Source organism: Pan paniscus, chromosome 2 (assembly GCF_029289425.2).
Source record: "Pan paniscus chromosome 2, NHGRI_mPanPan1-v2.0_pri, whole genome shotgun sequence".
NCBI classification, from domain to species: Eukaryota; Metazoa; Chordata; class Mammalia; order Primates; family Hominidae; genus Pan; species Pan paniscus.
This window is the reverse complement of record NC_085926.1, coordinates 87365579-87437667: the sequence shown is the minus strand read 5'-3', so window position 1 is coordinate 87437667 and position 72089 is coordinate 87365579. Positions and strand designations below refer to the sequence as shown.

The window sequence follows — 72089 nt, the reverse complement described above, 5'->3', positions numbered from 1 at the left end:
CTCCTCTGCTCTCTTTGTTTCTTCTATTGGTATATTAATATCTCAATATCTAGCTAAAATGTCACCTACCTACTATGTTATTAAATCTTCCACAGTTTGCTCCCCCCTCCCATGACCACACTTGTAAATGCAAATGAATTACTCTTTTCTCAGTAATCCTTAGGTGTGATGTATGTAATTATATTATAGTCTTGCCTTGTTGCATTGTTTAGTTTTGAGGTTAGGACTCTCTCAAAATCATGAGCTTCTTCTTAGTAGGGCCTGTATATATAGCCCTAGTGTCTTATAGTGTCTTACATGGTTGGATCTCAATAAAGCCTTCTTATTTTATTAACTGATTAGCAAGTTGGACTACATGATCTCTAAGGTGTCTTTCAACTCAGTGTTAAGTGATTCTATTGAAGATGTGAGAATCTGGCTGTGAAAGAGTAACAGTGCCGAAATTAGACTGGCTATGTGAGCACTGAGGGAGAACTCTTATTCCAGGTCTCTTTAGACCAGTTCAATTTCTCCAAAACAATGAAATAAACTTTTCCAGCAACAATGAAGGAAATAGTATTTCTTGTTGGTTAAAAAATATCCTAAACTCAAGCAGGGACAACATCTTATGCATCTCTGCTTCTCTCCCAACCAAGAATCACAGTACCCAGTATGTTGTGTATGTTTAGTAAATAATTATTGAAAAACTTAATTATTTTCATTTCTTCAAAATTATCTCTCTGTGGAAAAAATAGTTTTGTAGAACTGATATTTTATCTATTGAAAGATATAATTGAAATACCTCTGGAATACACTTGCAAAAATGTTTGGTAAATAAATATAGGCATGTTGTATGAATGTTTTAGCATATTTCAATTTTAAGAATGAAATTCTGGAATTCCTAGGACATATAAAACACTGTTTATTCTAAGCCTTCTCCAATTGCCATTAGTTTGTATCTCTTTTTATATATGGGTTTTAACTTAAATATATGGATAGTGTGATCTAGTATATATGTTCCATTATTTGCCTTTCCTGTTTCCCACTGTCAGCCCTCCATCTCCCAGTTGAGGTCATCATCACACCATATCTGGATATTTATGGTTCCCCTCGATGCTTTTCCTCTATTCTAAGTATTCCCCTTCTAATCTTACATTCTTACTTAAATGATTCATAAACTTCTCCTTAAATCAGAAAGCCCTTTTAAAAGTTTTCCATAAAAAAATCAAAATTGATAAATTGATGAATTACCTGATAAATAAGGTAATTTACCTTATGCTCAATATTGTGACATGAAGTGGATTGTTTGATCAACTAAGACTGAATTCACTTGGTAAAGACAATAGAGCCAGATGACAAAAAACAGATAAACAAATAATAAACAACCCATTAAGTCATCCCAAAATGTCAATTCCTTAGAGTTGTTTTCTTTTGTTTGTTGTTTCATTTTGTTTTGTGTGTTTTGCATTCTAGGTGAAGAAGGTGTGGAGAATATCAGTTTCTAGAATAACATCCTGATTCACCAGAAAACTGAAATTTTTTATTTTATGTTGATTGATTGATATAATTGTTGAATTTTCATATCTGTTTTATCATCATTTTAGAAAAGAAAAACTACAGTTTCTAAGAATTCTGGTATTTATTTACAAAATTTTAAACTATCAACATGGTTCAGAGTACTTGTCAAAAATCCCTATGAAAGCTCTTCTTTATCTTGCTTTGTTTATATTTCTATAATGAGATTTATTGCCTATTCCATTAAATATTATTTTAAAACATTTTTTCCACTGCTGCATTGTATTCCTCATATGTAAATACTATTATTTATTTCAACATTCCCCTATCATCTGACTTTTTCATTTCTTATTAAGAAAATAATAATTTTATGAAAACACTTATACAGAAATATGTGTTGGCATCTCTAAATATTTATGACACATTTCTATGGGCAAGAACACTACATTAACACTTTGAGATTCATCATCATATTGATGATGATGCCAAATAGATGTATAGATACGTAATACCAATTTGTAGCTCCAGTGGTGCAATCAGTTAGCATGTGGTACTCATAAGAAATGCAATACAGATTACATTTCTACAGAGTTATGAGAATAACATTTTCAATTTGTTATCTTTTTTATTCTTTCAATCTTAATATATGATCAATCATATCTTATTGTTATTATAATTTTTATTCCTTTGAGTATTAGTATAACAGAATATTGTTTATATTGTTTAATGACTATGTGTATGCTTTGTCAGGGTTTCCTTCCTTGTTATATCTCCAGGGCCTAAAACTACCTGACACATAGTAGGACATGAACATACTTTAATTTGTTATTAACTGTATTTTATATCTTAATTTATTTTCAATTGTATTGTATTCCTAATGTATAAAAAACTCAGACACTGACATATTTAGCACCAGATTTAATAGTTGTTGACTTTGTTTATTGCTTAGATTTTCCTTTTTTATATTTATTTATTTATTTATTTTTTTGAGACAGAGCTTTGCTCTGTCGCCCAGACTAGAGTGTGGTGGCATGATCTCAGCTCACTGCAACCTCAGCCTCCCAAGTTCAAGCCATTCTCCTGCCCAAGCCTCCGAAGTAGCTGGGACTGCAGATGTGTGCCACCACACCTGACTAATTTTTGTATTTTTAGTCGAGACAGGGTTTCACCATGTTGGCCAGGCTGGTCTCTAACTCCTGACCTGAAGTGATCCACCCACCTCAGCCTCCTAAACTGCTGGGATTACAGGGATGAGCCACTGTGCCAGGCCCAGATTTTTCTTTTTTAACTGATCCATTATATTTTACATTTTTATGGGTAAATGTGGGTATTTGTTACATGCTTAGAATGTAGTAATATAATGTATTAATATAATGATCAAGTCAAGGTATTTAGGGTAACCATCACTTTGAGTATTTAGTGTTTCTGTGTGATGGGAACATTTCAAGTTCTCTCTTCTAGCCACTTTCATATACAATACATCATTGCCAACCAGTCACCCTACTCTGCTATTGAACATTAGACTTATTTCTTTGAGGCCAAGTGCAGTGGGTCATGCCTGGTAATCCCACCAGGTTGGGAGGCTGAGGCAGGAAGATCACTTGAGGCCAGGAGTTTGAGATCAGCTTGGCCAACATGATGAAACCTCGTCTCTACTAAAAATATAAAAAATTAGCTGGACATGGTGGTTGGCACCTGTAATCCCAGCTACTCGGGAGGCTGAAGCATGAGAATCACTTGATCCCAGGAGGTGGAGCTGAGATTGAGGCACTGCATTCCAGCTTGGGCAACAGAGTGAAGCTCTGTCTCAAAAAAAAAATCATCTAACTTTATGTTTATATTCACTGACCAACCTCTCTTCATCCACCCCTCAACCCACACACTCTTCACAGCCTCTGGTATCTATCATTCTATTCTCTACCTCCATGAGATGAATTATTTTAGCTCCGATATATGCATGAGAACATGCATTATTTGTCTTCCTGTGCCTGAATTATTTCACTTAATATAATGACCTTCAGTTCCATTCATGTTGCTGCAAATGACAAGATGTCATTCTTATGGTCAAATGGTCATCCACTGTGAATATATACCCCATTTTCTTTATTCATTCACCCATTGATGGATACTTGGATTAATTTCATATCTTTGTTATTGTGAATAGTGCTACGAGAAACATGTAAGTGCTGATATCCCTTTGATATACTATTTTTTTCCTTTGAATAAATACTCAGTAATGGGATTGCTGGGTCATATGGTAGTTCTATTTTTAGATTTTTGAGGAATCTTCATATTGTTTTCCATAGTGGTTGTACTAATTTACATTCCCACCAATGATGAAAGAGTTCTCTTTTCATCCTTGCCAGCATCTGTTGTTTTGTCTTTTAAATAATAACCATTATAACTGTGGTAATATTATATCTCATTGTGGTTTTGATTTGCATTTCCCTGATGACTGGTGATGTTGAGCATTTTTTTTCATATACCTTGTATTAGTTCATTTTCACATTACTGATAAAGACATATCCAAAACTGGGAACACAAAAAAAGATTTAATTGGACTTGCAGCTCCACATGGCTGCGGAGGCCTCAGAATGATGAGGAGAGGTGAAAGGCTCATCTTACATGGCAGTGGCAAGAGAAAATGAGGAAGAAGCAAAAGCGGAAACCCCTGGAAAAGCATCAGATCTAGTGAGACTTATTCACTATCACCAGAATAGCATGGGAAAGACCGGCCCCCATGATTCAAATACCTCCCCCGGTTCCCTCCCACAACACGTGGGAATTCTGGGAGATACAATTCGAATTGAGATTTCCGTGGGGACACAGACAAAACATATCATACTTGTTGGCCATTTTTATGTTTTCTTTTGAGAAATTATTCGTGTCCTGTGTCCACTTTTTTGTACTGTTGAGTTGTTCAAGTTCCTTGTATATTCTGGATATTAGTCCCATGTTGGATAAATAATTTGCAAACATTTTCTTACATTCAACAGGATACCTATTCACTCTACTGAATGTTTCTTTTGCGTGCAGAAGCTTTTTATGTTTCATATAGTCCTATTTGTCTATTTTTGTTCTTGTTGCTTGTGCTTTTGAGGTCATAGCTGTAAAACCTTTGCCTAGACCATTGTTCTGAAGTATTTTCCCTGTTTTCTTCTAGTAGTTTTACAGTTTCAGGTCTCATGTTTAAATATTTAATCCATCTTGAGTTGATTTTTGCATATGGTGAGAGATAGGGGTCTTGTTTTATTCATCTGCATATAGATATCCAATTTTCCCAGCACCATTTATTGAAGAGACTGTCTTTCGCCCATTGGATGTTCTTGGCACCTTTGTCAAGTATCTATTAGCTGCAAATACATGCATTTATTTCTAGATTCTCTATTATGTTCTATTGGTCTATATGTCTGTTTTTGTGCTAATACCATGCTGCTTTGGTTACCATGACCTAGCGATATATTTTAAAGTCAGATAGTTTGATGCCTTCAGCTTTATTCTTTTTACTTGAGATTGCTTTGGCTCTTTGGGGTATTTTGTGATTTGCTTGGGGCCTACTGTTCTTGAATCTGAACATTATCTGTCAGGAAATCTAGAAATTTCTTTGCCATCATATATTTGAATATTGCTCCTCCCAGATTTTATGTTCTTTTTCTAGAATTCCTATTCATAATATAATAGACCTCATGTTATACCGTCTCTTAAATTTTCTAGCTTATTTCACATTTCTTTATTTCTTTGTACTTTGTTGTAAATTATTCCCACAGATATAAATAGAATTTTTTACATTATTTCTTCAGTTATATCTGTTTATGCTATCTACAGAATTTTTCATTTCACTTATTTTATTTTCATTTCTATATTTTCAAGTTGGTTTGTTTTTAAATGTACATGTTCTTTACTTTAGTGCCTATTCTTTTCTTACAGCTTCCAGTTTTTCTTTTAGTCCTTATTTATTTTCTAGTTTATTTTGAATAATATTTACATTAGCTCAAGTTCTTGGGCTGCTCAGTCTTTAATTTGTTGGTTTTGCACTCTTGCTCATGGTGGACTTCTTACTCATGTGATTTGTCATTTTTAGTCATGAGCTTTATTTTCAGTAGTGATGGTGATTGTGCAGCTGTGTGAATCCCCGGTACTTAGCATTATGAGTGAGTCCTTCCAGTTGTCAAAGGAGCATGACTATGACTCTCACAGGAATAGTTTTTATGATTATTTCTTAGAGTGAAAAATACCTCTTTTCTAGAAAAAGTATCAAGGGAAGCTTTTGTGGTTTTTTTTGTTTGTTTTCACCAGCAGCCCAGGCAGAAATAAGCTTTTTCTTGGTGGTTTTTTGTTTGTTTTGGGTTTTTTTGTCATGTTTCTTTTTCTCTGTTAGCAGATACTTTTTCTCTGATTCTTTTTTCCAGTGAGAGTGCAAGCTTTAGAAGATGATGTAGTAATTGAGCTGTCTAGAATCCAATTGTTCACTTTGTATGGATCCATGCCTTTGTTTCCTGTACATTAAATGTGCGACTAAAACCCAAGTTGCTAACTATTGCTAAGCGAGGCATTTGTTCTACCACACTAGTAAGCCAGGTGTGGCATAGATTCACCAACATATTTACCCACCTTTTTCCTGATATCTGAAGATTTCTGATTCTCTTTTTTCTTTTATTTCCCCCCTTTTCTTTGTGGTTTCTTTTGTGTGTGTATGGGAGCCCAGTTATACATTTAAAAACTTCATTTTATACATCATTCCTCTTGTGGCAGAACATTTTCTCCATTAATAAGACTGTCATTTTTTCAGAGCTGAAAGTGTTAAAATTAGTATGTTTGTGGTGATTTTAGTGTATAGACATTTTTATATGTATATATGTATGTGTGTGTATATATATATATATATACACACACACACCCACACACAAATCTATATGTCTTTTCCAAAAAGAATCCTTATTTTTTTCTTTACAGGTCAATTTTCAAGATGAGATGAAATAATCTCCTATAAATTCTACTTGTGTAACTGCATTTTTATAAAATACATTTTAGTCTATGTGTGCTTATATAATATATGGTCAGAACTGAAGCTCAAAATGTTTCTCAATGTAAGCCAAGTGTCACAGTACCATTTATTAAATAACATTTTTTCCTACTCATTTTAAGAACATTTACATCAGAAACTAAATGTTTACAATGAGATTTGTATAAATGATTTTGAAATTATTAGTAGAATTTAATGAATTATTATAAATATGAAATATTAATTACTACTTTATTAGAAAAAACTCCATTATAATGTTTTTAGGTTAAAATCTTGTCTTCTCTGTCTTATGTTTCAAAGTATTACAAGTGACCTTTAATAAGTGCTAGGCTTTGATTTGAATATGTTGATGAAATCACTTGGTCTGCAAGATGTTGGATAGAAAAATGAAACCTTAAACTACCGACCATGTTTGAACAGATGATGTTTTTCTTTCTATCGCATCAATATTCATTAAACAGAAGTATGTGCCCAAAGTTCAGGTATGAATAAAAATGAAAAGGATTTTCTGAGTGCTTTCACGTTAATCTCCATTTGGTCATCGTTTCTCAACATCATTATGATTTGTACTTTGTTCTTCAACACAAAAGAAGCAATTAAAATATTACAAAGCCCCATGAACTCTAAAGAACTTTTGTTCTCATTACTAGTCATTTTTAAACTAGAATTTTGTAGTTAGCTTTACAAACTTGCGTAATTGACTAATCCTAAGAACTTGTTCTATGCATTCTATTTTCATCCTTCCCATCTCCCTAATTTTTCTCTCCAAATTACGAATATCAAGCACAAATAGAGCAGATACTACAAGTAATAATTTAAGAATACAAAACCAAAATACTTTATGATATTTTCCTTTGTACCATCTCTATTACAATAAACTGAATTTTCTGTATGGTATATTTTTCTTTTGCATATGGCACATATGAAACATGAACACTATTTTCTCCCGCACATGTACCGTGTGCATGTTCCTACCTACCATGACACACACATGGGCCTTTTAGATTTATGGTAAATGGTCAATCTTTCTCAGTCTCTGCACCTTTCTTCCCTGGACCCCCTCTTCTCTTCCTTATCCTTTTCTTTCCCCTCACCCTCTCCAGTCTATTTAATCCCTTGAAAGTATATAGAGTTAAAGTAAGACAAGTTAAGGTACGTGTTTATTTCACTGTGTATTAACTAGTCAATACACAGGCTTATTAAGAGGGAATGTATTTTAGAAAACATTGTCATGTGTTTTTATATTTTGTAAATATTATCAACTTTTTAACTATTAATCATTTGTAACTTCTGAATCGGTTTTTCAATTTTTCATTAGAAGAATAATAACTGTATTTATTATGGCATGTAATGTGCTTAAAAATAATCTTACTTCATAGGATGAAGTAATTAGAAGATTCTAGTCAGTTCTGACTTTATAGTTCCTTACCTGACTTCATGAAAACTCACTTTTTAATGTTCGCTTATCTGTAGTATCTTAATAATATCAATGTCATTGATTTAATTTATTTTATGCATTTAAATATATTGTCTACAAACATTTTCAGGTCAGCTGTTTTACTCAGATTGATTATTTATCATCCTTTAAAATTCAGAATTTAACTAACCTAGTTTTTAAAAAATTCTGTCAGAGCACTTAGTTTACATCCTACGTGTTCTCTGAGAACCGTGAGAAGAACAGCTTTAGCTGCTGAGACAGTTTCTGCAGGGCACAACGTGGCAATTTTCATTTGCAGAATCAATGTAGTATAAGGCAGGTGTCTCAGTGAGAGAAATTATAATTTTATTTACCTGTTATTGAATCTTTCAATTTTTCTTAATTAAACTTCCAGCCTCCTGTCAAAAGTAATGTTATTATATTTATTTTATTCAGAGCTTTATTATCTAGACAGCAATTAATCACATACACACACATATATACACACACATGCGTGCACATATATATACACACATATATTCATACCTACACATATACATGCATATTTCATTGCTATTTGGGACATAAGAAAGTATTCTCATATAAATTTTCTTTAATCTGTTCTCTCCATTTTCCCCTGCATAGAGGACAGCATATTTCACTTCCTCAGCATGACACTTAAGAATTAAGCTTGAGTTTATCACTACATTTAATTGCACAATAATTGTTCAGTTCCTGCACTGAAAGAATTTTAGTACTTGATAAAAAAGTATGTGGGAAGATTATGATTTTTGAATTAAATATAAACCAGAATATTGAATATAAACCAGAATATTGAATGCTTCTGTGATAGTAACACTATAAGAAACATATAGGAACATGTTGTTTTTAAACCGATAAAAAGGTAAATGACAAATTTACAAACAATAATCTCTCCAACAATGTTGTGAAAATATAGGACAGAGATGAGCAGATAACTCAGAAAGCACTAAAATTATAACAATTTAAATAGCATATGATGGAATAACAATGTATTTTAAAGTACATTGTACAAATATGTCACAAAGTAGATGTTCAATAAACATTAACTGAATCTGATTTTGATTTTGAATTCAGAAAGAACTATCTTATTATAAAAGAAACAATTTTCTTTTCACTAAAGAGTACTGCATTCTTAATTACTAAATAATTAATCACTAAATAATCAAAAAGAGTACTGCATTCCTATGCTACATGCCAGGAACAGCCTTAAGCACTAAGTAATGTCCCCCAGTCACTGGGATTTTTCAATTCATTTAGTTATGCTGCCATTTATTTCTCTCACATCCATCAAACCACTCATTTTTTTCCTGCTTGAATCATAAATCAAGTAAGATTCAGCCACATCTACTTTCCTTAGTGATTCAGAATAACAATGATTTATGAAAATTTAATTTATTAGATACCCAGTTTCTCGACGGAAGGAACAAAAATTTATAAGCACTTCATCTGCCTATTACATTTCTGAATATTAAGTAGGGAAAAAGACAGCATAAATTATACTTTGAAACATAGTAGTTAAAAAATAAACAAGGATAGGCAGAAATTGTATAAACAATTTATGGTAGAATAGAGAGTCTTAAAGCAGAACGTGGGATGAATCTGTCTTCTGAAAGCCTTCTAATTCTTCATTGTGATCTATGGTAAGTTTTGCCTACCTTCACTTTTATGAAATTGTTTTACCAAATTTTGTGGATTGTAGAGACATGACTGAGTCTCTATATCCTTAAACAATCCTGATAGGCTGAATTTTTTAGTTAACATAGTCCAGGCCCCCTCAACAACAAAACAAAACACTGGGAAATCCCAAATAATCAAATATATCTTTTGATCTCCATCAGAGGAAATGAAACACCTTTCTTCTTCCCGCTTTGTACCCCTGTTTACCTCATCTCCCTTCTGCAATCCCTACATTAGATTATCTTGTGTCATGAACTAAGCCATAGCCAGATGATTATAATTAAATAATCTTATTGCAGTAACTAAGAAAGCATTCTGCTTCTTTCATCTTTAGAGATGCCTAAATGAAAAAAGGTGGCAGACTCACTCAGCACAATGTCATTTAATTTGCAATGTTCTGTATTCATTTCTTATTACACCATATGATATCCTTGTGTCACCCAGTAAGACTACTAAAGAGCTAATCATTTTTTCTTTTATTTACACCATGGGCATAAGGAATGAAAATCTGACTTTTTATTCAAGTGCAATAGCAAACATATCTCTTGTGAAAGATTTACACACTCTAAAATGTACCTCTATGCATTATCTATTAATGTGGTCTAAGAAAATTCAGAGCAAAGAGATTTTCCAACTAAATTAACTCAGACACAGTGGTATATTGTTTGGACATGGATGGATCTATTTAAGTGAGACAAATGATAAATCTACCCCTGAGCTATAGTACAACAGAGAGATAGCCCTTATGGGCGAGCATCATTTCTAAGTCAGCGTCTCACCTTGACATTTATTTGCCTAAGTTACAAGTTTACCCTTTAGACAGCATTAAGAGAGCATTCATCTTCAGCAAGGTTGCAAACCGTCAACATTATCTCTTCCTTGGGCAATAAAGAACCTTGATTTCTGTATATAAAATAATTTAAGCAAGGGCGAGCTACATAATGTGTACATTCATTGTTGTTTTCACTATCAATAAAGAGCCCAACATGGCATGCATGACTGATATGTGCCTTAAATAATGTCTGCTTCCAGTGTGGCAGAGTCCCTTTTTAAACCATATGGCTGAGTAATCTTTTCTTAATAAACTACTTTGAGTAAAACTTATCATCTTTTCAAAGGTTATGAGTTGTGGAAATACAACATTTTACTGCCACTTAAGCTAACTGAATAAATTAATTTAGATTCATTTTCACTTTCTTATTGTAATGGAAGCCCCCATCTTAATTCCTTTGTCTTTATATCATATGTGTGTGTGCGTGTGTGTGTGTGTGTATGAATTATCCACAACTTGTAATCAGTTCAAAGTAATTTGAATTGCAAGTTGGTGGAAATAACAATTATTAGCATCAATTGAACATATTATTGAATGGGGTTAAGTTATTCAGCATTTCCAGTCTATTGCTCTGCAAGGAATAATGCCCATATCATTCATGTACTATAGCGCAATACTAATACAGGATTGTACAGAGATACAGTTGAAAAGATCATCACGTCATTGAGAATCAGCTTTCTTTCCATGTTTTCTCTCTGAATCTATGTGACAAACAAAAAGTCTACATATGAAGATACACAGATGAGATACAGAACTAGACTTAGACAAATATCAATATCTATATAGATTTTCCTTATATAATAGAGGACAGTATTAGGTAGCTTGCTCAGGCTTTAAGTGGCTTATATTACTACACCAGCTTCACCACTTACTGAATGACCTTTGGTAAGAATTTATCTCAGTTTCCCAGTCAGTAAACTAGTGCCTATATCACTAGGTTAATGTGAAAATAAAATGAGATAATACATATAAAGCACATAGACTAACTACGCATAAACAATAGTTAAAAAGTTTTGCAATTAGTAATTGCTAACATTTATTGAAAGCTTATTACATGCCAAGTATTGTTGTAAGTGGGTTTAATATTACTATTATCTCCATATTACAGATAAAATAACCCAAAACACTAAAGGGTAAAATTACTTGTCCATCAATGTATAGCCACTAAGGTATAAAGCTTGGGTTTATAACCAGACAGTTTAATTACAGAATCTATCTCCATGCTGAATATATATACTGCTTCTGAACTCACAAAAAAAAAGTAGAAAAATTAGAAAACATAAATATGAAAAATAGAGGAAAAGAGGTTTTAATTTTATATATAACCCAGAGATAATTAGATTTGAATATTAATTCTTAATAGAATTTTTTTCTGGGGTTACATATTTTTCTCTTTTCTTTTCTTTTTCTCTTTTTTCTTTTTTTTTTCTTTTTTTTTTTTTGAGACAGAGTCTTGCTCTGTCGCCCAGGCTGGAGTGCAAGGGCGCCACCTCGGCTCACTGCAACCTCCGCCTCCCGAGTTCAAGCGATTCTCCAGGCCTCAGCCTCCCAAGCAGCTGGAATTACAGCCCGCCACCACGCCTGGCTAATTTTTGAATTTTTAGTAGAGACGGGGTTTTGTCATGCTGGCCAGGCTGGTCTCGATCTCCTGACTTCAGGTGATCCGCCCGCCTCGGTCTCCCAAAGTGCTGGGATTACAGGCATGAGCCACCGCGCCCAGCTATTTTTTTAAAATTATACTTTAAGTTCTACATGTGCAGAACGTGCAGGTTTGTTAAATAGGAATACACCTGCTATGGTGGTTTGCCGCACACATCAACCCGTCATCTACATTAAGTATTTCTTCTAATGCTATCCTTCCACTAGCCCCCACTCCCAGACAGGCCCCGGTATATGAGGTTTCCCTCCCTGTGTCCATGTGTTCTCATTGTTCAGCTCCCACTTAGGAGTGAGAGCATGCGATCTTTGGTTTTCTGTTCCTGTGTTAGTTTGCTGAGAACGATGGGTTTCCAGCTTCATCCATATCCCTGCAAAGGACATCAACTCATTCTTTTTTACGGCTGGATAGTATTCCATGGTGTATATGTGCCACTTATTCTTAATCCAGTCTATCATTGGTGGGCATTTGGGTTGGTTCCAAGTCTTTGCCATTGTGAATAGTACTGCAATAAACATACATGTGCATGTGTCTTTATATTAGAATGACAGGATTTTTTTCTGGGGTTATATATATTTTTCTCAAGATGTGGTTTTTTTTGAAACTCAGAGTATTTAAAAAAATCAATCCTTTGCTTAATTTAAGAGGAAATACGGTGAATAAATCAGGCTAAAAACACCTGGTGAAGACTTCTTTTCTGCATATTTTCTTTTATCATCTTAGATTGAAGTAGAATTTTCTTCTTATTTATCTGGTAGTTTTCAAATTGAGCTACAATTTTCATTATTATCTAAGTGATTATAAATGAGCTCTAGAAACATACAGAATATGGCAGCTTAAAATGTCAATAGAAAATTTCTTAAGGTGCCAAAATAACAAAACAAAAGTAAAAATAAATAAATAAGCCTTTGGATAAGGTCAAATTTTAAAGTCTGAAATCATTAAAAATGCATGCAAAAAATTAACCACATGTTTAGCTCTTACATAAAATACTATGTATACCAAGGTCCAGCACAAATTTAAAAGATTAGACATTAAGAAAATTTTAATCATACAATGATCAGAGCAATGAAAATTAAAATTTTCAGTGTATTTGTAAAAGACACAAATGGATAATAAAACTGAATGGCCTTTAAATAAAAGGATAAAATATAGAATCTGTTAATTAACAAAATGATAAATACAGATAGCAAATATAAACCTGAAAACAGAGCATATCAGCAATCAAAAATGCAGATTAAAATATTAAAATATTATCCTATCAGATTAATAAGGCATATATATTTACACGTTATTACTAACAATGAGAATGCCAGACAATTGTGGATTTTACACCACTAATGCTAGTGTAAGATGGTATAAGAGCATCAGTCATATTTTAAGGGTGTCTTCCAAGACAATGTTCTATCCCTCCTTGTCTACAAACATCTGAATGTATCCAGGACTATCCTACCCATTCATAAGTGTGGACCACTGGGAACCATCTTTATACTTCTGGAACTTACCAAAAAGTTATAGCCAATAAGAGTATTTCTCTCGGCCCAGCGCATGGCTCACATCTGTAATCCTAGCACTTTGGGAGGCCGAGGTGGGTGGATCTTTTGAGGTCAGGAGTTCGAGACCAGCCTGGCCAACATGGTGAAATCCCATCTGTACAAAAAATACAAAAATTAGCCAGGTATGGTAGCAAGCGCCTGTAATCCCAGCTACTTGGAAGGCTGAGGCAGAAGAATCTCTTGAACATGGGAGGCAGAGGTTGCAGTGAGCCAAGATCACGCCATTGCACTCCAGCCTGGGTGACGGAGTGAGACTCCCCAAAAAAAAAAAAAAAAAAAAATTATCATAAATGTCGACTGAGAAGCTACAAGATAGTCTGTTTGCCTCCTTGAAAGTTTAAGGCATGATCTGGAGATTTTTGAGGTGAACATGGATGGAGAATCAGCCTAGGCTGTTCTATAGAGAAGGAAAAAAGTGTGAGACAAAAAAAAAAAAAAAAAAAAAAAAAGCAGGTAGGAGAGTCAGAGAGGTGTGCCCTCATTTTCTATTCAGTCTGTCTCTATGGCCTGACTTCCTTCTTTTCTGTGAGTGCCAAGAAACTCCCGTGTCTCCTGATAATAAACAATTCTTTTTGCTTGACTTACTCCTGATATTTTACATCAAAATCATAATATAATTAATTATTTGAAAATGCAAGTTAGTAATGTTTTCAAGATGTTAAAAGTTTATAAGACTTAAGCTTAGTAATTCTACTTCTAAGAATCTATCTTAAAGGGGTACATTCCAGATAATCCTATAGATATATTATATAGTAGAAGACTGTAATGGAAACATTTATTTCCTGGCTTTACCTCATTTTAACAGAACAGGTGTTTAATTTTTAAAAATGATTATGGAAGAAATTCTACGATTGCAATTTAAAACTTTTTAGATATCATGGTAAATAACTGGGAAAATTTTATATTGTTTGCTAGGCAGGTTTTATGGTACTTCATAAAGTATCTTCAGTATACTTCATAAAGTATATTTTTCACATACTTTACCAACATATTCCAATGACTCTATATAACAATAGTAAAATTATTAAGGGACATTTTCAAATTACATTTTCTATAAATATCATTTAGCTTAATTTTTAACATACATGATACCCAATAAACACACTTTTATTTAATTTTGTTAACAGAAGCTCCAAATAGACATACTGAAAATCACCTTTTTGTATATGTGAAGTCTGAAAATGATCAGAATTCTGCAAGGGTATAATAATGCTTTTGATTACTTGAAACTTTCTCTCATTAGAAAAGACTAATAGAGCTTCAAAGATATAGAATTCAGAATGAAAAAATATGTCATTTTTAGAATAAATATTTTCATTCCATATCTAATGATTTAGGCAAGCTTTTACATATTTTCCTTCAAAATATCAGCTGCTTACTGACAAAGTGTTCAAGTTTTTGAAAATGTCTTATCAATATTAACATGAAATTTGATACAAAGCAACCAATTCCAAATTATCTTAAAACATTCCGTAGTACAAAACTAGTGTCTACTCACATCAATAATATCTATTCCTGTTCGCTTACTTCTATTTGCTATATTACCTTAATATACAATACATAAATAGTATTTTATTTACTCATTACATACTCATAAATCATGATCATTGTAAAGTTTTGATGCTGTTATTTATCTTTGAAATAGTTGGCTGTAGCATATTATTTTTTTCATTCTCATATAAAGTCAATATATTTTGTGTGAGAAGTTTGCATCTAGTTAGCAACTACCATGGTTATCTCAGGCTTTGTGGCACAGAGTCTAGCTTAGTGAGAATGGCAAGGTACATAACTCACATAGATGTTGTGAGATTTGCATGACATAACTGTATAAATACCTAGAATACTGTCAGCATCTAGTAACAGCTTACTAAATATTGGGTTCTTGATGAGTGAATTGAAATCGAGGTAAAGATAACAATTACGCATATCTTAGTTGTATTTAACTTTGGTGCAGTAGTGGTTGCGGTTCTTGCCATTAATGCAATCACTTTTGCACCAACCTATCATTACTACATTTTATCCAATTTTTTTCCATTTTTCACTTATAATATAGTAAAACTTATATTGGTTGTCATCGTTTTTAAAAGCTGTGCATTTTTGAGTATGAATCATTAATTGACAACATATTTTCTCATGTTTAGTATTACATGCTTCTCTCAACATAATCTTAAATATTGTTTCTTAAAATTATGTATAATACTATGCACTTCTCTTGTTTCATGTTTTATCGCAGATTTAATGAGAAGTTGTTTAAAAAAATCTCATATTTATACATTTGCAATTGTGTTAGTAGCAAAAAGATACCTACTATTTTTCAATTGATTGTGGCATTATTTTTTTGAGGGACGTGTTTTCAAAATTGTTGATTCCTCTCTAAAAGGTCTGAACTACTGAAGTTGTCAAATAAGGTTTCAGATTTCTCCCTTCCCCTCCATCTGTACCCCAGAATCAGCTTCCTTCTCTGCCATGGATTATGTTTGGGGTGAAAAAGGAAGACGGTTCAGATTGATAAAGCAATACTCCTGGGAAAAGACTATTAACATGTATAAAGGGATTTCCTTGCAATATAAATACTAGCGCGCACCCTCCTGGTGCCTCAGAGCCTTCCTGATGTATATATGCAGGTAGTGAGAATTGAATCGGCCCTTTGAGACAGTAATATAATAAAACTCTGATTTGGGGAGCAGCGGTTCTCCTTATTTTTCTACTCTCTTGTGGGAATGAGTTGCCAAGCTTTTACTTCGGCTGATAACTTTATACCTCTGAATTCTGACGCCTCTGCAACTCTGCCTCTGATAATGCATCACAGTGCTGCCGAGTGTCTACCAGTCTCCAACCATGCCACCAATGTGATGTCTACAGGTACTGACTCCTATGACAGTTTACATATGACCGGGCCTAAATATTTCAGAATGAATGCTTTGAATCTTGATAGTTAATAATCTCTTTGCATCTTTCATTTTACCCCTCCAATTTAATTTGTCTTAAGTGAAGTAAGCATTAAGCATATCTAAAAAGCCAACATGCCAAATAATTTTTTTAAAGAAATATTAGTAAGTGTAGTAATTTAAAATCACTGTTGGCTTTGTTGTAAGGAAGAAAATCTGTTTTCTACATAAGAAAAGAATGAACTTGGACATTTTAAATCTAAAAACCTTTTTAATGGAAATATTTATAGAATAAGGAGCAAATGAAATGAATATTATAAAATAACATAATATTTAAAAGGTGCTACTTCTTTATCTTAAAGGTTTATTCGGTTGTTAAATTACATTTACTACTATTTAAAAACAGCTATAAACCTTATATTAAACACAACAGAACAATCTGAATATCAACAACAATGGATTTCATAGAATAAAATAGAGTTTTAATTAACATATTTTAGCATAAGATACAGAAATTATAGCAAGAAATAACATGGCATTTAAAGCCCATTAACTAAGGTAAATTTTCTCAAAATTGCATTCTGAAGAGACTTACTTCACTTCTAAGTTTTAACATTTATCTCACATAACTTTTTAGAACAAAAATTAAACTTAAGAATTCACAGGCTCAACACAATCAGCCAAATACATATGTTTTGCCAGTGTGTTCATTCTTTATGCAGTAACAAAGTGTTTTAGAGTTGATTTACAAATGGACAAAGACTTGAATTGGGTAAATTTCTTCCATTGAATAGCAATATAATATTCACTTTCCACTTGTTTTAAATGCAATTTTTCTCATATTTAGGAATGAAATTATATACATTTAGAAATCAAAGTTTGAGTTGATACATTATTCTGATTTGAAGGATTTAAGCTCTATCTTTTATTATTATTAAGCATTTTCTAAATACATGCGTAAGTTTGGCACCAATCTTCTGGTGGATTTTAAAGAATCTAGAGATCAGATATTTAGACTTTGGTAAAATCATTTAATGTAGAGATTTTTCAATATTACCTTTTAAATTAAATTTCAGGAATCCGCCAAAGATTTCTGTAATTTAATTTAAAGGGTAATACAGGAAGTATCCTCCAACATAATTTTTGGAAGACACAATAGTTTTTATCAAAAATATATGCTATAAATAAATCTAAGCAATTACCACATAGCTAATCACATATTTTAAATAGTAGGTCATCCTATAGATTGAGAATAATGAGAATAATACACTATTTCTGTGTTTGAAGATAATTTGGCCAGCATGAAAATACAATTCAGAATCGAGGTAATAATCTAGTAAAATCTAATTTTATGCTCAAAATGCCATTTATTTACTTTAAAATAAGTAACAATTTATTTAGTAAATTAGCCTATCCTGTATTTAACTTCCTAAAATCTGAAAAGCAAAAATTTTTTAAGCCTTAAAATTAAAAAAGAATTATAATTAATAAAAGTGACCTACAAATGTTTTAAATGATAATAGCATTGATTTATAATTTTTTAATGAAATTTGAATCATATACATCTAATTGTCTAAGGAACTATTATAGAAACACTGACTTTAATGGGAACACTTGAGTATTAAATGTGTTTAATGATAATTTGCTTAATTTTGGAATGCACAGTAATGCATTATATGTAATCATTATATTGCAAAATGACTTTAGTTCTTTTGACCTATTAATTATAAAATAAAAATGTATACAGATTTTTAAAAATTAAAGATTTTTCTCCATTTTAAAATAATTTATTTTACTTTATGAAGAAAGGCATGTCTTTAATCACTAGTTTGTATATTGGTATTCTCAAAGGGTTCTAACCATACTTTATAATATCTCATTTATTCAAGAAAATTAATTTATGAAAATTAACCAATATATTCAGAATATGAAGGAAAAAATTGAGAAAATAAAATATATAAGGAAATATTGGTTTTATTGTCAATATTTTGTGCTCCCTATCAACTTGATGATTTGTGTTTAAAACTTGATAAAAGTCTAATAATTCCAATTTACTTCCAAAATACACATTGATTTCCTGAAGCATATAACCATTTATGAACGGTTATGTTTATGTACGGCTTTATGGCTTTATGGATATTAAGTCACTCAATGAATGAACTCATTTTTTGACCAGCTTTATCATTAGAATGGTTGTATCAATTGTGTATATGCAGACAACTAACAACCTCATGGTTTCAACATCAAAATAAATAGATCATATATTGTTACAGGTTTTTAATAGCACTCTGAATGCAGTGAGATTTTTATGATTGTATCTCATAAAAGGCTACTTGCTCTGCCATTTCCACTTTGATGAAACAAATTTGTTAGACAAATAAGCAAAAATACGCTGTTCAAGAGTGAATTTCTGTATTCATTCATACAGACTGCTTTATAATACCATGCAACACAAGAATTTTAAAGGACTATTCTTCTAGTCGGCAAGTTGCAATGTCTGCATTGAACAGAACTAACAAGCATTCTGCAACTCCCAAAGGGCCAAGTTCTAAATTGGTCAGTCACCCTTTCACGGGGCACTCGTAGCCATAGCACAGAGCACAGGATAATTAATGAAGTCCGTTTTGAGGATTTATTATCTCGTTACATGAGACAAACTTTGATCCCCCCTAGTTTTAACCTACTCGTCAGAGAACTTACCCAAAATGAGAAAAACATATTGGCATGTAACTTTAAGAACCACATAAATGTGCATTTTTGAAATAAAACGAATGTGTCTTGAATCCTTATACATTTTCTTACCAGTCCCATCTATTTTGTCTTTGATCCAAACTCCTAAATGTTTGTGCACACATTTCTCGGTGACAACGTTGGGAAACACAGCAACAGGACTTCATTATTCTGTTCCTTCCTGTCATTATGGAAACCAGCCATCAACCTATGGAGTGATGGCAGGTAAGAAAAGTTGTCTTTTACATGTTATTGAATTTGGGGACACTTAGATGGATTTTCTGGGCCTGAAAGAATTGTGATCAGAGTGTGACATGAAATTTGATTTCTTAACTTTGAAAATTACTGTTAAAAATCACCACTTCTTGTTTCCTGCTCTGTGACACCCACAGAGACCATAGGGGTTATACCTAATTTCCCTACTTACATATCTCTGAACTGCTGTGCTTCTTGAGTTTGCTTTGTATGGTTTTTATTGAAATTCACTATTGTCAAACTGTTAGTTGTAACATGATGCTATTGGTAGGCTTACCTTCACTAAAAATATAGTAGCTACTAGACACATGTGGCTATTTAAATTTAAATGTAAACTAGGTAAAATAAAACAAGATTTCAAATTCAGTTTCTCAGTTGCACTTGCTACATTTCAAGTGCTCTATAACCACATGTGGCTAGCGACTCCCATATCAGACAGCACAGGTTTACAGAACACCCCCCCTCATCATTATATTTCTTCTGGACCTTTGGTCCATAAACATAAATAAGACATTGATTGAAGCTAAGAGTGATTGGTAGGGGCTTTAGTGATAGCTGTTTCAGGCTTTAGCAGCCCTTTCTGAATTGCTTCTGAGTGAGTCTTAAGTGAGATTGAAATCATTGAAGTTACATACTTTTCTCCTATAGGTAAGTGAAGTATGACTGTATCAATTATGGCTACCTGTTTATTGATCCTTCTATAAAGGCATTGAAGCACAGTTTTTGAGGAATGGGTAGATCTGGCTTATGAGATCTATTCATCAAAAATTCTTGTTTAATTTCATGGCATGGCCACATAAGATTTTAATTGTTTTTAAAAAGTACACAGTTTTATTATGCGCAGGATTTTCATTTGTTGGTTTATTTTTAAGATAGCTTTAGGAGATATACCTAATGCTAAGTGACGAGTTAATGGGTGCAGCGCACCAGCATGGCACATGTATACATATGTAAATAACCTGCACATTGTACACATGTACCCTAAAACTTAAAGTATAATAATAATAAAATAAAATAAAATAAATTCTTTGATATTTTATCTTTATTACTACAGCAGGAAAATAATTCTTATTGATGACAAGCAAACTGTGTGAGTAAATGTGTGTGTGCGTGTGCATGGTGTGTGTGTATGTGTGTGATACTGAGAGAGAAACTGTGGATAAAGGAATCACTTATTAGGGAAATCTTTTCTAACTGACTTGTGTTTTGTTATGATCCAGATAAGCAGTAAAAAAAAAAAAAAAAACCCAAACAAATATTGATTTATTCCTATAATTTTTAAGTAAAATGGAGCAAATAGTTTAATTTTAATTAAATTGTTTAACCTTTGATATCTCAAAATTTGTCCATGTAAGACTAAATAGAACATTAAAACTTTAAAATAATAATCCAGAAAAATATGAGCTTCTCCTACATTCTATCAAGCAACATTCTGAATAAACCAGTATCCTAACATTTACGGTTAAATGAAGACTGGTGTTCTTAACAATGACCTGTAAATCCTGATGTATTTTTTTAAAAATTAAGAATTAAAGCCATATTTTTTCTTCCTCTCTGAAAATTGATTATTTATGATCAACATGCTTAATTAGTATTCATGGTTAATGAGAATAGCCCTCCTCAATGATGAACTACTGTCATTATAAAATAGTAAAATAAATGTGTTTAGCTACTGGATGTGCGGGTGGATTGCTTTCTGTGGCCTTTACAACATTTTGATTATGAGACAGGAAATGACAAACACATGCCACTGTTTCCTGGAGGAAAGACCTTACAGTCCATTTACAGGAACTCCCAGGAACCAAGGTACATTGTTAGTTTCTCTCTTAACCCAGCACAGAGGCAGTCCCTGCCAGTTGATTGAGGTTGGCACCAAGATTAAAACCAGTCACAGAGCAGGGGCCAATAATCTCTGGCCCAAATACCTTCAGATAATTTTTGCTACCAACTCCCACCCTGCCAAATCAGAGAGGGCCACCACTGGCCTCGGGAGTTTGCAGCTGGCCTCAGAATTCTAACACCCTTACTGCTTCCAGGACTGGAGCCAATATGCCAATGTTCACATTGAGAGTGTTGGCAGCTCATGTCTTTCTGATACAAGTTTCCTCCAGCATGAACTCAGCAAACCCTCTTCCACGAACCTCTTCCTCATTTCAATTAAAATGTAAAGACCCCTGGAAGAGCCTTTCAAAATGATTCAAAACCCTGGCTTAGTGACATCAAGAGCAGAAGACTTACACCAAGGTTTGGAGCTATCACTGTGGTCTTAAGATTAAATATATTCTGTGACTGAAAGAAAAACTCACCATCACAAGCACAAAGATATTTGAATATTTTTGAGACGGATTGTTAAATCCCTCTCAAAAATTTTGTTAAAATGTGATATGCTTTAAATGTCAGAATGTCTATATTGGGACATAATTCAGTATTAGCATTTGCTTCATGAGAGATTAGATCTTAGAGAATCTGAACTCTCCTGACTTTATCCCCAGTAAAGCTGCATGAATTGAGTTACAAAATACAGCACTTCAGAAATAAGAGAGAAAAGGTAAATAAGAGACAAATGTATAAAGTACACAATAGAAACCTGATTATGTCATTTGAATTTTCTGAGAAGTCTTAAGGCATTAATCAAATCAGCCACTTGCACACAATCCACAGAAGTGTCTTAACAACAACAACGACACGGTGTCACATACTCTATATAAAAGTGAAGCTACAGAAAGAACTATATTTCTAAAATATGCGAAATTACTTTATTTTCATATGGTTATTTCATTACTCATACTCTGATGCTTACATTTAGTTTGAGCATTTCATTAAATTAATAACTCACAGGAAAAGAAGAGCTATAACTAATATTTTGTCAGGTTGGTAGGTAGAATTTTAATGATCAGATGAATCCACTGTACCTAATAGTCCAGGTGCAGGCAAAATAAAGAGAATGACTAATTGGGAGTAATGAATTATCCATGCCATTAACTAATTACTAACATTGTTCAAGTGATTAACACCTCTGAGTTCCAATCTCTTCATATCTAAGTTGTGGTGGGTACTACAACTCTACTGGGGTTGAGTAGTAGCAAATTTGTGTCAGCTCAAAATGATTTCTCTTTTGACCTTCTCTTCAGGTACTCTTGCAACTAAATTCCTTCTGTCCTTTCACTCCTGAGAACTTAGAGAATTCAAATCAACACCTTACAGTACAAATAATAGAAAACCGAGAATTACAGATGCTGTTCAAAGTCTCTCCTAGATAAACACAAAACAAAACAAAGTATCAAAAAAAAAGGTCTCAAAACTCTGACTCTTGGGTTTCTGAGATTGTTTCTGTTCTCCAGTATCTGAAGCAGAGTACAATTCAGGAAACAAGCTCAATGGGGGTTCACCCTTTCTGCTGTCCTGTGGAAACAGCAAATCAACCTCACTGTAATAAATGTTAAACCCACCATCTTTACATGATGTAGTGGCCAAACCAAGAAGTAGTGTGAAAGTCCTTGCTTTAAAAGTTAATTTCAAGGGGAAAACAAAACAAAACAAACAAACTTGTTTAAGTCCCAAACTCTTGGGACTTAAACAAGATGATGAGCATCCAATTCTTTTTGATGAGAAGTGGATATTAAAAGAAAAGATTGTTATGGCTGAAAATATTCTTGCTGCCTGGGCTAATACAGAAGAAAACGGAAATCAGCCTGGCAACTGACAGGGAGAAATAGTCTATTTTGGAACCCATCTTTTCATTTTTTGAAATTTGAAATTTTTTTTTCTTAATTTACTTCTTTTGTTTAGTTCTTTGTTTTATCTGGCCTTAAATTGTTCTGGTTGTAACAACTCTAAGGAAACAAGTAATTCTGAAGATCTTTTGCTTCCGCATCGTGAAAGGTCTTTTGGTAGCAGTAACATGATGTATTTTCACTTCCAGACTAGGGGTTGGCAACCCCTTTCTGTAAAGAACTAGACAGTAAATATCTCAACCTTTCTAGTTTTTGTTGCAACTATTCAACCTGTCATTGTAGTAGGAAAGCAGTCACAGGCTGTGTGTAAAGAAATAGGCATTTCAAATTAAACTTAATTTACAAACACAGGCAATAGGCCCCAGTTGTACACGGATAGGATTTACCAATGCACAAAAGTGAAAAGATCACAGTGGAAGTTTATAATTTCCTTTGAATTTTTATGCCTAAGCAACAGAGGGGAATATATGGAAATATTCAGATACATGTTCCTGTGCATGTTACAAGCACAGCAGGGTGGCGTATTTTACTATGTCCCTCTGCTTCCCCTGTTTGTTTTTTTAAGGCATCAAGCCAGTAACGTGAGATGATGTTGTCAGCTAACCACATGCTGCAAAGATCAATTTGCCCCATGCTATGGTACATTGAGTCAGCGCCTAGTAAGGCAGCCCTATCTCTGACCCCCATTGCCTGCTTTAAAAGATTTACCTCTGTTCTTCTCTCTCCTCTGTCACACAGAAATGCATACATAGCAATTTAGAAAGGCTCTGGTGAATTAATCTTCAATGTGAAAATGTATTTGGAACTACAGTGTGCAAACACTTCTGAGCTATGTGTGTGTGTGCTGTCCAGGCCTCAAGATAATTTTTCTTTATCCATGTTTCAGAAAATGTTGATGAGACCTCTGTCGCACATGACTCACAACATCTTTTGTCTTATTCCTACTTTTTGCAGTAATCTGGGTTTTAAAAAGATTTGAAAAACATATTGCTATACATATCATCCCAATCACTCTCCACACTCCCCCAAATGCAGGCTCAGATGCTAGAAACGGAGATTCGTTTGGCTTTTCTTTTAAATTGTTGTGATGAAATTCTGTGTGAAGTTAGTTCCAGGAAATCTGTGACCTTGCAGATAATTGAAGATACTTTCATATAATGAAAAATGAAAGTAAGCCAGGTGCAGTGGCTCACAACTGTAATCCCAGCACTTTAGGAGGCCGAGGCAGGCAGATCACCTGAGGTCAGGAGTCCGAGAATAGCCTGGCCAATGTGGTGAAACCCTGTCTCTAAATAAAAAATTATAAATAAAAAATAAATTAAAAAATATAAAAATTAGCCGGGTGTGGTGGCAGGCGCCTGTAGTCCCAGCTACTAGGGAGGCTGAGGCGGGAGAATTGCTTGAAGCCAGGAGTCATAGGTTTCAGTGAGCAGAGATGGTGCCACTGCACTCCAGCCTAGGGAACAAGAGCGAGACGCTGTCTCAAAAAAAAAAAAAAAAAAAAAAAGGAAAGGGAAAAAAATAAAAAAATGTATCACACATCACATTTTCCTTCTTGTTCTGGATGCCAAACCTTGGAGCATGGTATTTTCTGTGTACTTTTCATGGATTCCATTCAAATTTGTTTTCTGCGTGTCCACTTTCCCAGAGTACTTATAATGTATAAACTACCTTTCAATTTTTGTGGCTGGGTTCTGTGGCTTATACCTATAATTCTAGCACTATAGGAAGCTGTGGCTGGAGGATTGCTTGAAGCCAGGAGTTTTGAGACCAGCCTGGGCAACACAGTGAGATCCCGTCTGTGCAAAAAATTTAAAAAAGTAGATGAGCATGGCGGTGCATGCCTGTAGATTCTACTTAGGATGCTGAGGTGGGAGGATGGCTTGAGGCCAGAAATTTGAGATTGCAGTGAGCTAAGATTTTACCACTGCACTCCAGTCTAGGAGACAGAGTGAGACCCCATCTCTAAAAATAAAGAATAAATAAGCAAACAAACAAATAATTTTACGGAAACAGAGATGACACACTTTATATATATTTTATTGTAATATTTTTGTGGAACAGTGTTTCTTTAATATAGCCAAAGGTGTTTAAATGCAGAGAAAACCTTTTAAAGAGAAGTTATTTAGTTTACCTGAGTATAGACTGCCTGGAGAATGAACCAGGCAATGATTTTGATGTGGCTTACTGCAATGCTTATTAGACTTTAGTTCTGGTTTAAACTGCAAAGTTAATTCGTTGGGCACTGGAGGCAAGTTATTTACTTTCTTTCTACTTTAATTTCCTCCATTGTAAATTATGGGGAAAAATATATATCTTTCCTGACTCATTTTTTGTATAAGGATAAAGATGATGACAAATGTGAAATTAACACGACACAAAGTGTTGCATAGATTTGTAGCAGTACATGATTATGATCAGCATGAGAAATTCAAAATAATAATAATAATTGATAACAAATTTAGACCTTTTAGTATGCGTAAGTAAAAAACACACAAATTTTTTATATAAAATAAACATAATTTGACATAGGTTAAATGAGTTATCTAAAGTGTCTTAAAATATGTTAAATGTACAAAATCTAACAGTAGCCTGGCTTTTCTTTGTACTCTTTCTCAGGGTATTTTATCGTTAAATGTATTAAGTGATACCTGATGGACCTAAATAATCAAAGAAGTGAAGATTTTATAAATATATGTGAGAATCAATTCTGAAAGCATAAGCACAAAACAAGTCCAGATAAATATGAGATTAAATAAATGCTAACATAAATGTCATCAGTTTTCTTTTACATCTATTAGTCCTTCTTTTAATTTAGCAGAAAATTAAAATTAATAAAAAGCTAAAAATAAACCCCACGGCAATAAACGTTTTCAAGAAAAGCTATATAATAAAAGAAAAGTTGGTAAAATTGCTTTTAAAAATGTTCTCTGGTCTGATCAAGATGCCACACAATAAAGCATAAAATGGATGGTTAACTGACTTTTACAAAAGTAAACCTGGATAATTTTGGTTTGTAAAAGTAGCAGGAATTTTTTAAAGACAAAAATAATTTCTTTCACATCTTTTTCCCAGCTTTAGAGCAGATACATTTATGTTATGCTAATTTGTTTAATCTCTCATTTGTATGTTTACTTTGTTTTAGAAAAAATAATGTACCCTATTAGATATAATTACATATTTATAATTACACATTTATAATTATATATTTATAATTACATATTTTTATATAAATAATACATTAAATTAAATTTATATAAATTTAATACATTAAATTAAATTTATATAAAATATAAATTGTATATAAATAACTACATATTTATAATTACATATTTTTATATAAAAAATATAAACCAACAATTTGCTGAGTTACAGTATTCTTTGCTCATTATATATTGATATATTAATGTAAGATTTATGTATTCTGGAAAATATATTATTACTCATGTCTTTGATTTGAGAATGTATGTGTGGAGAAATTATAGGTAGCATGAACTCTTGATGCATTTTTTTCCAGTAAGTTTCTAAGAATAATTATTGCATGTATTCCATAGTAATTTATTTTAAAATATTTATATTTATAAGAAAATGATTAATTACTCAATATTTTTATATAAAAATGTCTTGCTTATACAATCATCCTTCTATGTGGCACATTGGTTCCAGGACCCCCAAGGATACCAAAATCTTTGGATGCTCAAGTTCCTGGTATAAAATGGTGTAGTATTTGCATATAACCTAGGCACATCTTCTACCTTAAATCATCTCCAGATTACTTATAATATCTAAATCAATGTAAATGCTACGTAAATAATTGTTATACTGTATTGGGTTTTTTATTTGTATCATTTTTATTCTTGTGTTGTTATTTTTTACTTTATTTTTTAAGTGTATTTAATTCACGGTTGCATCAATCCATGAATGCAGAACCCATGGATATGGAAGGCATACTAGACATGTCATTTAATATAAATTGAAGTAGAATCTTTGTCGATAAAAATTGTAATGTATTGATAAAGAAAACAGGAAACAAAATGTGTTGGAATTTGGCTTATATACCGTCCTCTCACCTATACTTCCCAACTGAGATAGACTCTTCCAATGAAAAAGGAAATCTGGAAGCAATTGTGTAATAATTTCAGACCTTTTTACATTTTTTGTGATTTAACATATCCACTCAGTAGAGTCAATGCTTTACCATTTATCGGTAATCACTTATCATATATAAATTTGCAAACTTTCTTGCTTCTTATATTTGCTTTTCCTTAAATAATAATCAAGAAATTATTCTATTATATTGTATATTTTTCAAGAAATCTTGTTAGTGACTTTTTAATAGAACTTTTAAGGTTACCTTTTGTTAATATTTAATCACTCCTCAAGCCTATTTAGCCATATTAATACACTTTATATTCTCATCATTCTCTTTCTGCCTACCTTCATTTAATTAAAAAAGATGTGATTCTTAATAAAATCAAGTTTTTACTGATTAAATAGTGGGGCGTTTTTATATTGTGAAATCAATTTCCCAATCACAAGAAAACTTCTCAGCATAGCACTTAGCCGAAGCATTTAGTGCCATGATCACAACAAACATCACCCATTATTTATTCAATGAATTAAGAAAACAGAGTTCAATGCATAGACTCTGGTTAGAGTTCAACCTCAGATTCCCAGGAATAGGTGTCATTTAAGAGAAAAACATGATAGAATATGTACACTTCTGAGAGAAGTTGTTTGTTTCTATTTTAGTTATTCGCAGTCCCCTGCTTCTTTCCTTTAACCCTATCTTTGGTTTTGCTGCTCTGGAGAAGGTAGAAGACAAATAATCTCAATTCTACTAAGCTACTTTGACTCCTTCTTCGGAAGACTGAATGTAAGGTAACCTTGTAAGTACTGAGACAGGCTAGAGCAGAATAATGGGCTAAGTCAGGCAAAACCCTTTCTTATATAGAAATAAGGAGAATGACAAATGGTCTTTTTCATTTTATTTCTTTGTTTACTCACAGGTAGTTTAACCCCTTGTCTTTATAAATTTCCTGACCACACCTTGAGTCATGGATTTCCTCCTATACACCAGCCTCTCCTGGCAGAGGACCCCACAGCTGCTGATTTCAAGCAGGAACTCAGGCGGAAAAGTAAATTGGTGGAAGAGCCAATAGACATGGATTCTCCAGAAATCAGAGAACTTGAAAAGTTTGCCAATGAATTTAAAGTGAGAAGAATTAAGTTAGGTATGTGCTTGTTAAAGGCAACAGGAAAAAGAACTTGGTTTGCAAATCTTTATTGCTGTTAAATCTCTTATATATTGCTAAAAAGTGCAAGATGATTCTAATTCTTCATCTCTACTGTGGACGTAGTTCGTCGTTATGGAAATCCTCCAAAAACATTTGTTTCCTTATAATTTCTTAAGAGCCTAAATACATAATTTTTAAATTAATAATACTCTTTCAAAACTTACCTCAACATTAGTTTTGAAGTGCCCATTTTTATTTATATTTTATTTGAACTTTTGAATAGGCCACACATTTATATGATTCAAAAGTACAAAAGAGTATAAGTGACATGTATCCCTTCTGCTTGCTTTTTCTGTATATCATTGTTGTTAGTTCCTTGTGTATCTTTCCAATGATATCTCATGGATATATAAGTAAATATATATGGAAATATATGTATTGTGCCAAACATATGTATTATTTGAAGTTTTCAGTAGTAATTTTTCTAGAGCTCCTTTTCCTTTGTGGGGCTGTCAAGTTCCACTTTATGAATATACTGCAATTTATTTGACCAGTCCTCTACTGATGAAATTTAGGTGGTTTCTGATCTTTGGCTGATAAAAACAATACCACGATGATTAACCCTATAAATGTTATTTTGCACTCATATAAATATATGCGCAGGAAAAATGTTAGAAGCACAATTGCTTGATCAAAAGTATGTGTACTGGTAATTTTGATAGATGTTGTCAAACTAGTCTCTAGAGAAGTTGTACCAAATTTTACTACTACCATGAGAATCTTTTTCACCATCCTCAGGCTATATAAACTCCAAAACGGCATGAGTTTTTAAAATCTATTTCTTTTTATTTTCTCCTTAATGATATCTCCAGCATCTAGAAGAGTATAACTAGAACACAAAATAAATAAATGGTGGTTGAAAGAAAAAATATGCTGTTAATCTTTTAGATCTTTGCAAATCAGACAGGTCAAAGTGACATCTCACTGTTATTTCATTTAAAATTTCTTTTATTATGATTGTAAAGTACATTATTTAATATGCTTGAGAATCATTCATATTTCTTTTTCTGTGAACTATCTGTTCAGAGCCTTTGCTCATTTTCTACTGAAGTGTTTTTAAAATAAACAACTATAACAATTGACTTTGGTTAAATTGCATAAAATTGTGTATATTTTTTAATGGATTGAAATAATAGTTCAAACCTCTGCACTTGCAGAATGAACCATAGATAATGTAATAAGAATATTTATTGATGGGCATCATATGCAACCATTTTATACATATAGGTATGTAGCCTTAGGTCCTGAAATAATATGTAGCTATTACATGTGATAAGCACAGTAGTAGGAATCTTTGTGAAATTCATTTTCAGTTTTCTATTTATATTACTGTGAATGTTTCAAATTATATGTTATTTCAGCTGTACTCTAAAAATGTTTGCGACAAACAATAAGGATCATTAGTCTGAAGACAGAGGCATTATCAAAAACTATAAAATGGGCTCAGAGGTATACATGAAATGTGTAATCATAGCCTCTTAATAAATATGGTTTTAGGGAAAGTGGCATAATTCTTAGTTTTATTTAGTACCCTTCAACAATATCATTGAATCTTTTAGAGTTGAAATAAAAATTTTATGATATATAACCGTATATTTTATGCATTATAGTTAATATATTAAAATTTTTTGAGCATATATTATTTGATACCTAACAATAATGATAAAAAAAGCCATAATTTTCAAGTGCCTTATAAAGTGTTTAGGACACACCTAAACACTGGTTAAATATTATGAATGGCAGATGTTTCTATCTGAATTCTTTCAGTGACTAGATAAAAGTAATTTATTAACTAGAAGAAATATGTTTTGAAGTATTGGACAAGTACTTCAAAGTATAATGAATCTTACTAAATAATTCTGATTTGCCAAGAGTATATAGTTAAAAAACAGTGTGTAATAGTTGACAAAGATACACAGATTTGTGTGACAATGAACCAAAATTAACATTTCCTGGAAAGTTGGAGCTGATGGTCTTTATTGTCCCTTCACAGGATACACCCAGACAAATGTTGGGGAGGCCCTGGCAGCTGTGCATGGCTCTGAATTCAGTCAAACAACAATCTGCCGATTTGAAAATCTGCAGCTCAGCTTTAAAAATGCATGCAAACTGAAAGCAATATTATCCAAATGGCTGGAGGAAGCTGAGCAAGTAGGAGGTACTAAATTGTGTCTCTGAAGGCTGTGCTGTGTTTTAACCTAAAAATAATGGCTTCAATAGGTAGGATTAATGCTAAAGCAGGAGGTTTGAGGGGTTTTTTTCCGCCTTTTCTCTTTGAGATGAAAAATAAACATTTTGTTATATCACACTAAAACAAACAACAAAAAAGGAAGGGCAATGTAAGTGTGGAAATAAATTTATTGAGGATAGAATAACCTATATAAGGAAAGCTTGTTGGCATCAGCATGAAGGGGTAAAATACTTATTTTTTTACACATCCATTTTTTTCCTCTCTTTTATACTAGAGAAATTATATATGAATCACATTTGTATCCTAATATTAGTGTACACAAAACATTTGCACACACCAGTCTTCCAAGTAAATAATATAAGCAATTGCTAGATATGCAACTTAATGAGATAAAATTATCTACTCATACAAATGTCAGGGCTTGATAGAGTGAGGTTTGAGAGTATTTACAGCAAGCATTCCAACAAAAGTAAAGTGAGGATATTATTTGTAGAAAGTGTCTTTGCAAGGTTAATATTTATTTCTGCATTGAGATTTTTCTCTAAGGTCTGTAATAGAAAAAGACTGCAAAAATTTAAGACAAAAATGTCTAGCATTTTTATTTTGCATTGTTTTATGAAGAAAATTTGAAATCCAAATCAGATCGTTTTTTATAAAAAGTCTACTTTGTGTTTGTAATTATCTCTCTTTTCCACATTATAGCTTTGTACAATGAAAAAGTGGGAGCAAATGAAAGGAAAAGAAAACGAAGAACAACTATAAGGTATTCTTTATATTAAAAGTTACTAGAGGACAAAACTGGTATTTTATAAATGGAATGAGCATTTGAGTGTAATGCAGGTGTAACATAACATATAAATGTAAGGTGAATTCGGAGGCCAAGGCGGGCCTGAGGTCAGGAGCTCGAGACCAGTCTAGCCAACATGCTGAAACTCTGTTTCTACTAAAAATACAAAATTTAGCCGGGCATGGTGGTGGGTGCCTATAATCCCAGCTACTCAGGAGACTGAGGCAGGAGAATGGCTTGAACCCGGGAGGCGGAGGTTGCAGTGATCCGAGCTTGCGCCACTGCACTCCAGCTTGGGCGACAGAGCGAGACACCGTCTCAAAATAAATAAATAAATAAACAAACAAACAAACAAATAAATAAATAAAAATAATAATAATGTAATAACTTAATTTTGAGAAATGGAGAGCTAATAATTTTCAACATTTGATGGAAAATTATGTATTGTTTGATTCAAGAACACTTTTGCTCCAAAATTTTGAATACAAACAGAAAGAAAACAGTCATTTCTAAGAGACTGGCCATATCTTCTCCTCTTTTAGCTATAACTTATTGCTCTGACAATATAGTATCCATGGTGTCTATAGTATTTAAAAATGTGACAGTAGTAATCAGTGTTTCGGTCTCTTAAAGTTCAACATGACCTCTTGCATTTCAACCCAGAAAGATTGTTCATTGATCTTTTTGTAGTTTCTGTGAGACATGCTTAGGAAATACTAAAAGAAAGTTTTGTTTTGGTTGGTCAGTTGTTTACTAGAGATTTCCTTTATCGTAAACAGCCCTAAATGATTTTGGGGAGATATTTAGAAATGTCTAGGAAAATGTTCGTTTTCTTCTCAAGAACTCAGTGCCCTCTGGTGGCACAAAGTGGGAAAAACATAGAAAGCCTGGGTCCCCTACTTAATGCTTTCCGTGACTCTCGTGTAACTCTACCTTTCATAAGACAAAACATCTACATATTTAACACATTATACATTTGTCCTTGTTAAAGTGTCCTGCAAGTGTGTTCAGAGTTTTTAAGTTTCCTTTTCATGTTAATATTGAGGAAATTCAACCTACCTTAATTTTGATCTGCCAAAAACTTCACTAAAAACAACATAATTTCACCCCCTATGTCCACCCCACCCCAGTATTGCTGCTAAAGATGCTCTGGAGAGACACTTTGGAGAACAGAATAAACCTTCTTCTCAAGAGATCATGAGGATGGCTGAAGAACTGAATCTGGAGAAAGAAGTAGTAAGAGTTTGGTTTTGCAACCGGAGGCAGAGAGAAAAACGGGTGAAAACAAGTCTGAATCAGAGTTTATTTTCTATTTCTAAGGAACATCTTGAGTGCAGATAAGATTTTTCTATTGTATAATAGCCTTTTTTTCCCCTGTTTCATTCCTTTCTCTTCCTCAACAAAAACAGAAATTACTTGGTTGAATTAAAATCATTTTATATCAATAGCTTTTACAGAAGCTTTACTTTTCCACTTTTTTTTAAAAAAAGAAACCAACAATTTAAATTATATTGATGTTATTTACTTAAAATAATTATTCTCAGAAGCCACATTATCCATTTTAAGCCAAATATATTAACAGTAATAAAATGATCTCTCTGTCTCTCCCGCTCTCTTTCTCACACACACGCAGACATATGAGTATGGGTTTATAAGTTACTTTTCCAAACATGTTTATTAGCTTTTTAACATGTAAGTCAGTAATGACACATATGTAAAGCACATCACCAGAAATATCCAATTCAAAAATTAACCAATGTTCTGCTTTCTACCAACTCTACTAGTTTGTCTGAACTAAAAGTTTTGAACTTAGAGCTGGAGGTGTCTTATAGTTTTCTTACTCCCTTTAGGAATAAACCTCAATCAGAATTGATACTTTGAAGCTAAAATTTAGGGCATAGCTGATAGAACTGTTTCAAAAGAGATGTGTAGAAACATTAATTTTTGATCTTTTTATTCTTCCTAAATATTAGCTTTTTGATGTGTAGCTGTAGAAGATAATGCTTTATGGATTCTTGAGCCTCAAACCATTAGTCTGTAAGCTGCAACAGGACAGAAGAGATCTGGCTTGTTTGGTGTTCCCTCTCCAGGGCTTGGGAAAGTTCTTGATCATATTAGGCATGCAATCTTTGTTAAATGAAGGAGTGTTTAAGGTTAACAATGGCTACAAATGTGAATGGTGTCACCTAATTTTAAATTATAATGTTTTTGAAATCTCACAATCTAGAAAATCATCCAGGTTTCTATAACAAGACATGATCACTTTTGGTATAATCGATTAGAATCTGATTTACTATTTGTAAAAAGTTTGACATATTGAGATTTTAATTTTAATTCTGAGAATTTTATTGACAAGAACATATTTATTTAAATTATAAGAATGCATTTCCTTGAATCATGCTAGTAGAAGCAAACTGTAATGTGATATTAACTTAGAATAGTGACTGTTTTGCATTTGGAATGTAAATCTGCTGGCTATGTTTATCTAACTTATTTTATATAACAAAAGTGGTAACAATTAGACCAAATTTTATTGTTGAATTAGAATGCTTACTAAATAAATTATACTGTCCAGTCTCTTTTTATGATATTATTAAAGACCTAGCATTTTTACAGGTCATAATCTACACAGATCATATATGTATGTTCATACATAATCACCATCAATTAGATGGGTAAAATTTGATATATTACTAACAAAGATAGACATTTAACTAACAAAACAGCTTTCGGTGGCCTAATCATCCATGCTTAAGCACACATTTAGCATCCAAAAGATATTAAATACAACATTCTTATTTAAGAGTAAATTCCAAATTATTCAGCCACACAGGCATTCAAGCTCCTTCTCTGGATAACTCAGTATTTCTTCGCCTACTTAAAACACATTAACTGGGGAAGGGATTCTTTAGTTTGCTAAAAGCCAGATCATGTATACATAAATGTATACGTATATATGCAAAAATGTATATATGTACTTTGAAACTTGCAAATAGAAACAAAATGTCATGCAATATAAATCTAGATTAGTGATTGTTTTGCATTTTAAATATGATTCCTCTGGTAATGTTTACTCTTACTTTATGTAACAAAAATAAGCATGTATATATGCTTAAATCATCAATATGTTTAGATCATAAGTAGTATTATCAAACATCCATCCATAAGGTCATTATTTTCAAGTTTAGACACTACCAGTATTGGGAACCATGTATTTTCCCTAAAAGAAATTATTTTGAGTTAATACTAATGAAATAGCAAATTATTATTATTATTATTATTATTATTATTATTGAGACAGAATCTTGCTCTGTCACCCAGGCTGGAGTACAGTGGCACGATTATTGTTCACTGCAGCCTCAGTCTCTTGGGCTCTCCACCTCAGTCTCCTGAGTAGCTGGGACTACAGGTGCCACGCCACCATGCCTGGCTATGTTCAAAATTTTTGTAGAGACAGGGTCTCCCTGTGTTGCCCAGCCTGATCTTGAACTCCTAGACCTAAGTGATCCTCCCTCCTCAGCCTCCCAAAGTGCTGGAATTACAGACATGAACCACTGTGCCCAGTGAAATAGCAATTATTTGCTAACTGATATGGTTTGGCTGTGTCCCCACCCAAACCTCATCTTGAATTGTAGTTCCCATAATCCCCACGTGTGGTGGGAGGGACCAGATGAAGATTAGGGGGGCTGTTTCCCGCATGCTGTTCTTACATGTCCCGCATGTTGGTTCTCATGAGATCTGATGGTCTTATAAGGGGCTTTCCCCTTAGCTGGGCTCTCATTCTCTCTCCTGCCGCCCTGCAAAGAGGTACCTTCCACCATGATTGTAAGTTTCCTGAGGCCTCCCCGGCCAGTAGATACCAGTAACTCATTTGTATTAATGTTTTGTATTATACAAAACTCATTTATATTGAGACTACTTTCTAACTACATTAAAATAATACTTTATTTTGATTAATCTTCAAAACAATAGAAAATGGTTAATGCCATTTAGAATCCTAAACCTCAATTAAACAAATGACATACAATTCACTGTGTAGACTGATATGTTCATACTTTGGAGAATAAATGACAAAGGCTGACTGTAGCCATAGTCTTTCCCTCTTACATATTTGTGAACTCTTTAAGTCTTCAGGAATTCAGTAGATTTGTCCATTAAAATGGAAGAAAGATGTTTGTCATTTCTACTAGTTTGGTACATTCAACTTTACCTAGTAAAGGTGGCTGATAAACTCATTCATACAATTTACCTTTCCATCTCTAAAGGTGGAAAGGATTTGTGTAGTCAGAGAAATATTTTCAGTGTTTGGGGATGGCGGGGGGGGGGGTGTATTTTCAAGCTGTTGGGGGAATGTGGTGTTCCAACAGTAGGACACCTGAAATCAGGCTTCACAATCTTCAGGCTTCCTCTAAGGCAACATCAATCCAATTGACTACTAAAACAACTAAGCTTAGAATGGTTTTGAATCCTCAGCTTCTACAGAGAGGAAACTGGAAAGTTGATCTGTGTTTCTGAAGTTGCCAAAACCTTTTCATGCACAGTAATGGCATCAAAGGGACAAGTCATCACAGGTCTCTTTTGAGACCAGGAAAACCTGGTCTGTTTTAACATGTTAAAACGTCTGTTTTAACATGTTAAAACACCTGTTTTAACAGAGGAGTGTCTAAAATAAGAGTAGATATTTCAATTAGGCCCACAGAGATCAGGTGAGAAGTATGGCCACTAGGATGGTAGGAAATGCACATTTTGGCGGAAAAGAGAGTACCAGGTTTTCTCTAAAGGCATTCAAATGCAAAAAGTAAAAGATATATCACTGTGCAAGTCAAACAACATAAAGCCCATAGGCTGACGGCTTCCTCTCTCTGGTCCATAGGGTCACAATCTTGAGCCCCTTTCCATTAGCTCTTGCAATAACCAGAAACTCCCCTCAGAGCACACAGCACAGTGTGTGCAACATAATCATCTGACAGATGGTCATTTTATGTTTTCTAAGAACAGGTGTTATCATTAGTATTGACATTTTCGTATCACATTCTACTTCTCTGGTACTCCGAAATTTCCCCCATAAATAACTTTTTCATTTGGTAACAAAATGTGGCTTTGGGCTGCATCCTTTTTAGTCATAGAGATACTCTTCTATTCTTTCTATGGCAACCTCTTGTTTGATTACAGCAACCTCTTGTTTGATTACAATTGTTAAATATTTATTTTTGTGCCTAAAGAAGTTAGAAAAAACAGGTTAAAAAAAACCCAGTGTTTTCATTAAGCTCAATCTATAAGAACCCTTATTTCTTATTCTTTAAGGGCTCAAAAGTAACTGTTTTCTTTTTAGCAAAGTATAGAATAACATTACAAATTCATAGTGACAGTGATTGTGAAAACTACCACCAGAACACTTTATAAATGTAGCCAAATCAGAATGATCTCTCTGTCTTTTATGTCCAAATTCTTTTGTGGTATCCATGTTTGACTGAAATGAAATAAGTCACTGGGACTTATACATTCAAAAATAAAACTTAAAAATGTTTAATCCCTGAGAATACTGGGAACAAATTAATGTGAAACCACCAATTCTTAGGCTTATTACATTCACAAACATTTGTCTAATACAAATTATTTCTTAAGAAGATGGTTTTTTTTTTAGTGTTAAGTAGCAGAGTTTATCTAATTGTACTTCTAGGAAAATAATAAAGATCATTCTTTTGAAAAATTACCAAATATGCATAAAATTTTTAATTTTAGCAGGAACCAAAAAGAGCAAAAAAGATAAGAAAAGAACAACAATAATAAATCTTTATTGAGATTTTTTAACAAAATAATTTTTAAAAACAAAAGCTCCCACATGTAAACAGGAACGTAAATAAGTTAGATGGCATTATTATGTACATCCAAGAATCAAAACATGTTCTGGTAAACATTCCATAATCCGGTAAAATGTTTTGACCCATCACTGTTAAGAGAAACTGTGTATTTAATACTATCAATAACGAAACCTAATCTTTGAACATTATAAAATGGTTTACAGAATATAAACTATACAGTTTAGTTTTTTGTTCCTCCTAGCAATCCGTGTCACATGTATACTAGTCCTAAGATGTATTTTGTCAGTATTAGCCCAAAATGTCCACCATCCCAAATTAACCAGGTTACACATATCTCCTCCAGTTTTCATGGTAGGATGTGTTAGAACCCATATATCACAACATCATTTTTCAAAACTAACCTAATCCTAAATTCTATTCTAACTAGTCTGGCAATCCTTCATTTTATCTCCCTGTCTACACATTCATTAGATACCAAGGCAATTTCACCTTAAAAAATACTGCTAATACACATTTAGATAGTAATTTCTGGTAAAACTGTAGTTTATTTATCAAAAAAATGTGAATTTTTATTTTAGAAATGTAGGTCAAGCATTATCATAGTCGTAGTACTTAATTGAGAATGGCTTCAATTTGGAAGATTCAATATACACATTAAACAAAATTAAACAGTTTAAATTATAATTCATATAATTATAATTCTCATTTTTAGATGGCCAAAATATATTGTTTTCTTACTATAAAGTGTTATTTATTCATCATTTATTTTTACTAATTATATTCAATTCACAGTAGTGACATCAAAGGGACAAGTCATCATAGGTCTGAGACCAGGAAAACCGGGTCTGTTTTAACAGAGGAGTGTCTAAAATAAGAGTACATATTTCAATTAGGCCCACAGAGATAGAAAAGAGCCAGGATAATCTTTGTATTGAGGCCTTGATTTCAGTTTTAAATGTAATTCTTTTCTGCCAGCTGAAATAATTTAAAGATGTGCACAATAGGTCTGTGCTATTTAAGGCAGGTGTCAAGCACATTTTGAAATTTACCAACTAGAATGTTCTCCTAATGGAAAAAGAAAAAAGTTATGACAGTTTTTGTTTAAGACAGATGTTTAAATAGCACTCTTCTTTTTGACCATTTAAAAATAATTTGGCAGCTGTAACCACCTATGGTCATAACACATAATCACTTACAAAAGACAAGCAATAGATACAGAATTAACGATATACTTTTAATATTTTTACAACCCTCTTTAAGTTGGTGCCTAATGGCATTTAACAAGATTTTTATATTCAGTGAAAAAGATTTAGAACATAAACTGACATGAAGTAAGGAATATAATTTCTCTGTGCCATGCAAAAGAGAAGTCAACTTTTTACACATCATCACTCCTAAATAGTTCTAATTAAAATCCAAACTGTTCCCATTTTTGCATCATTGTCATTCTTTGGCAAAAGATTCTAAATAGCCATGGGTTAGGAAACAACTGTTCACTCATGGTCATTTTTTTTTTTTTTGCAAAATACATGTGTTTTGTAAAAGAAATCTGCACTGTGCTTGGTTTATACTACATAATTATAAGTAAGCAAAATAGTATGACTTCTTTTGACTAATCTACTCCTAAAGCCTTGAGTTGCCGTTCAATCTCTTCATCTGAGATTGTAGCCTTTGAAGTAGAGGCAGATGGTAAGCTTCGAGCAGCTGATGGAGCTTTGGCCATCTATATTAAACAATGAAAAAGACAAACGTGCATTAGGAAACATTTGGACTAGGACATACAGGATGTGCTGTGAAGAGGTCTGTTTAATTTACTTTTGAAACAGAAATAAAAACCATCCATGCACCTCCTAGTAAAAACAAAACAATTAAGTGACAAACGTGGTAGGCAGAAACTATTTCCAACTAAGAAAAGATGATGTTCATACCTTTCCAGAAATTTCAATTCCAATTTCATCAAGAACTTGATTCACAATATCCTGGCTTTCTTCTTCGTCATCAGAACCGTCAAAGATGTCATCAAGTGTATCATTGACTAGGGGATATAGGAGAAGGAGCAAAGCAGTTACTTTCAAACAAACTTCAGGTTAGACTTACATATTTACAGTCTAGCCCAACTATTTTGTATATTACAGAAGGCAAACTCAGTGAACAAACTAAAAAAATCCTTCAAAATGTCAGTGAAGTAAATTGATAAATACATATTTGAGCCATTAAATCTGGAATAATGTTCATTTCAACACAAATTATCTTATAGCAAACAAGTCTACTCTGTTTTTTAAAAAATTAATTCTAATAGACAAAAACCATGTGATAGTCACAGCTACATGTTTAAGATTTTTAAATATTATTTCACAAATTGTATCCATTAAGCTGGTAGAGGAAGAATATGCAAGAATAAATATCCTGTTAATATCTGGAAAACGATTTACTCTTTTTATATCTATAATCATATTTTTATACCTCTTAAATTTACATTCAAGATACAGGTAGAATATTCTAGAGAAATCTAAGGTTCAATATTTTATTAAATTTGCCCAAAGAATGATGTCCGATTTAACAGGATTATTACTGCTACAACCTTTTCTACCTCTCTTACCTCCCCAAAGTATTTATTGAAAGCACTCTGTATAGAATGCATCATGTTGAGTTGTGGGGAAGCAATTTTTGATGGATTGAGATTATGTCTTTTTTATCTTTGAAACTTGGGCACCTAGTGCCTGAAATGCAATATAAATACAATGGGTATATAGACGGAGAAAAACAAAGACCTCGGGTAGTTGACACTTGAGTATAAAAGAAAAAAATTAAGAAACAGATTGTGGTAAGAGAAAAGATAAATGATTATAAAGTTTCAGAGAAGGAGATCACATCCAACTCGGAGGAAGTTACATGTGAAGTAATCTGGCAAGGATACACAGGGTTTAACCACACAGAGATACATAAATGGAATGGCCTGGGCAAAGTCACTGTGAGGCAACAGGGACACAAGCAAGAAGGAATAAGTTCTTCTGTTTGGTTGTTATTTAAGGTACATAAATGGCAAATGTCTGGGAGAAAAAAAAAATTAAAGCAGCTAGCCTAAAATTGTTCCTCTCCTGGTATCTGGGGAATGTCCCCAGAAAAAGAAAGACAGGTAACCTAGTGTGATTTCCTTGTAATCATGTTGGTAACTGGGGCTCCTGGCAAATAGGCTTAATATTTACTAGCAAGAGAGTCCTTGTCTATGCAATGCTCTTACCAGGGTGTCCTGGTTTAGGACTGCTATAGTAACAAACCTATAATCTATGAGCCATGACTCCCTGGAAATGTCACATAAGGTAGTCAGTCATCTAGGGTATAAACTGAAGATATTTCATAAGCTAAATACTTCCTTCTTGTCTTTTATTTAAAATTTGGGGATTTTATTTTGTAGGAAGCAGAAAACCCCTAAAGGAATTTAGTCAATATGCTCAAAGGTAAGCCTCTGGAAAAAAATAATTTAGCGGTATGTTACTCAGATGTAACTTAGCAAAGTAATACAGGAGATGCAAAGTCCAGGTCATGCGGAGTTTATAAGTATAAGTAAAGTAGTAGTTGCAGAAAAAAAAAATGAATGAAGTAGATAGAAGAAAAAGATTAGAAAGGTGTAATCAGACTAACAAAGAAGAATGCTTTCAGAAAAAGTGTAATAACGCTCATCAGAGGTATAGTATAAGATTTCCCAAAGATCTTGTGTCTTAACTGTGAACAAGCTTTGGAGCAACATGGCAGAATATAAATTCCAACTTGAAAAAGATATGCTGATTTACACCTTGAATTTATTTTTGGATGAAAATATTGTTAGTGAATTTTACTACGTTATTAAAAAAATGAGTAACCATCAATAACTACTATTATACTACAGACTAACTTGCTATGCATTAAATTATATTACAGACTAACTTGTAATGTATTAAAATACAAATGAGAACAACTGCAGTAGGTATTATAGATATCTGATTAAGTAAGGGTTATTGATTCTTTTCATTATAGCTTAATGGAAAAGTTAATTTCTCTGCTGAGAACTGCCATCACTGGCATTGGAAACCACATGTTAAGTACTAAGATCATTATATAAATAACAATTCTCTCAGTCATTAAAAAATCATTGATGATGCTTCAACAACCTGAAAAAACTCATAGTTTTCAAACTAAAGGCCTGAAGTAAAAACTACAGAACTTTTGGAGCTGCCAAAGATAAACATACAGTATTATTACAACCAAGAATAAAAATAGGTATACTGAAATAGAATACTAGAACAATGAGTTTATTAACCCTGGTAACTTAATTAGATACTATTTTATACACTAAATGTTATTAAATGCTGTTAACTAAAATGATAGCAGATAAGCAAAGCTAAACTGGTATATCCCTACATAGTTGTAAAACATTTATTTTTCTATTTTTCATTTTTTATAGTTGTAAAACATTTAGAAAACATACTTTCAAAACAATGATGCCAGTTTTTGACATAATATAAGCAATAATCTAATGTTGACCAGGGTGCTATGAAGGGTCAGTCATTCATTATTGGTGAAATAAAAATTGGTGTAGTCTTCCGGAAAGAATTGGTAGTACAAACCAACAGCCTTATAAAAGTTAATATTCTGAGGAGATTTAAGAAATTCAGTCAAAGATAATACTTACACGTATTTTTCAAAGGATTATCAAACACATTAAAAGTTTTACAACAATCTTATTGACCAACACAAGAATGGTTTGATAAACTAGGGTATACTGATGTTAAATGATATTAAAGCTATTTTTTAAAAAGACTTCAGAGAAGATTTAATGTCAAGGTCACGAGTATCTGCTTATGTTATACTATTATGTTTTTAAAAAGCAAGATATTCATAATTGTACATGTAAGGTGATCTCACTTTTGTAGATCAAGATTATGAGAAAAAAACAGAAAATAAACGTACAACATTAACGGTAACTACATCTGAGTGCTGTGATAATTTTTATATGCTCTGTCTCTGTATTCTCTGTGTTTCCACCATAACATGTAATTAGTTTATATTCAAAAAGACAAAAACTAAATATTAGAAGACTCTTGTGAGAGGGAAAAAAAGTGAGAATAAAAACAAACAAAAAAAGAGCTCCATTACCTCTACCTCTAATACAGGCAAATCTTCTACAGTATCAAAGAGCTGACATAACTCTGAAACTGCTTGACTTATATCATGAATTATGTACCTCACAAGTTGGTTTTGGTATACTAATCAGTAAAGTAAAACTGCTGAAGCCAATGTGTAATAGAGATGTGGCATAACATAGTTTATACCTTCCCTCAGTTAAATACAAATAGAATTTTGAGCCTATCATTTTTGGCTTCATCATTTCTGCCTTCGTGAATGAGAATATGAGACTTATAGTAAATAAATGGCTAATTCAAAGATGAGAAAACTATAAATTTCATTATAACTTATTAAACTTACTCATTTCTTCAGTCATTTCCATTTTCATGTTTTCCTTCTGGAAATTCTGCATTGTTTGTAATGTCTTTTGTGGATCCATCTTCTTGTTAACTGCCTGCATTGTCTTTAAATGTATTTACAAGATTCATGTTACTTCCATAATTATGAAAATTTTACTATGAAATAAGTCAAAAGGGAACACATCAAATATAGATAGGCTTTAAAAAGATATCCATCCTGCCGTAATCAAACATAGACTGTTAAATATTCTAGAAAAAAATGAAATAGTCATTTGGAAACCATCTGCTTAACATCTATATAATAAAGACCACTGTGAAAAACCTCATCTGAACAGCAGGCAAGGAATTATGTAATAAAAAACATTATCAGCATAAAATCCTTTGCTATTCAAATAGGAAAATAAAATTTACCTGTTTATGTGGCAAGTAGGTAATGTCAATAAATTTTTAAATTTAATTTTTATAAAAACTTTCATTAAAACCTTAATGTCTAAATTAAAAAAGATTAGAAGATATACTAGCATATATACTTAATCTATTAACACATTTTAAACCATGGTTTAAAAAAATATAAAAATGTGAGCTTTGAAAAACTATGTGAAAACAATTCTCTTACATTATATATTCACAACTCATTTCATTAAGAGATTCATGTTCTCTAGTACCACCAAAATTTATTTACAATCATGTTTCATGTGCTTACATTTTGGTTAATTACCCACAGCATATACGACAGTGGCCCCATAAGATTATAATACTGCATTTTTACTATACCTTTCTTATGTTTAGCTATGTTTAGATACACAGATACTTAAACCATTATGTTACAACTGCCTACAAAATCCAGTACAGTGTAGCCTAGGACCAACAGGCTATATACCATATAGCCTAGATGCGTAGTAGGCTGTATCACCTAGGTTTATATAAGTATACTCCGTAATGTTTGCACAATGATGAAATTGCCTAAGATGAATTTTTCAGAATGTATCTCTATTGTTAAGCCAGACATGACTGCATTTTTATATATATGATGCATAATACATACATGATAAACATATATGTATGCATTATATAGCTAATTCAGTATATTAAAAGAAACCATACAATAGAAAACATGTTGATTTCAAAGATATGAAGCAAACAGTCCTTTCTCAATGGCATGCAATGCTGTAGCCCAAGTATTCTTTCCAAGTATGACACTGCATTCCCCCCATCCCTCCCCACCCCCAACACACCTAACTCTCTAGTGGCTTCCCAGTGCTGTTAAATTTAGCTAAAAGCTAAATTCCATAATATGCCTATGAGAACTAACATGGATTAAACTTTGCACTATTGCCCTCTAGACACACATCTTTTATTCCTTAAATGTGCTATGTTTTCTCCTGCCACTTGAGGCTAGGAGTTTGAGACTAGCCTAGCCAACATGGTGAAAACCCATCTCTACCAAATACACAAAAATTAGCCAGGCATGGTAGCTCATGCCTGCAATATCAGCTACTCAGGGGGCTGTGGCAGGAGAATCACTTGAACCTGGAGGCAGGGGTTGCAGTGAGCCAAGATCACGCCATTGCACTCCAGCCTGGGCAACAGAGCGAGACTGTCTCAAAAATCAGACACTCAAAAAGAATAAGGTAACTGAGAAACAAAATGTATACTGAAATGTTCTCTCTCTCTCTTTTTTTTTTTGAGACAGTCTCTCTCTCTGTCACCCAGGCTGGAGTGCAGTGGCGTGATCTCAGCTCACTGCAACCTCTGCCTCTCAGGTTTCTGCAATTCTCTTGCCTCAGACTCCCAAGTAGCTGGGATTACAGTTGCCCACCACCACGCCCAGCTAATTTTTGTATTTTTAGTAGAGGTGGGGTTTTGCCATGTTGGCCAGACTGGTCTTGAACTCCTGGCCTCAAGTGATCTGCCCACCTTGACCTCCCAAAGTGCTGAGATTACAGGCATGAGCCACCATGCCCGGCTTGAGGCTTGAAACTTTCTCTTTTTAAAGATTATAATGTGTCACTGTACTTTTTGTACTTCACAAAATGGATGCATTCTACTCTTTATTTGCACAAATGTATTGGTTACATATAAAATTTTGTTACATGTATATAATGCGTAGTGATCAAGTCAGAGTGTTTAGGGTGTCCACCACCCAAGTACAACATATTTTTGTTAAGTATAATCAACCTACTCTGCTATCAAAGATTGAATTTATTCCTTCTAACTGTATGTTTGCACAGCATTCGACTTTCATGTGCTCTGCTGTCTAAAACGCAATTACAGTTAATACTCCTTATTTGTAGATTCCATATTTGAGAATTTACCTACTCATTAAAATTTATTTGTAACCTCAAATGAATACCTGCAGTGTTTTAATGCTCATCTGTGGACATTTACAAAGCAGCAAAACATGTGAGTCACCCAACATGCACATTTCCAGCTGAGGTCAAACAAGGGGATGTTCTGCCTTCTTACTGCAAATTAAATGTCCTTTCCATAGTTTACTTAGTGTCACATTTTTCTCACTTTTGTGCTTTTTGTTGGTGATTTCACTGATAAAAAATGATCCCCAAGCATTGTATTAACATGCTGCCCAGTGTTCCTAAGTGAAAGAAGGACATGATGTGCTTTATGGAGAAAATACACATTAGATAAGCTTTGTTCCAGAATGAGGTATAGTCCCATTAGTCATAAGCTCAATATGAGCAAATCAGCTATATATTAAATATGGCATCTTTAAACAGAAACACAAGGTTAGTTAGGTACAGATTAGGTGATGAAAAAATGTTGTGGGCAAAGGCTCACAGAAATATAACTCAGTATTTCCCCTGGGAGCAATGGTTCAATATGCACTATTTCAGTGTTCCCGACTTCATGGGACATAACTACTATGAATAACATAAATTGCCTGTGTATACCATTTCCCTAACATAAAGCTTGTACTTTCCTCTGAGGCTATTTTTTTTCTTTTGCACTTCATATTCACAATCCCTCTTCTGTACATCTAACATCTAATGATATTCTTAAAACCTTTGTCTTATGCAATGTCTTTTAGATCACCCTACTCAAAGGTCTGTGCAGTTCATAAAGCTTAGCATGACTGATATATAGTGGGTAGGTTCCAAGAGACATATCTTAAGCCCCCAATTGAACTATAAAATTTGTGAAAGCACAGTTTCTGTCTTAACCTCTTTTGATGACTAACAGTATCAAGGAGTGCTTTATTTATCAAATAACTGAAAGACTCAGAGTCCTTTAAACTACAGTAAAAACACTGATTACAGATATAGAAAAATGTGTTTGTGTGTGTATGCAGTAAGTTAAACATAAGTTCTAGACAAACATTCTGATAAATCTTTCTTATTATTCATGTGACCTTCTCACACATTCATAAAAATGAATCAAGAGGAAATTATCACTCAAAAGTAGTCAGAACATATAATGAGATAAGAAGGTCAAAAATCTTCTGACAATTCGAGGGGAAAAAAGCAAATACTTTTAAAAGTCAATTTCATAAAATTAGAAGCTACATGTGATCTTTAGAAAAAGGGATTGTTGGCTGGGCGTGGTGGCTCATGTCTGTAATCCCAGCAATTTGGGAGGCTGAGGCAGGCGAATCATCTGAGATCAGGAATTTAAGACCAGCCTGGCCAGCATGTGAAACCTCGTCTCTACTAAAAATACAAAAATTAGCCAGGTGTGGAGGTGCATGCCTGTAATCCCAGCTACTCAGGAGGCTGAGGCAGGAGAATCACTTGAATCCAGGAGGCGGAGGTTGCAGGGAGCCAAAATCTTGCCACTGCACCCCAGCCTGTGTGACAGAGCAAGACTCCATCTCAAAAAAAAAAAGAAAAGAAGAAAGAAAACGGATTGTCCTCAAACAAGAAATTTTGTATTAAAACATATCAATAAAGAATCTAGAAGTAATTACCTGGATTATCTAGTATTATAACTCATTTTACTAAAAATTACACACATTTTGTACCACATGTACACCAGGAGGTGCTTTTACATCTGCTTTCAATATTGATATTTAAATATCGTTGATAAAATTATAAATCTATGAATATAAAAGCTCTCACTTACTTTTGCTGTGGTAGACATTGCTCCAGCCATCTTCATTTGGGAATTCATCACTTTTGTTTGTGTAGACATAGAAGTAACTTTTGAACTTACAGCAAAAGTTCTCGTCTTCTGTTTCCGTAGATGCACAAGTTGTTTGGCTAAAACTTTGCAAGCTTCCTTATTACCAATCTTGGCCATTTTCTTAATTTCTAATTCCTAAGAGAAGAAACAAACAAAAGAAAATAAAATTATTAAAGGGTAGTCCTCAATAATTTATTTCAGAAGAACAGATCTAATACACATAACAGACCCTTTGTCCCCGATCATGAAGAGGGGAAGAAGCTATTATAAAGTCATAGAGCAAAAGAGTAATCTAAGGAGGCAATTTAGTCTACATGTTTACATGGAAAGGACAGAACTAGTATCTCCATCCATGAATACAAAGCAAGTCTACAAAACAGTGCACATGTAGAGCCCAGAATTAAAAAAAAAAAAAAAAAGACTATCCAAAAGAAGGTAAGAGAAAAGGAAAAAACATACAAGCAAAGAGTTGGTGGGACAGAGCAATAAAGGGCAAAGTGATAGATCTAAAACTAATAATATAGATAATTACATTAAATAAAATAGTCCATTTTATACCTCAATTGTAAGACAGACTGTCGGATTAGATAAGAAAGCAAACCTAACTATATGCTATCTCAAGACACCAACTTATACAAAAACAAAGTCAAGTAAAAGGACAGAAAAATATATGCTATATATGTACTTATCAAAACCTGCCAATCTAGAGTGGCTATATTAATAGAGATGAAATAAACTTGAGACCAAGGAATACTACCAGAAATAAACAGGGGTATTTCATAATGATATAAGGGAATCAATACATAAAGATACCAGGACAATCTTCAATGTGTAATAAAAGTGCTTCAAAATATATAAAACACAATGGACAGAACTGAAAGGAGAAATAGACAAATGCATAATTAGCATGAGAAATATCAACAACTCCACTCTTAAGCATAAAGTCTAATTGTTACAAGTAGACAGAAAATCTGCAGTGATATAGAAGGCTTAAAAAACACTATCACCAATTTGACCTAACTGACATTTGTAGGAAACTCCAACATTGAAAGCAGAATATATATTATTTACAAGTGTCACTAAACAATCACCAAAGTATTCCATATTCTACATCAGAAAACAGGGCTCAATAAATTTTAAAGGACTGGAATCACGCAAAGTATGCTCTCTAACTACAATGAAACTCAAAATTCATAAGAAAAATATGAAAAGAAAATCAGAAATAAGCAGAAATTTTAAAATAATAGTTCTAAATAAGTCATGGGTTAAAGAAAAAAACCACAGAGAAAATAATATTTTGAACTTAAGTGAAAATGCAACATAAAAATTTGTGAGTTGCAGTTAAAACTGCTCTTAGAAGAGTTTACAGCATTGAAGTTTGTATTTGAAAAAAAATGAATACTTCATAAGCTTCAACATAACATAGAAAAAAGAAGTACAAGTGAAACACAAAGTAGGGAAATAAGATAAACAAAATATATATATATATAAACTAGGAAAGAAAAATCTGTGGCTCACGCCTGTAATCCCAACACTTTGGGAGGCCGAGGCGGGCAGATAATGAGGTCAAGAAATCAAGACCATCCTGGCCAACATGGTGAAACCCCTCTCTACTAAAAATACAAAAATTAGCTGGGCGTGGTGGCACACACCTGTAGTCCCAGCTACTTGGGAGGCTGAGGCAGAAGAATTGCTTGAACCCGGGAGGCAGAGGTTGCAGTGAGCTGAGATCATGCCACTACACGCCAGCCTGGTGACAGAGCAAGACTCCATCTCAAAAAAAAAAACAAAAAACAAAAACAAAAACAAAGAAAAATCCATATAGAAAATCAATGAAACCAAAAATCAAAAGCTATTTTCTTTTTTTAAATAAGAGATCAATCAAATTGATAAACCACTAGCCAGGCTGATGATGAAAACAACTGAGAAAGAGACAGAGAGAGAGAGAACACAGTTACAAATACCGAGAATGCAAAGAAGGGCATCACTTCTTATCCTAAAGATGTTAAAGGATAGTAAGGGCATATTATAAACAATATATCAGTATATTTTACAATTTAGTAGAAATGGACAAGTTACTTGACAGACTAAAGCCACCAAAGCTCATTCAATAAGACAGATAACCTAATCTATTATATCTATTTTAAAAAAGAATTTGTAGTTTAATAATCTACCCACAAAGAAAATCTTCACTCACAGATGACTTTACTGATGAATCCTATCACACATTTAAGGAAGAACTACACAAACCCTTCCAGTAAAGAAAAGAGTATGGGACCCTTGCCAACTCAAGCTATGGGGCCAGCATTACTAGGCCAGCATTATTACCCTGATATCAAAATCAAATAAAAACACTGCACTGCCACCTGGGCAATAAAAGTGAAACTCCATCTCAAAACAAACAAACAAAAAAAAAACCACCACACAAAAAGAAAACTACAAATCAGTATGTTTTATGAACACAGATGCAGATATTCTTAAAATTTCAGCAAACTGAAAATACATTAAAAAAAATACATCATTACCAAGTGGGGTGTGTCCCTGGAACAAAAGGTTGATTCAACTTTTGATAATCAAAGTAATGCACTGTATTGACAGACTAAAAAAGAAAACCACACAACCATTTCAACAAGTACAAAACACTGCTGAGGAAAATTGAAGATCTAAATAAATGGAGATCTAAATAATGGAGAGATACATAATAACTTCATAGGTCAGAAGACATGATGTTAATATGTCTTCTGTTAATGTTAACATTATGTTATTATGTCTTATGACACAATGTTAATATGTAACTATTCAATGTAATCCCAATCAAAATCTGATCTTTCTTGTAGAAATTGATTTGTATTCTAAAGTTCCTATAGAAATGCAAAGCACCTAAAATAGCCAAAACAATTATGAAAAAAGAAGTACAAAGTGGAAGGATTAACGCTGTCTTTTAGACTTACTTTAAACCTTTATTAACAAAAATAATGCGGTATTAGCTTAAAAGCAGTCGTGTAAATCAATGGAACAGAGCGCAGAAAGATGCCTACGTTTGGACAACTGATTTTCCACAAAGACGACAAGGGAAAGTGTCAGCAATAATTATGTTGAAACAACTGACTTTCCATATGCAAAAAGTGAACCTCTACCCTTACCTGACACCATACTGAAACTTAATTCAATATGGTTCACAGTTTTAAATGTGAGAACCAAAACTGTAATATTTCTAGAAGAAAACATAGGAGAAAATATTACTGACTTTGAGTTAGGCACTCGTGGCTAGTACACTAAAAGTTAAGTAGTACACTAAAAGTACTAATCACAGAAAAAAGGATGAGAAATATTAACAACTCCACTCTTATGTATACACTCTAATTGTGACAAGTAGACAGAAGATCTGCAATGATACAGAAGACTTAGAAAACACTATCGCCAATTTGACCTAATTGACGTTTGTAAGAAACTCCAACATTGAAAAAAAGAATAAAATAATAAAAAATTGTACTTGATCAAAATAACCCAAAAAACCCTTTCATTCCTCAAAACACACTTAGGACAATGAAGGACAAGGTTAAGAACTTGGAAATAATATTTGTACAACATATACTTAATAAAGCATTTGTTTCCACAATATATAAAAATCTATTGTAACTAAGTAAGAAAACAATTTGATGAAAAAATGGGTAAAATATTTGAATAGACACTCTGGCAAAAAAGATAAGTAAATAGTAAACAGGTATATAAAAAGATGTTCAACATCATTAGTGATTAAGAAAATGAAATTTAAAATGACAACGTACTATACACCCACAAAAATGGCTAAAATTAAAGACTGTCAACTCCAAGTATGTGAAACAACTGTAACTTTCATACATTGCTAATGGGAAGAGAAAATATCACAGGCACTCTGCAAATTTTTCAGCACTTTAATTTTAATTTTTTAGCAGTTAAACATACATTTACCCTATGACCCAGCAATCTCACTCTCAGGAATATACCCAAGAAAAATGAAAACCATGTTCACAAAAACTTTGATTGAATGTTTAAAGTAACTTTATTCAAATAACCAATACCTGGAAACAACTCAAACGTCCACTGGCTGGTAAACAGATAAACAAATTGTGAAATATTCAAACAATTGAATAATACTCATCAATAAAAAGTAATTCACACTAATGCATGAAACAGCACTAATTAACCTAAAAATAATTATGCTGAATGAAAGATGCCATAAAAAAGGAGTTGATATTATATGATTCCATTTATATAAAATTCTAGAAATGAAAAGTAATCTACAGAGACAGATCAGTATTTGCTTCACCAGGAAAAAGGGAGACAGGCAGGGATGGGTAGGAGGGATTTCCAGGGGCATAAGGAAACTTTTAGGGAAGACAGGTATGTTCATTACCTTGACTGTAATAATGGTTTCACGAGTTTATACATATGTCAAAAACCTATCAAATTGTACACCTGAAATATGTACAGTTTATTGCATGTCAATTATCCCTCAATAAAGATATTTTTTAAAGATTTGACGCAACATACACATAAAAACATAGCATAAAGAATATTTAAAAATGAACCAGACCAGTCTATTATAAAAGTACATTCATTGTCAAAGACACAATGATCTTTAAAATATCAAGCAAGACTCCTATGAGTTAATGTAATTTTTAAAATAACCTTCCTTTGTTTTCCATGACTATTTCATCTTCCTGTTAACTAAGAAGGTGGTTCTGTCTGGAGCAATCTTTCTTCCTAGATACTTATGACTCTCACAAACTGAAGAATAATTTGATTCTATAATCAACAGAATACACAGAATCCCAATAAAATTCAGCAGAATGACACAATAAACAAAGGTAAGCAGAAGATACAAAAATCATTAACTGCCATTTCTTAGTTAAGTAAATCACTTACCACCTGCCATGTGCCTTCTTCCTAGTTAGCTAATTATTCCTACAGTAATTTCCAAATTTGTTTGAAAAGTTAAACTGAAATTTAACGTTCTACTTACCAGCTGTTTTTCTTGTTTCTCTAAAGCGGCTCGATCTCTGATTATAGCCCTCTGTGTACCTCGTAACTCTCGATTCTGTTCCTTTATTACATCTAGGAGAATCACAAAAGAAACCTAAATTTATGGGTTGTAAAATTTTCAATACCATTTAAAATACTGGATTCACAGATCATGATTTAAAAAAAATCTTATATTGGCTGGGCGCAGTGGCTCACGCCTGTAATCCCAGCACTTTGGGTGGATCACCTGAGGTCAGGAGTTCGAGACCAGCCTGACCAACATGGAGAAACCCCGTCTCTACTAAAAATAGAAAATTAGCCAGGTGTGGTGGCACATGCCTGTAATCCGAGCTACTCGGTAGGCTGAGGTAGAAGAATTGCTTGAACCTGGGAGGTGATGGTTGCGTTGAGCCGAGATCATGCCATTGCACTCCAGCACTCCAGCCTGGGCAACAAGAGCGAAACTCTGTCTCCAAAAAAAAAAAAAAAAAAAAAAAAAAAAAAAAAAAAAACCTTAGATTTACTAGATGTTAAAATATTTTTTTACTTTAATATGCTAAAAAATTAAATATTAAAACCTGAATTATAAATATTAATAAAATATAAAGAATTGATAGCAGGTGAATGCAAATATGCTACAGTCTGAGATTTAACCAAAAGTATTACATCACAATAAAATATTCCCCTACAGAACTGATTAGTATACAGTGTTTAATATAGCACATATATATGTCACACACACACACACACACACACACACACACACACACACACACCCTTTTCATGTTTCCTTACTCTAATACTATATGAAATTCAGGAAGGAAGACAGGTTATATGTTTATTAAATCTGTTTGGTTTTCTGCAGTAAATATTAACAGACTGAAACACCAGACTTTCCAATGAGGCAGATCTGGATTTGAATCTCACCTCAGCCACTTGATCATCATGATTATACCTTGGAAGAGTTAGTTAATACTCGAAACCTCAGCTTTCTTTTTCATAAAAAAGGATAGTAAGGAGTAAATAACATACAAATGCTCTGATAACTGCAAGTATCCTCTCAATTATAGTATCTTTCTAATTTATCTGAATTCATTTGGATTCTTTAGACCTACCTTTTGAAGAATTAAAGTATTTTTTAATTAAGAAAACTGAATGTTAGGAAGGTTAAGTGACTTGCCCAAAGCCACATAGATAGCAAGTAGTAATACCAGATTTGGTTGGATCCAACCATTCTGTCTCTTGAACCAGTGATCTTAACTACTTCACTAGGCTAACTTTTTAATAAAGAGATTTAAAAACAACAACAACAACAAGAGAAAGAACAGTCTCTTCATCAAATAGTACTGGGAAATCTGAACATCCACATGAAAAAGAATAAAGTTGGACCTTTACGTCACACTGTATACAAACATTAACTCAAAAAAGACCAATAACCTAAATGTAAGAGCTAAACCTTAGAACACATAGAAGTAAATCTTTATGACCTGGGATTTGGCATTACATTCTTAAATATGACATTAAAAGCATAAAGAACAAAAGAAAAAAAAGATAAATTGGACTTGGTGAAAATTAAAAATTTTATGCATTAAAGAACATTATTAGGTGAAAAGACAACCTATAGAATAAGAGAAAATATATGCAAACAATATATCTGATAAGAGTTTGGTATGCAGAATATACAAAAAATTCTTATAACTCAAGAAACGAGATACAAACAACCCAACTTTTAAATGAGCTAAAGGCTTGAACAGACGTTTCGCCAAAGAAGATACACAAATGGCCGATGAACACATAAAAAGTGTGCTCCACATCATTAGTCCTAAAGAAAATAATACTACTTCACATGTATTAGAAAGGATAATTTTTTATGAAAGGAAAATAACAAGTGTTAATGAAGATGTGAAAATTGGAACCCTTGCATATTGCTCGTCGGAATGTAAAATGGTTTGGTTACTATGCTTTACAGTTTGGTGATTCCTCAAAAAGTGAAACATCAAATTACTGTATGACCGAGTAATTCTACTCTTAGATCGAAAGAAGTGAAATAAGTATTTAAACAAATACTTCTACATGAATGTTCACAGCATTAGTAACATTAGCCAAAAGGTGGAAATAACCCAAACGATCACAACTAGGTGCACAGATAAACAAATTGTGGTATATAAATACAATGGAGTATCATGTAGCTATCAAAAGAAATGAAGTACTGACACATACTACAACATGCGTGAACCTCAAAAACATTATGGTAAGCGAAGATGCCAGATAGAAAGGGTCACAATTTATAATTACATTTATATGAAATATCAGAGGTAAATCCATACAGACAGAACAAATTGGTATATGGCAGGGGTTGGGGAGAAGAGACAATGGTTAAGTCACTGCTTAATGGTTACAGGATTTTATTCTAAGGTGATGAAAATGTTTTAGAACTAGATACAGGTGGTGGTAACACACCATTGTGAACTGCTTAATGGGTACAGGATTTTATTTTGAGGTGATGAAAATGTTTTAGAACTAGATACAGGTAGTGGTAACACACCATTGTGAATGAATGTACTAAATGCCACTGAACTGTTCACTTTAAAATGGTTAATGTTATAGAATTTAACTTCAATTAAAACATCAAAGCCAAAAATCTTTATCTTTTTTAGCATAATTATAGTTATTCTATAGTTATAATAGTTACAGTTAATAGTTACTATAGTCATATTATTGATAAAACTAATCAACCACAATTACTTTCTGAATAAAAGCTAAAATAAGATGTCAAAGCTCCTATATCCTACCTACAAGACATCTGTCGTATCTCCTTTGCTTATTCTGTTTCTCAATTTTATACTGGTGGGCATCTAATACTCAGGATTTACTAATGAGGTATTTATTCTACCTGTTGTTGAAATACAGGAATATGAAACCATAGCACATCTCCAACAGAGATAAAGAAAGAGGGGGCTTTCTCTCCTGCCACCTACTTTCTTCTTCTAAAATGAGTGAGACTTGATGGGAAACACACATTTCATTTAAAAGAGAGGGCATGGATGATCCACAGATAAATATATTTGGGAAATGTTGAAACTGAAAAAAAAATTAAACACATTTTTTTGCTTCAAGGCTTCTGGGAATGTTTAATACATGGGTATGCATTGTCAATCCTTAAATGAAGAATATATCATAGATTATTGACCAAACGTATTAAGAACTGTTTTTAAGAAATACCTATTAATATTTCCTAGATACTAGTGTCCCCTAGAGCATGGATTGGAACATGCTGTATTAGTTTGCCAGGGCTGCCACAATGAAATATCGCAAAGTAGATGGCTTAAACAATGGAAACGTATTTTCTCATAGTTCAGATGGCTGAAAGGAGTCAAGGTGCCAGCAGGTTTAATTTTTCCTGAGGCCTCTCTCCTTGGCTTGCAGATGGCCACCTTCTTGCTGTGTTCTCAGATGGCCTTTTCCTTGTGGATCTTTCTCTTCTTCTAAGGATAGCAGTCATTGAATCAGGGCCCCATCTGACTTTATTTAACCTCGATTACATACTTAAGGGCCCTATCCCCAAATACAGTCACATGAGTGGTCAGAGCTTTGTCATACGAATTGTGGGAGGCAGGGGGGACAATTCAGCCCATAATACACATCTTTCCTCAGACATCTATAGGCTGACCCCAAATAACAAAAATGCTCTCATTTCCCTGTCTTTCAAAGGAATCACGAACCTCTTCATCCGCTAACACCCAAACACACGCGATCCTCTTCTGGACTTACTTCCCTATTTTGTCAAAGCCAATGGACTGATATAAAAAACATTTACCACTTACCCCACTGTTTCCATAGAAAATGTGCTCTAATTTTTAAACTCAAATAATAAATGAACTTCTGGAGTACAACCCCTTTGTGTACTAAGGACTAAGGACTCCCTAAACTCAACTAGTATAAGATGAATTGTCAGTATCAGATAGTGATGTTTTGTTTTGTTTTGTTTTGAGATGGAGTTTCGCTCTTGTCACCCAGACTGGAGTACAACGGCACGATCTCGGTTCGCCTCCCAGGTTCAAGCGATTCTCCTGCCTCAGCTTCCCAAGTAGCTGAGATTACAGGCATGCGCCACCATGCCTGGCTAATTTTTGTATTTTTAGGTATTTTTAGTAGAGACGGGGTTTCACCATGCTGGCCAGGCTGATCTCGAACTTCTGACCTCAGGTGATCCAACCGTCTCGGCCTCCCAAAGTGCTGGGATTACAGGTGTGAGCCACCATGCCCGGTGGTGATGATGGTCTTATACAAGCTACAACAGTACTGCTCAGAAAGACAAGCCACTATACTCAGAAGTTAAACTGTGGCCAGATAATTGACACAGGTGCACAGCAACTGCTGAAAGTTAAGATCTAAAATTCTATCTACATACTTTTTTTTTCATTACGAGGGTGATATTAAAAATATAAATGTGGTCTTCATCCTGGGTGCCTGGCACAGAGGGCCTAAAACCCTTGGAATTTCCTGAATGACAGGAATGTCTTTTGTTATTCACAACAAGCTTCCTTGTACCATATCTGAGTATATGGGGTAGGTGTGGGAGGGTAGCTGATAGCCTCAGAATGAGGTTGGTCACCAGAAAGACCAAACACTTGACTAAAGGGTGGGAACTTTTAACTCCACCCCCATATGTCAGGAGAGGTGGGTGCTTGAGACTAGGTTATAAAAAAACCTTACCTAAGAGATTCAGAGAACCTCTCAATTGGTGAACACACTGATATGCTAGGAAGATGGCACACACAGAGAGGGCATGGGAGCTCTGTCCTCCACCTTCGACCCTTGACCTATGGATCACTTCCCTTTGGCTATTACTAATTGTATACTTTAAAATAAACCAGTAACAGTAAATAAAGCACTCTGATGAGTTCTGAGAGTTGTCCTAGTGAATTATCAAAGTTGAAGATGAAGTTGTAGGAAAACCCTGGTCAGTCAGAAGTACTCACCAGAAGCACAACCTGTATCTTTCAAGTGGCATCTGAAGTAGGGCAGTCTTGTGGGACTGTCTTTCACCTATAGAGTCTGCCCTAACTCTAGATAATTACCGTCAGAAGTGAACTGAATTGCTGAACACCCAATAGGTGTCTGAGAATCAGAGTCAAGGCTAGATATAGCCATCTTTACTGAAAAACAAGTATTATTACATGAGAATTCAACAAAACATGTAATTTAATTAAAATAGTTTGTTTTAACTTTTCTCAATTTAATGTAACTATATGTATCATAACAGTCACTGTATATCATAAAAAGAAAAATAAAGAAAATTAACTACTGCATATTCCACAGCCTCATAGTTGTTAATAGGCCTATTAATATTTAAACAGTTCTAAGCTATAAACTCAGAGCGGCTAATGTTACATACTAAAACATAATCACAACACCTTAAAACATATTATGGTAAGTAGGAAAAGACAGTAAAACATATTTTCATACGAGACAATAAAAATATACTATAAAACTAACATATTACTCTTCTCTTTTTAAAACAATCTCTATATTAAATCCACATTTAATAATTTGGTCTTCTAGATAATTCAGAAGGAATAATATGAGAACGGTCTGAGGCAATTTTAATGTTTTTACAGCCAAATTTATTATCCACTAGATTTATTTCTTAGTAGGTATGATTCCATCCCAAGATTACAATCTCTTTAAGAGAAGGGAATACATATATTTATTTATTTGCTTGTTTGTAGTCCCACCTTTCTTCATGCAAATAGCATCCCAATATATCATACTTACTAGCGATCTATGGGAGTACAAACATATACATTGAAATGTGAAAGGATTCCTCTTACAGGCATATTTAACACATGTCTTTAAAACGTAAAACAAAATCAGTTGTCAAAAAAGATAATTTAACAATAGTAAAATCTGAAACATGATAGGTAGCTTTCTACAATGGAAATGTGGAACATTGAAATAATTGGCTGTTTTCCTTATAACTTTCTACTTTCCCGATTTTTCAATGTGAGGCAAGATCATGACAGAAACATGTACAGGGTACTGCTGCCACCTAAGAGAGATGGAGTGCTTGACTCCTGTCTATCCTCTGCTTCTTTCTTCAGGCAGATAAAGGTGTACACAGAATTTTTCATTCTCTAGGACTTCATCTACCTTGTGGTTTGTTTCAAAGACATCATAATAGGTGGTAATAGAAAACTTCACACTGTAAAAATGCCAAAGGTACATGGATATGATATGGTATATTCTCTCTCTTACCATTCAGTGAGATAAAAAGGGTCTGGAAGCTTGATTCATCCACCACCCTCTTTTCACCCACGCCCAGCACAACACTTAGAAAAGGCCACCCAGGCCGGCTCCACTCTGGGCATTAAAAGCCTATCTCAAGTCTTTCAGGTTCTTCTTACTGAAGGAAATACACAGGTCTACAGTAGAGTGATAAGATCATAGACTTAAATCTTGGACTTAAGAGACACAAGGTGTTTCTGCCTTTTTTGGTTCTGAGTCAATATGGTTTATCTGCTTACAAAAAATAAAAAGTCAAAAAATAAAAAATAAAAACAAAACAAAAAAGGTCTCCCATGTGGTCCAGTCTAGCTCACCAGAATTCTCTACTTGGGGTTTGAGGCCAAGCCCCAACTTGAATCATGCCTGTCCTCCCTACCATTAGTTCAGATATAATTTGTACATTTGAGGATAAAAGCAAAAAGTAATTATCAAGTATAAATATGGACATTCATTAATTTGTGAGTAATACTATTTAAAGTGCCTTTCTTTTGGGGGAAGGTGGGGAGCTATCTCAAGTTTGCAAGGCAGTTCAGGATGAATGCCTCAAGAATGCTGGGACAGTATGCAAATCACCATCGGTCAGCAGGATTCAAGCTGATCTACTAGACAAGTAGCCACTATACTGTATGCTGTGTTTTTCACTATAAGGTCATAACAGACTTTTTAATCTAATAAGCCAAATTTCCTACTATTAAATGTATTTCTTTTGAGAAAATACATTTTTATCTATTGATTTTATTGCCTATCAGTTACTCTAAACCTAATCATCATATCAATTGAGATAGAAACAAAATGTTCCCACATCCTACTTTATAATCTCCACTAACTGGTTTTAAGGTATCAAGATCTCCAGGGAAGAGGTAGCTTCTACTTTAGACTTTACCTGCAAGCTCTGTAACAGCTAGTGTAAGTGGGAATAGTGAGCACTGTGACACTGGTAACAGCACTGGACAAACCCTGATTGTGCTATGGATATAAGAAAAGCCCAGAGTGAGCGTCAATTCAGCTAACTAGGCATGATGGAGCTTGCCAATGAACAGTAAAGTGAAAAGAAGTCCTGGCTACGTAAGGATGTTTCATCTTGACTTGATGAAGAGAAAAAAAAACTGCAAAAATATGACAAACTCAAAAGCTAAGGCATTAAAAAGAAACATTAAAGGTCACTATCCAGAAAGTTCTGGTTCTAGGAACAAGATTTACTCAAATGCAGAAGGAAAATGACAGTGAGAGTGGGTACAAAGTAATTAGAATTTGATATGCAAACCAAATTTGCTTCTCAGGTTTTGGGAATGGTATATCTGACACTCAGGGACAAATATTATCAGCTTAACTAATCAGTTCTAATACACGGTAAAAAGAAAACAAAAGGCAACTATAGAAAACAAAAAGAACAAAGGGGGATCATGCCAACAGCTTTATTCTACCTATACATCGTCAAGAGAGCCAACTAACTTAAGAACCAGGTTTAAACTGAAAAACAGCAGGACTTGGAAGAGGCAAAATACTGAAGAGAAATTGGGGAGTCAAGCCAAGCCCTACAGTAGCATATGCGGTAGCAAAAATAATTTTTTTCTCCTACTAGTAACTCTCAAAAGTCACTCAAGCCCTGAGGAATTCATGTGAACCAATTTATAAACATAAAAATGCCAGTGGTTTTCAAGAGCTAAAAGATGGTTTTGAGATGGGCTCATGTCAGTAGACTTTTGAGTCTCGTTTGGTCCTCAACGGCAAAGGCTTTAGTAACATCATCAATAAAACTGCAGTTCAGAAAACTGTCAAAGCACATTTTTCATCTTAGATAAATGAGAGAATGAGAGGCAATGTGTCCTGGAAGAAAAGCCTCACAGGCCAATGGACCTGAAGATAGGAAATGGTAGCCAGAAAGGAAATGTCTGTCTTTGGTGTCATGCTGGGGATGCAGAAATACAGAGGGAACACATTTTTCCTACAGAAATATCTGTTCTAAAAGTAGGGAGAATGTTTTTTTCTAAGAAAATGCTCAGAAGAGTATACTGTGTTCCTCAATCCCATGTTAAATTATTTTTCTTTGGTATGTCAAGAATGTAGGGGTTAAGTAGAAAGTAAAATTTGAGTTTTTTAAATATCCAGAATAAGAAGCACTAAAGGAACACACAGCATCCTGGGAAAGATCTGAATTCCGCAGGTACCACCATGAGAATAGTGTATTTTATTCTGGAATACAGAAAAAATGTTTCTGAAGGGTATTCCGTTTTATTTCCTTTTAACATCAGAAATGTGGCATCACAACTAATACATTGAAAGGGGATTTATCCCAACTTAGTCAAAACCTCACAGTTTCTGAACTCTAGACAACTAGCATATACAAATATCATCCCAATGAGGCAAAAGCCAAGAAGCTTTGTTCCTCTTTTCTCTGTAGGGTTCTTCAAATTACCTCTAACTTGCACTAAAGTTCACAATGGGTGGCAAAGTGTGGATCCAGACTCTTCTAAGCCCTGGATATTGGAACACTACTTTGGTTAGTAAATGATATTATTTTAGATATTTAATCTCTAAATTAGAAACTCTTGCAGATATATTTTCATTTCTGCTGAAGACTCTGAAGCCCCTTACAAATATGGAATGTAGAAGAGACTCAGAATAAGCATTATCCAACTTTGAAAGTGCAGGAGGGTCTACTATGGTTCTAGTGAATCCAAGTCATAAAGAAATGCCACAAAAGGGGAACATAAGGAGTACTTCATAGAGACTTTGAGAAGAAATAAACCTAGGATAGTTCAGCTTAGCTAGAGGAAGAGAAAAAGGGAATTCTAGGCATAAGGGCATCAAAAGCAAAAATATGTCAGGGTGAGAAAGAGTATGGGAGATAACAATGAACAGAAGAACAGTGCTGCTGGATGCTAAAATGTCCAGAGACATGGCTAGAAAGAAAGGGAAGGGCCAGTTCAAGGAGAGCCATACACTCATTATTAAAACACTCACAGTGGATCCTGTTGGTGCCAGAGATTTCATAAAGGGGTTTACACTGAGGAGTAACATAGTCAGATTTGGGTTCAAGTTTCAATTACATACCCAACTTTGTGGATGAAGGATTTAAGGGCTATGAAGCTACAGGAAAGAAAAGCAAAAAGGTGATATCGTAAAGTGCAAGGTAAGTAGGATCTGAATAGAGGAAAGAGTTGCAGACACAGAGAGGAAGATCCTATGTGTCCAATATTTAAGAAGCGAAAGAAGCATGACTTGGTAATTAGTTGATGGTAGAAGGCAACATCAAGCACTGTCAACACTGGAAGAGGATACCTCAAAGGATATGATGATGAGTTCTGTTTGGGATCTTGAGTTTGAGGTACTGTGAGACACCTAGGTACAGATATTCAGCAAATTGTTGGATATCTGGCCTGAAACTCAAAAATACATCTAGAGACACAAATTTGGGATCCATCAGTACTTAAGTTATAATTAAAATAGGAGTAAATAAGATCATGCAGGGAGAGAATGCAGTTAGAACAGTGGTAGCGTAGGAAGGAACCAAGAAGAACACTAACATATAACGGGTAGGTTTAAGAAAAAGAAAAAAAAATAAAATAAATACGGAAAGGAGAAAGAAAGGAGTGGTCAGACGAATTTGAGGAAAATTAAGAGAGTGCTATGTCTTGGAAGTTAAGAGAGGGAATTTCAGAGAATAAATTAATTATCAGGATCAAATGCAAAACATAGGCCCAAGAGATGATCACTAATAATGGCCATTAGATTTGACAATCTAGAAGTTACTGATGATCTAAGCAACATCTCATTGCATGCCATGCAAGGCAAACTGCTGTAAGGTGGGGGAGGCAGTCTATTAAGTAAAGAAGTGGAGATAAGACATCACTCCTCCTTCAAAAGGTTTAGATGAAAAGCAAAAAGAAACTGGCCATACTTTCGAAGAAATGCTGTGTCCAGGGAGAGTCAGGAGTGGGTTATTTCCAGTTCCACCACCATTAGAAAGTAAAGTTCTACCACTAATTCCAAAAGAAAAGTCTGGTTCCAGAAAGAATGTAAACGTTGCATGGTATCTACCAAAAGCTGAGAATTCCATGTGCTTGATAAGAGCAAAATTAAACTGTGTCATGTATCCATCTCTAATAAGAAAAAAGTAATAATAATACTCAAAGGGATGAGGTCCTAGTTCTGACACTTAATAGCTGTATGATCTTGAACACACGACTTAGTCCTTTGCTTTTCTCATTTTATAAGGATGTTATATGAGTACTTATACGTTTTATGAGAAATAAGACATGGCATGCACAATGCTTGGCACAGTGTTGGCTTAGTCAAATTTGTCTTTACTGAGGTTAACAGACAAAAATTATATAGTGTTTAAAGAACTTCACTTTTAAGCATGTTTAGTTGTGCTTTTGTGACAAGTCCTAGCGGGATCCTGATTTACAGGTTCATAATTAGCTTCCCTAAATAGGTCACTATTAATCTACAAAGGGGGAAAATAAACACTGTAGGTAAACATAATACACTATATATATGTATATCCTTACACAGGTAAAAGAAAAACCAAGTAGTACTCAACTGTAATTTCAAATTCCAAAGAATCCTTCCCTTCTCTTAGGTATACATCTCATTAATTTCTTTAGCAAAGTATACACTGCAGAGACTTGTTCATCTTTGTGTCAAAATGAATTAAACATAACTCTGAATAGTAATAAGTGCTGTAATGTTGTCTTCCTTTTAAATTTACATGTGCAGTAGTCTTTAATGATACAGTATATAACTCTTCCAGCCAATCCAAACAGAAAAAAAGATTCAATTATTCCCCATATCTATAGGCAGGTACGTATTTCCCTTATTTATCAGAATTTCATTACTGCTGGAACAGATTTAAAAGTCAGCATACAATAAAAGAGCTCATGATCAATCCAACGATCTGAGAGAAATAAAAATACATTAAACTTCATATTCATAATATACAGCCTCATTACCAAGAAGAATGTTGTCACCTTTTAGACAAAACAAAAAAACCTTCCTTTCAATAAAACAGGGAATAAAAAAAGTAAAGCTCTATGTCAAAATAACGAAAATACAGATCTATTTATTAAGATGTCAGTAAATGACTGGAATTGACACAATAATATAAGAAAACATTAAGTATGCATCTTGGTAGTTTATAGTAAATGTACCTGCTGGCCAAATTTACATTTGGAAATTGCACATATGGTTAATTTAGTGGCATAGTTCCTAGCAAGAGTCCTTAAGACTCTTTTACAAATAAGTCTATTCAGCAAAAACATTATTTCTTGGAAGAATTAACTGCAAATGAGTATACAGTTAAACACTCATTGCACATCCCCATTGTCTTTTTTTCTCTCCTCTACACTTCAAGTACAATAGTCACTAAATTTCCAAAAGCACCAGGAAGCACAGAACTGAGATTTATGTCTTTGAAAATATTTGACAGGTATTAGGCGATTAAAACTAGTATGCTTGGCTTTTATTGTTAAAAAAAATTAACTCTAATTGTAACAACACAGTAAGGGAGATGAAACCATTTTTTCTCCATTTAGTAAATTCTCACTATATAAAACTAAACAACAAAAAAAAAACTGTAACTATATAAAACTCAAGCAAAAAGAAAATAAATCGTTCCCCCACCCCCACTCCCTGGAGTACTGTAAAATAAGTGAAGCTCACAACAGTGGCAGCTAAAACACTGAAAAAATAAAGTGCCATATTAAAGATTAAGCAGCATTCTCATGAAAAGCACACATAAAATCCATTTCACATCACTGTATCACCTTATATAACAAGTTGGTAGTTATTCCAGGTATTGCAAATGGTACTTAATAAAAAGTCAATAAATCAAAAAAATGTTCAGTCACCCAGAGTAAGGAAAAATGTATTATGTCATCTGATAAATTAGAGGTAAAGTAGATTATGTGTTGAAATGAAGTGTACAGCAGCAGAGCAGAGATGACTTCTTTGTTATCCTCCCCAAAATAATTTTGCTGGCATTGGAACAGTCAACACAAAGGAATGAAGGAGTTACGTCCAGGTCTGGACTGAGCACCCTATTTGTACCAATCACTGTCTAGCTACCACTGCTCCTTTTGTGGCAGAATTAGACCCTTACAAAGAAGTGATTCTTTGGTTGAACCAGCAACAACCTAGACTAAACATATAATGGGGAACACAATTTTTAAATAACTTGAATGAATTTAATTCCTGGTAGCAATCAATGAAAACATCAAGTGTTATATAAACACATTATAGGCATCGCATATGAGCACCATAAAACTTGTACATTCCTTTACATTCACTTTTTTCCCCTCTTAAGATGATATTAAGCTAAATGCGGGAAACAACACAATTATCTTTACATGTTAAACTTCTATGAAGACAATATATACCCCATCTCTTACTTTAGTTGGCAAAAAATAATCATAAGGGAGAAAAATCCATTATGAAAACTAAATCTGGGCACTTCCCTTGGGTTTATTTTTCTACTGGGGTTAATCAAAAAAGCATTTGTTTCACATCTCTTTACTGATGGGGTGTTCTTAAAGAAGCAACTCACCCAGACCCAACTTCATTTCCTAACTGGAGCCTGTTATCCCCTCCCCTCCCCATTCCGAGACTGCCAGTTTCCTGTATGGATGCCTACAAGTAGTATATCGCCCAACTGAAGAGCAACAATCGAAGCAGAGGAAACCAACAAGAAATCCATCAGATTTCCAAGTCTACTGACACTCAAGGGCCAGCAGCACCCCGCTAGCCTCCTCGAAACGCTCAGGATCCTGCTGAAGAAAACCCGAGGGTGGGGGAATTGTGAGGATAGGGAAGCAACCAGGCTGCCTAGGTGAGCCTAAGGTGAGGTGAGTCAGAAGCAAGAGGGAGGCAGAGAAGTGGTGCGGCGAGGGCGGTCACCTGTGGGACCACTTGATCCAGCCCCGCCTCCAGGGACAGTAGGCAGAATCGCGGCCAGCAGGCCTCGAAAGACGCCGAGAAAACGCAGAGCTGGGCCCCTTCTGCCCGGCCTGGAACTCACCATCCACGGTTTTCTTCTTGAAGAGGGACGCCATGGTTAAAGACCGCGCCCGGGCGGCCCGGCTCGGCCCGGTCCGGCCCAACGCTGGCAACGGACAGGAGGAAAAGGACAGGACCTTGGCGGGTTCGGGGTGGCGGAGCGGAGAGACAGCAGGAGGAGGTCGGGGTCGCCAGGCAGGACCCGCGGAAGGCTTGTATCCGCAGCTACCGCAGCCGCGTCACCCGGAGCTCAGGTGACCGGGAACTAAGACACTTTTTGGAGAAGTCACTTCTAGGCGGCGCCTGCGCGTTGTGTGTCGCGCCTGCGCACTACGGAGTTTGAAGCCGCGGCCGCTTTCCTCACGTCCGCGGCTGCCAGTTCCTCCCGCGCCGGGAGTTGGCGGCGGGGCGAGTCTGGGGCTGGCGGGGATAGGAGAGCGTGGGGCTACGGCTTCTGTGCGTGGGTTGGGTGATGATTGAGGACAGTGATCAGCCTTGCTTAGCGCTTCACCCCTTGCCCCGGGGAAAGCTGGATGAGGGATCTCCGGGCTCCTAGACTAAGTGTGGGTTGTCCCGGAACCGCCTGTACCCACTCCGAGTTGATTTATTATGGTCCCATTGCTGTTAGTATTTTTGTTGTTGTTGTTGTTTGTTTGTTTTTATTCGAGTAATCCAGGAACTGGCGGAAACGTTGAGTTCCGTACCCGGTGATTGTTGGCCCCTGGAGTTCACGGTCCTTTCGGCACTGACTGGCTCGGCGACCTGTCCCGCACCGCGCAGACCCCCGCAGGACCCTAGCCGCTCACCTGCCGACCCCGGCTCCAGACTCCGACGACCCAGCGTGGGTCTCCGGGGATCCAGTGTCTAGAGTTGGGGGGTCTCGGGGACGAAGGGAAGTTTTTTAATGCTACACTTTTTGTTTAAGGTTCTTGCCTGGAAACATTAAAACGCACGCACACACACACACACACACACACACACAAATTTGTAGGCTGGTCTAAATGTCTCCAACTCTATTTCTTGATTTCTTGTAAATCATGAATCATAAAGTGTCATGGCTATACGGTGATCCTGTTAGAATTCCTCACAGCCGTTTATTTGGGCTTTTTGTGAAAAACTGCATATCATGTTAAAGAAAAAAATGTAATGAATTATTTAAAGAATCCTTGCATGTATAAAATGGAAAATACAACCTATGCGTGCGTACGTGTATATAGTCTCTACTGTTTAAAGCAACACTGCCTTCCACAGGATAAAAATAATGGTAGCATTTTTTTTCATAAATATGATCTCTGATATGGAAGAAATCCAGAAGTGGCTAGTAATATTGACACTATAACAATAATGCCAATATTATTAGCCACTTCTGGATTTATGAATCATGTCTCAAGGATTATTATTTATGATAATCAGGCCAGCCTTTCCCATTTTTTCCCCTCCTGAGATATCCAAGCCCTCATAGCCGCTGATAATGCTGCTGCTGCTGCTGCTGCTAAAAGTTAGCTGAGAGTCTGTTCAAGAAAACTTTCTTAAGAATGATGTAGTAATATGCAAGATATAATTGTTTTGCTTCTCCTCAAGTTATTCTAGATATGGGAAGATGAAGTAAGGAAACATTAGGAAGACATGTAAGTGAGAAGATTTAGTCTCTGCACTCAAGACCTGGCCTTTTCTGGAGTGAGCTCTATGGCAGTTTGCCCTGGCTGTCTGTTGTAATGAATGGCATAGAGCTGTGCTTGAACGCATGAGAGGCAATAAGCTGTTATGTGTGTAGTAATCGTACTCCTCCCTGCTGCAGTCACCCTTGTTTTATTACCCCTATACAATCCCCCCCACTGACCCAATTGTAACAGTTGGGAAAATGCCAAAATACTTAGGAGCAACCATATGGAAGACCCTCCAAAAGTGCACAGCAGGAGCTAAAGACAGGGCTTGTTCATTACAATAAAGACAAAATAGAAATATTTACTATTTAAACTCAGTACTCTAATAGCTTGTTCTCCCATAGTTTGAAGAAGGCTGATATTCAGCTGATTGCACCAGTCTAGCTAGAGTCCATTCTGATTAGTTGGTGGCCACATTTCTCCTGTACACATTTTGTATTATTATATCGCTCCTTATTTAAAGGGCATGATACACTTAAATATATATTGTTTTCTGGAGTATTTCATAACATAGTTTCCTCCTCTGAAACTGAAATATTTGCCATTTTTTCATCTTTGGGTACCTCAGGTTATAATTTGAATGGGTGCATTCTTCTCCTTGTTCAGCTTTTGAAGAAAGATAGCATCACATTGGAGAGTGCTGATTCTGGACACAGACTGCCCAGGTCTGTGACCAATTCTGTGACTTTTAAGTTTTAAGACCTAGGCCAGTTCACTGAAGCTCTCCGTGTTTCTTTCATCACATATGTGATAGAGATAACATTAGCCCACCTTTCATATATTAGGTTGGTACAAAAGTAATTGGCAAAAACCACAGTTACTTTTGCACCAACCTAATAGCTGTTGCAAGGATTAAATGAGTTAATATATTAAACATTCAAAGTAGTGCTTGGCACGTAATGTCTTAGCCCCTCTGTGCAGCTACAACAAAATACCACAGACTGGGTAATTTATAAACAGTAGAAATTTATTTCTCACATTTGTGGAGGCTGGGGAGTCCAAGATCAAGGAACCCAGAGGTTTTGTTTCTGGTGAGAGCTACTTTCTGCTTCCATGATGGTACCTTGCTGTTGCATCCTCAAGAAGAAAGAGATGCTGTATCCTCACATGGCAAGAAGGACAGAAGGGTAAAAGGGCGGTAGGCAGCTCCCTCACACCTGTTTTATAAAGGAACTAATCTCATTCATGAGGGCTCCACCCTCATGACTTAATCACATCCTAAAGTTCCCACCTCTAAATAAACTATCACATTAGTGATTAAGTTTCAACATATGAATTTTTGGGGAGTACATTCACACCATATCACATAATAATCATTTTTGTATTATCTGTATTGTTGTTTCCAGCTGTTTTACCTTTTTATGCTTTCTCAAGTAATCTTCATGCTGAAATTCTCTTCTCTGTAGTACAGAAAACACAAATTGAAGATTTAGGCTTTCTGATGCTGATCTTGGTTACCTTCACCTTAAGAGCCACCACCTCCCCAAATTAGCCCATTTCTTTCTCCTTAATAAAAAATGGTTTTATTCTCAGCATACTAACACAGGAAGAGAAAACCAAACACTGCATATTCTCACTCATAAGTGGGGGTTGAGCAGTGAGAACACATGGACACAGGGAGGGGAACATCACATGCCAGGGCCTGTCAGGGGGTGGGGGGAAAGGGGAGGGAGAGCATTAGGACAAATACCTAATGCATGTGGGGCTTAAAACCTAGATGATGGGTTGATGGGTGCAGCAAACCACCATGGCACATGAAGACCTATGTAACAAACGTGCACATTCTGTACATGTATCCCAGAACTTAAAGTAAAATAAACAAATAAATAATAAAATAATGGTTTTCTTGTTCTTAAATCTGTTATTTGTATAGGAATTGACTTGTTATAGAAATATGTGTCTAACATTGGTACTGGAAGGATTCAGTGCAGATTTGTTTCTGTTTGTCTTTTCTCCTCAGCTTCAATTTTAAACTCCTTGGGTTCAGAGAGAATGTCTTGTCAGGCCCTTCAATAATTTTCCTACTAGAATGTAAATATATTTAATAGAAACTTAATATGCAATCGTATTTTCATATTATCCATGTTTCAATGTCTTAACGCCAAATGACAAGTATATATATATACATTTGGTACATTTTTGTTGATTTGACACATTTAACTTCAAGTCTCTTTATATATGAAAAGCAGCTAACATTATCTATCTCCATGAACAGTAGAGATCTAGAGAACCTAAAAGTCAATAAATAATTCTGTATGTATGTAAGGATTTAGCGAAAACATCAGTATGTAAGGATTTAGTGAAAACATCAACTCATTTGTTTCATGTTTCACATAGATTCAAATTTGAGCATACTTTAAGTTGTTTTGCTATTTCACTAACTACACTGTATTCTGCTTTATATTTAATAATGCTACAGTGACTATCATGATGCTACATGATTATCATAAACAAAATTAAGACTAAAACATTAACCTATATAACACTGAAAAATTTTTTAGAGATATGTAGAAGCTTAGCACAGAGAGAATCATCATTTTTCAAGTCTAAAAATATCTCATTTCTTATAAGTGACTTCATCTATTCAGGCTGTTATAGCAAAATACCTTAGAGTGGGTAATTTATAAACAGATTTATTGTTCACAGTTCTGGAGGTTGGGAAGTCCAAAATAAAGGTTCCAGCTGGTCCCACATCTGGTGAGGGACTGTTTTTCATAGATATCACCTTCTGTGTGTCCTCACATGGCTAGAGGAATGAATAAGTGTATTAGTTCATTTTCATGCTGCGAATAAAGACATAACTGAGACTGGGTAATTTATAAAGAAAAGAGAACTCACAGTTCCACATGGCTGGGGAGGCCTCATGATCATGACCAAAAGCAAGGAGGAGCAAAGTCACGTCTTACATGGTGGCATGCAAGAGCACATGTGCAGGGGAAATTCCCTTTATAAAACCATCAGATCTTGTGAGACTTATTCACTATCATGAGAACAGCAGGGGAAAGACCTGCCCCCATTATTCAATTACCTCCCACCAGCTCCCTCTTACAACGTGGGAATTATGGGAACTATAATTCAAGATGAGATTTGGGTGGGGACACAGCCAAACCGTATCAATAAGCTTCCTCATACCTCTTTTGTAAGGGCAGTAATTCTATTGATAAGAGTGGAGCCTTCATTATCTAAACACCTCCAAAAGCTCCACCTCTTAGTACTAGCACAATATGAATTATGTTTCAACATTTAAATTTTGGGGGGACACAAATATTCAGCCCATAATAAGAGGTAAGCAATCAATACAGAAATAAAATGGTTTCCCCAAGTTATATAGTTAGTAAGGTGTTCAGCCAGAATATGTGAAGACAGACTCTTTGAGTGTTCAGACCCTATAACCAGCAATGTAAGCTGTTTGTCAGTTTTCTTGAGATGGTATCCATGTAGGTTGTATTTGCTCAGGAGCAGGACAGTGAAGAGTGTTGACCTGTCTAAGATTGTTACTTTCCACACTTACTCATGGAGGAAGGTCTGGTTTCAGGAGAGGGTTAACTAGAAGGAAATTCTGCTATATCTTCCCTTCCTGTCTTCATTCCCTTCTCTCAACTTATCCAAATTCAGAGCAAGTAGGCAGCACTTATTCTTGCTGACTAAATGACAACAATCAACAAATTAAACACATGTATAATTTTTGTATATTTCTTACCAAATAACGCATGGAACATTATTTTCATGTTTCAGTATGTAAGTCTTAAATTTGGAATTTTTTCATAATTTTTACATTTATACTTTAATAGCTCCAGGAACTCAGCACATTTCCCTCTTTGTCAAATCTTGCTTTTAAAACTGTGTGCCATAAAGAATGGGTGAGACTATTCAGAGACTTAGTCAATGGAAAGCTAAATGAGTACCCTAAATGTGTATGGCTGCACATCATTGGTTTTAAAGTCTAAAAGACTTCATGTGTTATTTGGAATATATAACAACATGATCCTTCTTGAAAAATAAACTAAACTTTGCCCTGAATTCCTCACAGTGTTAATAGGAGTTGCACATGACTAAATCAAAGCAGAATTTGTGCCCCCTGGCACAACACAGCATATGTATATATTTGCTCTTCAATTCAATAAGGACTGTGGAGTGCAGAGCTACTCCCATACAAAATAGAAATAAACGTAAGTATGGGAGTAATGGATTTGGTTCTTCAATAAAATAAAATAAAATTGTAATAGCTATCCCACTTTATGTTTTAAATGAATAGGAATTAAGAGAGGTGCTGGCTGGATGTTTATTACTAAGTATGAATAATTTACTAAAACAATGGCATTACGTTTTCCATACAAATAAGGTGGCCTTTTTATAATCACCATTTCAAGCTACATTTATATGGTCTTCTATGCATTTTTTAATTTAGTCATCTAACAAATCCTTATAGAGCACCTACTATATGAAATGTGTAGTGCTAGAGAAATTCCTCACTCTGAGGAATCTATGAATGATCTATACATGAATCTGTTCCAAAGAAGTTAAAAGTCCAAAGAAATTAAAAAGTCTACATCAAGAATTAAATTACAAGACACCATAGATAGCTATACAACTTGGAGTCACTAACAAAATTACATAAATGATTGAATTTCTGAGTACAAATTTTGTTTAGAAATATTGTCAATAATTGGGCTATAGTTTATTATATTTTAAAATATATCCCCATTAAAAAAATACCTTCACTTAAATTTGTTTCTCCTATATACAAGAAGTAGTTCAGAAGCTCAAACATGCCTAAGATCAGATGAAAAACCGAAACAATTTTAAAAATAATTTTTAGATATAAGAATATCTAAAATGTATAACCATGAATTTATTGATAGACGCAGCAGTAATGAAAAGTAATATCTGAATGTATATAATGTTCACACTCTGGAAGAATATTGTATCATATTTTTAAGAATTTAATATGAAAATTGCTTATCCATGCTTGCAGTTTCTAATTTATTTGTGAGAATTACAATTTTGGCTATTAACCACCATTTTAAAAGAATGCAATAAAAAGTTAGAATTTGAATATTACTTTTTTATTATAAAATGTTTAGGCAACTATTCATAAACAAAGACCTACACATTCAGTGTGTTGGAATTTTGTCA

At 34.2% G+C, this 72089-nt stretch overlaps 2 protein-coding genes across 4 annotated transcripts; one reads left to right on the top strand and one right to left on the bottom strand.

The window, feature by feature from the left end:
* Nucleotides 1-16296: 16296 nt before the first annotated feature.
* On the top strand, nt 16297-35408 carry POU1F1 (POU class 1 homeobox 1). Of its 2 annotated transcripts, none has more exons than XM_003831512.5 (6): nt 16297-16560; nt 19470-19541; nt 28315-28539; nt 30596-30760; nt 31496-31556; nt 32711-35408. In XM_003831512.5, exons 1-6 carry the CDS (start codon nt 16419-16421, stop codon nt 32919-32921), a joined length of 876 nt encoding a protein of 291 aa, XP_003831560.1. In that variant the 5' UTR covers nt 16297-16418; the 3' UTR covers nt 32922-35408. The 2 variants fall into 2 exon arrangements, with proteins under 2 accessions (XP_003831560.1, XP_003831561.1); XM_003831513.5 differs by having other exon boundaries at nt 19392-19541.
* A 1939-nt stretch (nt 35409-37347) lies between these two features.
* On the bottom strand, nt 37348-68556 carry CHMP2B (charged multivesicular body protein 2B). Of its 2 annotated transcripts, XM_055110158.2 has the most exons (7): nt 65312-65613; nt 52345-52475; nt 52007-52098; nt 46942-47136; nt 42866-42968; nt 39331-39437; nt 37348-39125 (listed from the first exon to the last, which is right to left on the bottom strand). In XM_055110158.2, exons 2-7 carry the CDS (start codon nt 52424-52426, stop codon nt 39015-39017), a joined length of 690 nt encoding a protein of 229 aa, XP_054966133.1. In that variant the 5' UTR covers nt 52427-52475; nt 65312-65613; the 3' UTR covers nt 37348-39014. The 2 variants fall into 2 exon arrangements, with proteins under 2 accessions (XP_054966133.1, XP_003831559.1); XM_003831511.5 differs by lacking the exon at nt 52345-52475 and having other exon boundaries at nt 65312-68556.
* Nucleotides 68557-72089: the final 3533 nt, after the last annotated feature.

What these genes read in the sequence shown, in the direction of transcription:
- POU1F1 (XM_003831513.5), top strand. Translation starts at nt 16,419, where the DNA reads ATGAGTTGCCAAGCTTTTACTTCGGCTGATAACTTTATACCTCTGAAT. An exon ending in CACCAATGTGATGTCTACAG is followed by an intron (nt 16,561 to 19,391) that starts GTACTGACTCCT and finishes TTTTCTTACCAG; the next exon opens with TCCCATCTATTTTGTCTTTG. An exon ending in AGTGAGAAGAATTAAGTTAG is followed by an intron (nt 28,540 to 30,595) that starts GTATGTGCTTGT and finishes GTCCCTTCACAG; the next exon opens with GATACACCCAGACAAATGTT.
- CHMP2B (XM_055110158.2), bottom strand. Translation starts at nt 52,426, where the DNA reads ATGATCTCGGCTCAACGCAACCATCACCTCCCAGGTTCAAGCAATTCT. An exon ending in CAATGTCTACCACAGCAAAA is followed by an intron (nt 42,969 to 46,941) that starts GTAAGTGAGAGC and finishes ATACATTTAAAG; the next exon opens with ACAATGCAGGCAGTTAACAA. An exon ending in GAATTGAAATTTCTGGAAAG is followed by an intron (nt 39,126 to 39,330) that starts GTATGAACATCA and finishes TGTTTAATATAG; the next exon opens with ATGGCCAAAGCTCCATCAGC.